This window comes from Arachis ipaensis, chromosome B7, assembly GCF_059453495.1.
Source record: "Arachis ipaensis isolate K30076 ecotype BB chromosome B7, ASM5945349v1, whole genome shotgun sequence".
NCBI lineage: Eukaryota > Viridiplantae > Streptophyta > Magnoliopsida > Fabales > Fabaceae > Arachis > Arachis ipaensis.
The window spans coordinates 107,271,826-107,343,914 of NC_142442.1; the positions used below are offsets into that span (position 1 = coordinate 107,271,826).

Genomic DNA, 72,089 nt, shown 5'->3' on the forward strand with positions numbered 1-72,089 from the left:
CACGTTTTTGAAACGTGACAAGAAAAAGCGTGGCCAAATCTTTAATCAATCGTCATCCTCATAAAAGCGTTGCCGTTGATCCTTCTAGCCATGCTTTTGAAGCGTAAGAAGAAAAAAGCGTGGTGACAGGCCTTTTTTCTAGTAGTTTTTTCGACAATAAAACTTATAACTCGACGAAACTACCACACTTACCGTCGTAAAAACTGATGGAAACTTCAACGGTAATGGCCTACACAAAATAAATGATAATTCCGACTATTTTCAGTGAATTTCTTATAGTGAAATTATTCTACTTCATTGTTATTTTATTTATATTCTTTATAAGTAATTTTTCGTGAAAAAAACATGAAGCATAATAAAATAAACAAAAATCAAACAATTTGAATGAGTGATGAGCATGTTGTTACACAAAAGAATGAGAGAAAAAATAGTAATAGAAACTTCAAGGAGTGACAATGTCTGCATATGCGAAGTGATTGCATGGTTATATATATACTTGTTAATCGTAGTTTTTATGTGCTCATTAGGGTTTAAATATTTGACAATAATAAAATGAGGTAGAATCGAGTTCATTATCTTCAATAATCATCAACTTCTTTATTTGTTAGGTCAACATTGAAGTTTTTACGCTCTGATTTGAGAAGGTTTCGATTGTAAATGGTTTTGGATTTTTAAAAAATATTTAAATCGGAAGATGGAACGGTTTTGCAGTTTAGAATGATGGTAAAAGAAAATATTTTGGTTTGGGGAAAACAAAAACTATAACGCATGCTAATTGAATTGTGGGTTAGTGGAGTGCGTGTGCATCAGTTTTTTTCCGAGAGTGTTTTTAGTTGTTGACTTGTTGTAGTTAGGCTAATTTGATTGAATTTCACTGTCAAGAAGATTTATACGTATAACATTAATGAAATAAATAATGTCGTCACTGTTAAGATTAAACCTCTTCTATTGCAATAATTCACGATTAAACTTATTTGAATAAATAAATTTAGGAAAAATATAGATAAATAATGAAAATATTAAACAATGTAAATAATAGATATATCAGATGTTCATTTTATTAGCGTACGATGATTATTTTAATATTAAAATTTAGATGATTAATTTAAAAATGTAGTGTATTTTTATTTAATTGATGGTTGTTCATATTGTTCAACAACACAAATTAATATGAGAATTGTTTTTCTTTTAGAAACCCACTTAACTAGTCAATTCCTTTGCTTACAAATATATATCACTACTTTGCGTTGAAGTGACCACGAGACTGTGACAGGAGACCGATGGTTACTTTGGTGCGGCAACTAACTAAGAAAGCCAAATCAAATATCAATTAGAATATAATCAATCTACTTTGCTTGTCTTTGTCATCGTCCACTGTGCTACGAAGAAAGTTCTTTATCCGCATACCCGATATGGCAAGTTAGCTATACCTATGTTATTGCTCTTATATATCCCTGATGTGAGTATATACCATCCCCACCACTTCTCCGTTTACAAGCAACAACCTCATTAATTTGGAGACACGAAAAACAAAGGAGAAAGAAGCTAGAAAAGAAGATTGAGATGGGAAGGGGTAAGATAGAGATCAAGAGGATCGAGAACTCAAGCAACAGGCAAGTCACCTACTCAAAGAGAAAGAATGGGATCCTGAAGAAGGCAAAGGAAATCACTGTTCTATGTGATGCTCAGGTTTCCCTAATCATCTTTGCTGCTTCTGGGAAGATGCATGACTATATCAGCCCTTCCACCACGTAAGGGTTTCTATTTTCTTCTTCTTTGTATCACTCTTTGGCAAAGGGATCAAAACTGCAACAAAATAACATCTTTTATTTTGATCTTGAAACTCACCTCTTTCTCTCCCCGTTTATGGTTTCGCATCTCTTTTTTTCGGTTAAGGTTAATTGACATCCTGGAGAGATACCACAAGACCTCTGGTAAGAGACTCTGGGATGCCAAGCATGAGGTTGGTTCTCATCCGTTGTTTCCTTTCTTTGTTGATTTAATGTGTTGTTATCTCTCGCTTTTTTTTTTTACTTTTGAAGACATATCTGTTTTGATGTTGCTTTGTCCAAAAGAAAATGATATGATATTTTGCTAAAAATGTGCTAGAAAGCATGAACTACGAATTTTGTGTGTAGATCTATATTTAAGATCTATATTTGTCTAATTATAATAGTTTTTTTTTTATTATAAAAGATAAATAGGAACAACAAGAAATGTAACTTCTATGAATAGATCTGATAATAAAATATTGTTTCACATGCTTTCTTTTCCTTACAAAAGAATGAAAGAGTTGAATATATAGAAATTTAAGATTTTAACTCTAAAATCAGCATAGTCAAATCCACTAATAAATACTAAATAGTAATAGGCTAATAGCTTTCTTTTTTGAGGATTTCTAATTATTTTCTATAGCAGTTGAACTCTATTATTTTTTCCTTATTTTGATAGTAAAAAAATTATTGTTGAATTTCTAAAATTAATGTTTTTTGTTGAACTCACAGAACCTAAACAGTGAAATAGAAAGAATTAAGAAAGAGAATGACGGCATGCAAATTGAACTCAGGTATACAACTCTAATAGAGCTTAATATTCAAGAATTTTTACACTTTCGTCTCTCATTTGATCTCTTTACCTCACTAATGAATGCATTTCAGGCACTTGAAAGGGGAGGATATCAACTCACTTAACTACAAGGAGCTGATGGGCTTAGAGGAGGCCTTAGAAAATGGTCTCCAAAGTATCCGAGAGAAACAGGCATAAATCTTCATATTCCAAATTTTTAAGATTTTTTTTTTTGTTTATTTTTAGTTGAGGCATCTTATAACAATAACTATAATAATTTGAGTTTTTTTAACAATTATTTTTTGAACAAATTTAACTGTTTTTATTCATTTTTTCTCAAAAAAGATAGTGAGATTATAACATAAAAAAAAAAGTTATATAATATATATAATTAAATAAATAATACAAAGTTTAGTTTCTAAAATTTTGAGTGCTCATAAAAATTTGTTAACTTTTAAAAATGACTAAATTGATTTCTAAATTCATAAATTGTGAATATCAATCTATCTCTAATTTAAAATGCTTAAATAAAATATTAAAATGTCAACATGAATCATGATATTGGCAAATAAAAAATGGTATGGTTAATATTTTAATATAATTAAATTAGTGTCTTAAATTAATTAATTATATTTATTTTGTTTAATTATTTTTTTGTTAATATAGAGACTAAAATAATAAATATTAAATAAGATAAAATTTGACTTTTTTTTATTTCTGTAATATTACTTTTAACTAATTTAAAATACCTATTTAATTGTAATAAAGTCTTAGACATGCCATACTGATGGAGATGCTATACGATTTGAGATGCTATAATATAACACTTTATATTAGTATTATGTGAATGATAGTTGAATTAAAAAAATAAAAATTCACTATTTATAAATTTAAGGATCAATTTGGTTGTTTTTGAAAGTTAATGACTATTTTGACAATCACTAAAAATTTTAGTTACAAAACTAAGTATTACTTCTATAATTAAATTGGATAATTTATCTATAATAGCCACTATATATAATTAAAATTATATACATGATCCTAAGTTATTATGTTGTAGCATGATGCATGGTTATTTTGGAACAGGATTCGAAAGGAAATCTAGACACCAAAATATTTTAATTTCCTTTATTATTAATAATAACGATGTAACTTTAATTTCGTAAATACAAAAGATAAATTTTTGTAAAATCATATAAAAATATAAAATTGGATTTGTAAAATATTTTAATTAAACTAGAGTTAAATAAGAGTATAAAATGTTAAATACAAAAATATAGTATATGACTTTTAATTAACAAAATATATTTATGCTTTCAATAAATTTATAATTTGTAGTCTCTTTCACATCTATATATATAGTGTCTAGTGTGCATGGCAAAATAAAGGCCCAAAACCAACAAGCAATATCGTTGATAAAAAAACTTTTGTATTTCTTATTTCTTTGCAGATGGAAGTGTACAGGATGTTCAGGAGAAATGTATGTGCATCAACGAACTCTCTTTTATTTGTTTTATTTGTTTACAAGTTGCAAAAGGAACTATTAACTTCAATTTTTCTGCACATATTGCTGACCATCATCAGGACAAGATCTTGGAGGAGGAAAACAGGGAACTTAATTTTATCCTGGTACCACCTTGATACTTTACGTACTCACTGATTAATTAACATATTCAATATTCTGCCCCATATCAAAGGATTCCAATCTCACATTTTTTAAGAATAAACTATCAAAATAATAGTTAAAATTTTATATTACTGACAAAAATAATTTTAAAAAATACAAACAATAAATAAGTTTTTAAAAGATTTAAAAATGTAACAAAAAAATTACATATTAAATATATATTCTAAATATAAATTTTAGAGATTATATTTTGATACAATAAGGTAGCTAAAAGATGATATCGATAAAACAACTTTTAATGATTTGAAAATGCGATAAAATAACTAATAAATATTATATTTTTTACAAGTGACAAAAAAAATGTTCGTTTTTAACAAACGACTTATCCATTTGATCCGAATTTTTGTGGTAATATTTGAATAAATATTTAAAAGATATGCACACAAAAAATTCGGAGCAAAATTTGATCTCTAATTTTTTTTTTTTTGAAAAAAATTAGTAATTCACAATAAAAAATATTTTAAAAAATTCACTTGACATAAAATTACCAACTTCTAAGAATAAAAAGAACTTGTTTTTTTAATAAGTTATACAGAAATTGAATCAAAATATAAATTTTAAAGCTTTTTTAGAATATATATTTAATATTTAGTTATTTTTGTCACATTTTTAAATTTTTCAAAAATTTATTTGTTGTTAACATCTTTTAGGGTTATTTTTGTCAGCAATGTAAACTTTTAGAAATTATTTTAATAGTTTACTCTTAAAAAAATAAATTATTTTCATTCCTAAAATTTGAAAATTTTATCTTTAAGTGATTTTTTTTAGAAAAATTTCTATTGTGAATTACTAAAATTTTTTGAGGAATAAAAAAAGGTCTAGAAATTAAATTTTACTCCAAAATTTTTTATGCACCTTTTAAATATTTATTCAAATGTTGTTACAAAAATTCAAATCTAAAATTGATAAGTTCTTGCTAAATACAAAAGCTCTTTTGTCACTTATAAAAAATATAATATTTATTGATTATTTTTATCACATTTTTAAATCATTCAAGAGTTTATTTAACGTTCATATTTTTAAAGGTTATTTTTCTCAGCGATATAAACTTTTCGAATACTATTTTAATTATTTATCCTATTTTATAATATGTTAAAGTATTTTTTTGTCATTGAAAATTTTTTAAAAAATTTCAAAAATCATAAATCCTAAATTCTAATTATAAAATTATGAATGCAACACATGTTGATAAATACCTGATACAAGTATAAAATAAGAAAATACTACGTAATCAATAAAATTTATTATTTTTTATTAACAAAACTAAATTTTTAACCCTAAATACTAAATTTTAAATTTTAATAGTATAAAACTAAAATATTGACTAAAATTAATAAAAAAAATTAGCTCCTAACATTTCTATAAAATATATTTGTTATCTTTTAATTTGCTTAATTCCTATTACAATAATATCACTTGAAATAAATGTTTTGGCAATACAGTATATGATATATAATAAAGTAATTATTTAATAAAATTTTAATATAACAATCTAAATAATTTATAAAATAGTATAAAATAAATTTTAATTATTTTATATTTTTATGTTGTAGTTAAAAATATTATTTTAATATAATTTTTTAATATTATGAAAATTTTATTGCATGATAATGGTTGATCTTAATAAATAAAAAAGATTTATATTTTTTGTATTTATATTTATTATTTGAAAATAAAAAAATTATGTTTTTTATTTAAAACATTATATATTAAAAGATATTTATTTATTTATGTATTAGTGATGTCTAATATGTTCTATATTTATTATAGTGTATCAATATTTTTTTTATAGTAACTTTTGATTTATATTTATATTTAAGGCACGATTAGATCGCTTTCTTTAGAAAGATATTTGTTTCCACACTTAGTTGCTGTAGGGTTGATGACAATACTCTCCCAGGATACAATGAAACCTAAGAATTTCTTAATTAGCAATAGTAAGAAATTCTCAACTCTCTTGAATAAAGAAAATCTCTTAATGATTGAGTAATTTGTACACTTAATACATCATTTCTGAAATAGTGAACAAGGACTTATTTATACATATTGCACATAGTAATTATGATTGGTTACGTATACAAATGGTTGTGTCTTTTCTATTGCCAATAGATACAATGTTTTGAATATACACAACTCTTAAAGAGTTGTGTCCCTTTAGCCAATAGACACAATATTTTGAACATACACAATCTTTAAAAGGTTGTGTCCCTTCAACCAAATGGTACTAAACGGTTAGTAACCATTTATTAATATTAATAATATTAATAATAATATCAATAATATTAATAATATTAATTAATCAAATTTGTAAATACCCTTCAATCCCCCACTATTTACAAAATTTAAATATCATACAAGTATATGCATAAAGAATGTGTCACTAAGATTAAACATTCTTTTAGTGTAAATTTTAAAGTTCTAACGAAATAATAGGTGTCTAATCGATTAAACCTATACTCCATATGCTAGTACCAAAATCACACACATTACTTATACCCTCCAAGTTCAAGAGTTTACAATTTTAAGCACTTATATAGCCTTGTGCTCATCCTGGTTTCATGAATATTTACGAGAATAAAACCTCTAAAATTCTCGATTAGAGCGGCACCACTCTTATATTCATATAGGTGGAATCTTTTGATAGATAATATTATCATTCCATTAAGAGTTTAAACTCACCCTCCTAATTTATTATAAATAGCACTAAATCCTATACCTTAGTGCTCCAATTGCTAAATAACTTGTTATTACCCATTAAACCTTGAAACTAGTGGTCTACTAGAATAAGGTTGGGTTCCCATCATTTAGCAATAATAGGTTTTAATCCCATTTTAGCAGTAGTTTCTTTGATTTTATCCCTTGACAAACCTTTAGTCAAAGGGTCTGCTAAATTTCCTTGAGATCTTATATAAGTAATGGTAATTACACCATCATCTATTAGTTGCCTCACAAACTCATGTCTCAAACTTATATGTCTAGACTTTCCATTATAAACCTTGTTATATGCTCGAGACATGGTTGATTTACTATCACAGAAGATTGAAATGGCTGTCGTTTGCTGTGGCCACAGCTTTATATCATATAACAAATTTCTTAACCATTCCGCTTCTTTACCTGCGGCTGATAAAGCTACAAACTCAGCCTCCATAGTAGAATGTGTAATACATGTTTGTTTCTTTGAGGCCCAACTTATTGCTCCACCACCTATGGTGAAAATCCATCCTGAAGTGGATTTGTTATCACTAAGATTTGTAATCCAACTTGCGTCGGAATAACCTTCTAAAACTGCGGGATAATCACTATAATGTAATCCCAAGTTTATGATTTTCTTAAGATAACCAAGAACTCTTGTTATAGCTTTCCAATGTTGATTGCTAGGCTTTCCTGTAAACCTTGATAATTTGCACACAGCAAATGCTATATCAGGTCTAGTACAATGCATTGTATACATTAAACTTCCTATAGCACTAGCATATTCTAATTGTGCTATAGGTCTTCCCATGTTTCCTTCTAATTTAAGATTAGGATCATACGGCGTATTGGATTCTTTAATTGTGAGATGATCAAACTTTTCCAATACCTTTTTAATATAATGAGATTGACTTAAAATAAAGCCAACTTCATTCTTATGCACTTTTATGCCTAATATTGTATCAACTTCATTCAAATTCTTCATCTTGAATTTAGAAGTTAGATACTCCTTCGTTATACGAATTCCTTCTAAATTTGTTCCGATGATCAACATATCATCAACATATAAACAAATAATTACTCCATAATCTTTAGTAAATTTTGAGTAAATACATTTATCCGCACTATTATGTGAGAAGCCATTTGATAACACCACTGAATCAAACTTCTCATGCCATTGTTTAGGCGCTTGTTTTAGTCCATACAAAGACTTAATTAATTTGCAAACTTTCTTTTCATTTCCGGGTAGCACATAGCCTTCCGGTTGCTCCATATAAATTTCTTCATTAAGATCTCCATTTAAAAAAGCCGTTTTAACATCCATTTGATGTATATGAAGCTTATGTATAGATGCTAATGCTATAAGAGCCCTAATAGAAGTCATTCTTGCCACAGGTGCGTAGGTATCAAAATAGTCTAGACCTTCTTGTTGTCTAAACCCCTTGGCCACTAACCTTGCTTTAAAGGTTTGTAATGAACCATCAGTGTTATACTTTCTTCTAAATACCCACTTACATCCTATAGGCTTTGATCCTGGAGGCAAATCAACCAAGACCCAAGTATTGTTAGATAATATTGAGTCCATTTCATCGTTTATTGCTTCTTTCCAAAAAGCAGAATCCCTTGAAGCCATAGCCTCTTTGAACGTTTGAGGATCACCCTCTATGTTCATCACAATAGGAATCTTGTTTGTTACAGAATTCCTAGTTCCTTCTACCAAAAAGTTGATAGCCTGAGAAGAAATAAAATCTGGACCCAAGTCCTTTTCTTTTCTTACTCTCAAGCTCTTCCTTGGTTCAATCAACTCTTTGTCGTTTAGACGTTTATTATTTTGATTATTTATTTCTTGTGAAATATTAGTATCATTTTGGAGATACTCTGAATTAGAAGTTGAATTATTGATAAATTTATTTTCAATAAATTCTACTTCTCTTGATTCAACAACTACATTAGACACTAAGTCTAATATTCTATATGCTTTAGAATTTTGAGCATATCCTATAAAAGCGCCTTTTATGGCTCTTGGCCCCAATTTGGTTCTCTTTTGATCAGGAACTCGATAAAAGGCTAAACACCCCCACACTTTAAGATAATTTAAATTAGGTTTCCTTCCTTTCCAAATTTCATAAGGAGAAACCTTTCTATGTCTTGATGGTATCCTATTATGGATATGACATGATGTCAATAATGTTTCACCCCACAAATTGTAAGGCAATTTTGCATTTAGTAACATTGAATTAACCATATCCACTAAGGTACGGTTTTTCCTTTCCGCCAAACCATTTTGTTGTGGAGTATATGGAGCGGAAGATTCATGCACAATACCATGTAATTCACAAAAGTGATCAAATTCATTAGAAAAATATTCTCCACCTCGATCACTACGAAAAACTTTTATTTTCTTATTATGCATATTTTCTACTTCCATTTTATATTTCTTAAACATTTCAAAAGCTTCATCTTTATTTCTAAGCAAATACACATAAGTAAATCTAGAACAATCATCAATGAAGGTTATAAAGTATCTTTTTCCTCCTCTAGTAATATTGCCATTTAGTTCACAAATATCACTATGAATCAATTCTAATAAATGTGTATTTCTTTCAACCTTAGGAAAAGGTTTCTTAGTAATTTTGGATTGTATGCAAATATCACATTTCTTATTAAAATCCTTGTTACTAAGATCAATATAGTTATTCTTTTGCATATATTCAATTGATTTGTAATTTAAGTGTGCTAATCTACTATGCCATAAATTACAAGAATCAACAACATACAAGGAAACATTCACTTTATTAATACTAAGTTTAAACATGCCTTCAGTACAATATCCTTTTCCTATGAATACATCATTCTTAAGCAAGATCACTTTATCGGATTCCATTACAACTTTGAATCCTTTCTTACACAAGAGACTAACAGAAACTAAATTTTTTCTCAAATCTGGAACATGAAGTACATTTATTAAACTTAATTTCTTTCCAGATGTAAAATTTAATTCCACACTTCCTTGACCATAAACTTTGGCTGAGTTATCATTGCCCATCAAGACTTCTCTATTGTTCACTTCTTCATATGTTTTGAATTGGTTGCGATCATTGCAAACGTGAACAGTAGCCCCAGAATCTAACCACCACTCAAGTGATTTTCCTTGTGTTGCTATGTTGACTTCTGTAACCATGCTAATATGCATGTTTTGTACTTTTTCTACAACCATAGTAATTAGATCCTTCTCTTCCACTAAGTTGGTCTTTGATGCTTCCTTTTTCAGAAGTCTACATTCTTTGATATAATGTCCTTTCTTGTGACAATGATAACACTCTCTTTGTCTCTTCTTATCTTGCTTTGAATCTTTAGAGAACTTTCTTTTCTTCTTATTGATGTTATTTTCATCAATATGATTCACTTTAGAACTTTGAGAAAGATACACAGCATCACGTTTTCGAGTTTCCTCCTCTATACGTATATGCCTTAGTAATTTCTCAATTGTGAAGTCCTCACCAAGATGTAAAAGTTTCTTCCTATAACCATTCCAAGATGAAGGAAATTTTGAAATAATTGCTCCAACTTGTAATGATTCAGGGATCACCACTTGTAGATCACGAAGTCTACTTACAAGGATTTGTAATTCATGAATTTGATCCATGATAGGCATAGTATCATTCATAATAAATTCAAAATATTTCATCATGATAAACTTATCTGTTCCTTGTCGTTCGGTATTGTACTTTTCTTCCAAAGACTTCCAAATCTCTAATGGTGATTGAATTGACATGTAGAGATCATAGAGTCGGTCGGATAAAGTGTTGAGGATATGACCTCGACATGCGAAAGTATTTTCATCACGTTTCTTCTTCAATTGAATGATCTTTTCTTTCTCTTCCGGTGTGATGTTTTCAGCGGCATCGGCAATTGGTGTAGTCTTTGGGTCAATCACATATGCAAGATTGAGAACCGAAAGAAGAAACATCATCTTGTCTTTTCAACGGTTGAAGTTCGTTCCATCAGAGCGATCTAATTTGACAAACTCTTGATTCATGACCTTGAACGTAGTGTTTTGATCTTGTGCCATCTTCAAGAAATATCTCTCTAAAATTGTTGGGTATATGAGTATGAGAAGATGACAAAATTTTATATTTATGTAGTGGTTTCAAGGCACGATTAGATCGCTTTCTTTAGAGAGATATTTGTCCCCACACTTAGTTGCTATATGGTTGATGACAATACTCTCCCAGGATACAATGAAACCTAAGAATTTCTTAATTAGCAATAGTAAGAAATTCTCAACTCTCTTGAACAAAGAAAATCTCTTAATGGTTGAGTAATTTGTACACTTAGTACATCATTTCTGAAATAGTGAACAAGGACTTATTTATACATATTGCACATAGCAATTATGATTGGTTACGTATACAAATAGTTGTGTCTTTTCTATTGCCAATAGAAACAATGTTTTAAATATGCACAACTCTTAAAGAGTTGTGTCCCTTTAGCTAATAGACACAATGTTTTGAACATACGCAATCCTTAAAAGATTGTGTTCCTTCAACCAAATGGTACTAAACGGTTAATAACCGTTTATTAATTTTAATAATAATATTAATAATATTAATAATATTAATTAATCAAATTTGTAAATACCCTTCATAAAGATAAATAGTAGTATTCCAATTCTCATAATCATTGATATTTATATTAAAAAATTCATATGATTTAGATTGAGTTGGCAAACATTGCATTGGTATATATTTTGGAAAGTCCACAAAATTTTACATCTGGTCTTTTCTTTCTCCGGTTTGAAATGGTTCAAAATCTCGTATTTGTGCAGTTAGTATTTTTGCATTGCAAAGATTTCAGCCTTTTTATTTGTCAAGCCATATATTATAGAGTAAACTGAGCCGTGCTATGTCACAATGTTTGAAACAAACGAAACAAGCAAATATGCAACTAGTATATGATAAATAAAATAGTCCCGCTAAAGAGTTAATGGAGTATTTATACAATATGTATAATGGACTGTTTATTTAGCCCAATATAAATTAAAAATGAAAATTACCGACAAAATAATAAATTTAAAAACTCTTATTCAGCATCAAATTTTAAATTTCAAATTCTCCAATTTCAAATTTTAAATTTTTAAAAAATTCAGTTAGTTATTTCAAAAAATAAATCTTCCAATACTCTCTTCTTTTTCAACTGGCGGCCACCCCACCTTCATCAATAATCATCTCATTTCACCGACGCTACTTGGCTTGTCACACGCCACTCGCCCTTAACAAAAATAACCATCCACTTAAGGATAAAAATAATCATCTGCATACCTAATGAATTGAACATCTAACATATTTTAATTAGATATAACTAAACTCAATCCAATCAAAATAATCATCTACATAAAAATAAAATAACCATCCGCATACCTACTAAAATGACCATCCTAAATTGACCATTAAAATAGAAGAAGAAGATGAATAAACAGAAGAAACTATTATTGTGGTGAAACATAATTTTAAAGGACTAGTCATGACACAAGCGGCACTGTTGTGAAGTATAGGGCTCAAATCATGAAAGAAGCTAACCATGCTTGGATCCGAAGAAGAAGAAGTGCATGGTGGTATCATCGGTGAGAAGAGGCTTGAAGGAATAGGAGAAAGCGAAGCCGTTTCGGAAGAGAGGCACGAAAACAGCGGCAGCAACGTTAGGTTAAGTGTCGGAGGGCGAGGCGCATCGGGTTGACCAGCGGAGGCGAGGACGGTGTCGGTGGGAGGATGCGGCGGCTTCAGTATAGCCGGCAAGAAATTCAATAACGCGAGGTGAGAACCGGAGAAGATAACGGTGAGTTTTGGACGTATATTGGAGATTACGGTAACATTAGAAATAACCGTACATAGTGTAATGGATTTAAATACTAATCTTAATTTTCAAATTTTGAAATTTAAAATTAAATAATTAATTAATGATATAATTTTTAATTTTAATTTTACCTTTTTTTAATTTATTGTACACAATTAATATTAATTCCCAATACTTTCTCAAATAAAATTTATTATTTTTTATTAATATTTAGTCGATATTTTATATCATAATTTATTAATTTTAAATTATAAATATTAATTATAAACTTTAATAATATAAAAATAAAATATTAATTAATATTAATAAAAAATATTAATTTTTTAATATTTCTTTTAATGAATATTCAATTTTAGTAACTGTCATTTCCATACTGATTTTTAGTTATATTAAAAAATATACTATAAATCTCATATATATATATAATTATTTTTTCTAATAATTTCCCCTAAATTTAAATAACTATCAATTATATATATTGTTTATTAACAAGTATTGTTTATTATATGCTATTAGAAATGTAACACTATCATAATAATAATAATAATAAAAATAATAATAGTTATTAAAGAATAAAAATTATCACTGACTATCCTACTTATTCGGATCCAAAATATCAAGTGCAAAACAAAATTTGAATGATGACATATCCTATTTAACATTATTGGTTTCTCATACACAATGAAAATTTTCTCAAAAAAATAGAAGACGAGTTTTGTTTTGAGATGATTGCGAATCTATGATTTCAATTTTTTTATTTCTGCTATATAATTTTATGCCATTAGTGTATAAAAATTAAAATTACTTATATTTAAAATAAATTTAAAAAAAAGTTGACTAACATTAATTTAAATAAAGGATAAAAATAAAAAAAATATTAATTATCTAACATACACATTTAATGAAAAATTAGAAGAAAAAATAGAATAAAAATATATAATATATTGAATATTATATTCAAACATTTTATTTTCAAATTAAAAAATTATATATGTATGTATGTAGATAAAGATGTTTGAGGTATTTGAATTTGTCTCTTTTCTCTACACATTATGTTTGCATCTTTTTTTTAAAAATATATAAAAAAATTGATTATATTAGATTTACACTAAATCAGCTATTAAATTTAGTTATCAATATAGAATACACATTAAAACATAAAATATACAATAAAAATAAATTAAATTATACATGTATTTATACATAAATATATAATGATTAATTTTAGTGTCTAAATAGTATATATATATGGTTTGAATTAATTACATATATAAAATACTTGTTTTCAAACATTTAAATCAATAAAAAATTTACTTAATGTAATGCTTATGGAAAATAATTTTGAGAAACCTAATTATTTTATTTGTAGTCCAAAAAGAAATTACTTTTGTTTCTAAAAACTAAAAAGTCGTTTAGGTTTGATGTTTGAATATTAATAGTAATCATTGGTAATACATAACAGGGAGCTAAGTATATGATACATGATAATAAAAAGAAGGGTTAAGTACTTTTTTCGTCCCTAAGGTCTTGGCTCAAAATTAAAATCATTTCCGACCTTTTTTTTTTATTAAGATCATCCTCAACGTTATAAAATATTATAAAATCATCCTTTTGTCCATTAATAACATTGTTCAGACAATTTTACTCTTAAACAAAAATTAAAAAAACCATACCCTTAATATACACCAGATCTGGTTCCTCCATATTCGTCTCCCTTTTCACGCCACACTCCTTCACTTCCATGCGGTGCAGAGAAGATCAAGTCCATCCACTATCGGAGCCGCCATGGCCTAGGAGATCGGCGGCGAAGATGGCGTAGCCCCAGGTGGCAAAGTTGATGCAGATCTTCTGAAAGAGCCAACCGGTGTCGAAGCCGTATCCATGGGTCATATGGGAGGAAGCTCTGGGAGGTGCAGCACTCCTCCTCGGGCATGTGGCCAGAAGTTAGGGGTACCTCCGCTTTCTCTGCTGCCATTATTGTTTGCCTCAATTATCGAGTCACTACAATTAAGAAGAATGCTGAGGCAATAGGTGGCGGTGGGTCCCTTCTCCTTTGCTTCCTCCTCATCCTCACATGGATCTCCTTTACCATCCACCATTCCGCTTCTTTCTCCTCCGTTCGCATCCAATGCTTTTCGTCGCCACTAATGGAATTAGCCTGCGATGCCAATAGAGATGGGAAGAAAGGAAAGCAAAATTGGAAGGAGAAAAGAAAGGAGGGATCAACAGGGAGATGGTCTGCCATGAGAGATGTCCTCGCCACAAACAGCCAAACTGTGTACCTGCGGTTAACTTGGTCAAATAACTAGTTTGTTATTTTTTGAATTTCAGCCAAACCTCTGTTCCCTCTTCTCTTCCTTTTTTTCGAAGAACATAAACATCATTTTTTTAATTTATGTGGTTGCTGATTTTAGATCTAAAGTTGCGATTGATGATTGTTGAATTTTTTTAAATCTAAAATTTCTGATGATTTATTTTGTGGATGTTGCTGTTTATTTTTGTGGTTGTTGTTGCTGCTGAATTTGCTATTGTGAATTTGCTAAATTTGTTGTTTGCTGAAGTTCGTTGTTGCTGTTGTTGAAGGAGAGAAGAAGAATTGTGATTTTTGGGTGGGGGAGGGAGAGGAAGGGGGGAATTCGAAGAGAATAGGAGGAAGGGAATGGGTAAGGAAGAGACATCGGGGGTGGGGTGGAGGGAGGGGCGTTTTTGTTTTTGTTTATTATTTTTATTAATTATTAAAGGTAATTTAGTCAAAAAATTAAAATTGAGGTAGAAAAGGACGATTTTATAACGTTTTGTAACGTTGAGGATGATTTTAATAAGAAAAAAAGGTCGGGGACGATTTTGATTTTGACCCAAGACCTTGGGGACGAAAAAAGTAGTTAACCCTAAAAAGAACAATTAACAAATGAATTATAATGTACCACACATACACACACGTATATATACTAAAAATAAAGAGTCCCAAAACAGAAAATGAGACATATGTTCAACAATAAAAGAAGAAATGTCAAAGAAGCTCATCTAACAAATTTTATAATTGTGTTCATGCAATTATGAAATCATATAAAGGGAGCAAGAAGCTCCCTCAGGTACGTTACACACTAATAACCCTCATTTATACTTCTTAGATCCATTCTGATTTGAGCGTCAGAGTGTCTTTACAGGTACCACTCACCATCGTTCTAAAAGTCCGATCACGTCATCATTAAGACCGGCGAGTCCCTGATCCTTCCCTCAACCCGTACCAATGAAGTCTCGTACATTGACACCATTTGTGGGGACTGGCCAAGCCTTGGGAGAATGACGGACAAACTCGATGACCAGTTCTCAAACCACCACCACGAACCAAACCTGCTGAATTCCCCAACCACTCACGAACCGCAGAACCATGGTTACCCCTCCCCCCTCCCCAAGGGGGGATAACCAGCATCGTTCACACGCAGCCAACCAATAATCAGTAACCACGAGTGGATGAACGCCGATCTGGCAAACCCAGGACAATCGACGGCTTGGGAGAGCAAGCGTACCAGATTATCCAAGAGCTACACTAGCGAGTATAGAGTTTGGAAGGCTAGGTCACCTCTAAAGCACGGTACCAACCGGAACGTACCAGCGAAGCAATCTCCCAGACCATTTTGCGGAGAGACACAAGGCATGAGAGATCGCCAAATCAATAACATGGTAGCCACCGAAAATACAGCAGGTCCTAAGAAGCCAAACGTCATCATGACAATGACGAAAGGAGATATCGGAGAGATCCAAGCGAAGAAAGAGCGAACACGTGATCATGGGAGCTACCCCATTCACTAAGAGAATCCTAAAGGCCAAGCTGCTGAAAGGCTTTGACAAACCGACTAACATGAAGTATGATGGTACCAAGGATCCATAGGAACACCTAACAGCCTTCGAGATCAGGATGAACCTAGAAGGGACGGCCGACAAAGTTCGGTGCAGGACTTTCTCGGTAACCCTAACTGGTCCAGCAATTAAGTGGTTCAATGCCATCCCAAATGGCTCCGTGTCCTGTTTCGACAACATCTCCAATAAATTCATGGCACAATTTACCACCAAGATCGCAAAAGCAAAGCACCCAATCAGCCTACTTAGAGTCACACAACGATTAGACGAACCCACAAGGAAGTACTTTGACAAGTTTAATGACGTGTGCCTGACAGTCGATAGGCTAACAGACTCCATGGCCAGAGTATGCCTGACCAATGGGCTCATGAATGAAGATTTCTGGAAATACCTCACGACCAAACCGGTCTGGACTATGGATGAAATCCAGAATATCACGAGGGAGTACATAAACGACGAAGAGGCAAGTCATGTCATGGCAGGCAATAAGCTGCACCACGGTAACCCGGCACCTCGATATAACCCACCACCCAAAGAAACCCCAAAGGAGAATTTCAAAACCGCCGTGCCCAACTAGCCTTCCAAAGTGGGAAAATTCACGAACTACACCCCCTACTGGCCCCGATCACAGAGAGCTACCATCAGATAGTAGAGAGGGGCATCCTCCCAAATGCCAGACAATTAAAAGAAAAAATAGGCAGCAACAAAAGCCTGTATTGCGACTACCATAGAGGATACGGACACAAGACTCAAGACTTTTTCAACCTCAAAGACGCCCTAGAACAAGTCATCCAACACAGCAAACTCTCCGAGTTTGCCATAATTATTTGAGACCCCAAGAAGGTTGAAAGAGAGAGGTCACCAGAGTGGGAAGGATGAAATCCCAGAATGGTGAGACTGGCGCACCGCGAAAGCCCAGAAATTGACCCAAATAATAGTAAATGTTGTCAAAGAGAAAGATGCATCTGAAAAATCCAAATCCGCATTGAAAAAGGATATCCGGGTGCTATCCGTAAAGAACAAAGATGAACTCCCTTCCTTCCAACAACGATAGCGTTCTCCCCGACGATTGCCAAAATGGCACTTCGGCCGAAGATGCCCTCTTCGTCATCTCGGCCATAGTTGGAACCAGGTTAGTAAAACGCATACTGGTAAACACTGGAGCCGATTCCAATATCCTCTTTAGAGGAGCCTTTGACAAACTAGGACTCCGAAACAAAAACCTACAAAGTCATTATAACAGAATAATTGGACTCAAAGACATCTTTCTCAAGCCGGATGATTTTATAGTACTACCATCCACCATCAAAACTGGAAGCCAAAAGAAGATCATACTCTCTAAGTTCGCGTTTCTTAAGGACTCCATGGCTTACAACATCATCCTGGGAAGAAAGACAATCAATGACCTATCCGCCGCCATATTCACTAAGTTTCTAATCATGAAGTTCCAATTGGATGACAGAACCATAGGAACCATACTTGGTGATAGGGAAGTTGCAATGGAATGTGACAACACCAGCCTAGCTCTTTAGAAATGACCATGGATGCATGACAAGATGACCAACCCAGGCCAAAACTAGAGGGAGACATGGAAAAGCTACATATAGGGCGAACCAAGGATGAGTGCACCTTCATCAACAAGAACCTACCCTTTAACCTAAAAGGCAAACTCGCGGAGCTCCTTAAGGAAACAGGACCTCTTCGCCATCACTCCCGCCAACATGCCAGGGATAGACCCAAACCTGATATCTCATTGGCTAGCTGTAGACCCAAAGGCTAAGCCGATAGCTCAAAAAAGAAGGAAGATGTCTGCTGACCGAGCAACAAAAGTAAAAAAGCAAGTCAAGAGCTTACTCGAGGCTAGCTTCATTTGGGAACTCCCTTACGCGACTTGGCTGCGCTGTTGCTAAAAAAGGCAAACGGCGAATGGCGAATGTGCGTCGAACTACATGAACTTGAATAAAGCTTGCCTAAAGGACGCCTTTCCCCTGCCAAACATCGACGGACTGGCAGATGCCGCTCGGGACACCAATACTTCAACTTTATGAATGCATACTCGGGGTACAACCAAATACTCATGCACAGGCCAGATAAGGAGAAAACAGCATTCGTAACCCCCCGAAGGCACTTGCTACTAGACAGTCTTGCCCTTCAGATTGAAGAACACTGGGGCCACCTACCAAAGGCTTGTCACAAAAATCTTCAAAGGCTTCTCAGGAACCAAACTAGAGGTTAACATTGACGATATGCTGGCCAAAATAGAAACGGGCAAAGAGCTCATCGCTGATCAAAACTATATTGGGCACCTTAAGGAAATACCAGATGCGCCTCAACCCGGCCAAATGTGCATTCGGAATAGAGGCCGAAAAATTCTTGGGTTTCATGATCACTCAACGAAGAGTGGAAGAAAACCCGAAAAAAATGTTGGGCCATCCCCGAGATAAATGGTCTCACAAATATCAAGGACGTCCAAAGATTGACCAGACGACTTGTCGCCCTCTCATGCTTCCTCAGAGCCTCAGCTCAGAAGGCTATCCCCTTCTTCAAACTAATGAAAAAGGATATAATTTTTAAGTGAGAACAATACTACAAAGAGGTCTTCCAACACTTCAAAAAGGTGCTAGCAGAACCCCCTGTGCTTTCAAAGCCCAAAGCATGAGAAACGTTGTACCTTTACCTATCCACAATGGAGGAAGCACTAGCAGTGACGTTAATCCAGGAAGACGAATAGAAAACACAAGGGTCAATATACTTCATAAGTAAAGTGCTCAAGAATGCCGAGACGTGTTATTCCAGGCTCTAGAAACTCGCCTACGCATTACTCACGGCATCCCGACAGCTGTGACAATACTTTTAGAGCCACCCCATCACGATCCGAATTGATTAGGCTGTCAAGCAAGTCCTCTAAAAACCAGACTTGGTGGGGTGAATGCTTTCCTGGTCCGTGGAACCCTCCTAGTATGAAATCTGGTTCGAGCCCAGAAACGCGATCCAAGCTCAGGCCATGGTAGATTTCACTGCGGAGATGAACCTTTGAAGCGAAGCTCCCGAACTATGGAAAATCCATGTTGATGGCTCGTCATATAATAGCTTTGGCAGAGCGGGGATAATATTAGAGAACGAGAACGGGATCACCATCGAGCAATCAATTCGATACGACTTCTCGATTTCCAACAATCAAGCATAATATGAAACCTTTTTTGCCAGACTAATGTGTTAGCTAATGAAGTCAGCGCAAGAACACTGGAGTTCTACAATGATTCCAGATAGTTAATTCTCAAATAAACAGGGATTACCAAATACGGGACCCTCTGTTGCAACAATACCTATCCAAGTTTAAGGAGCTGGTCACCAAATTCGATAAAGTATCCATCTAGGACATCCCTAGAGAGAGGAACACAAGAGCCGACCTATTCTCAAAGCTAGAGAGCACCAAGTCGGTCTCAGGGAACTGCTCACTAATCTAAAAAGTCATTAAAGCACCATCCGTTGTGGCCACATCCTTGACAAACCTGACCTTGTCTAGTCAACAGTCATGGACCTTCCCGATCCTCAAGTACCTTACCAACAAGGACCTGCTCGAGGACCCAAAGGAAGCGAAACGTGTGAAGCGGGAAGCCACGAAATAGACCATGGTAGCAGAACAGTTGTATAAATGAGAAATGTCCCAACCGCTCCTCAAGTGCATAGAACCCAACGAAACAGACTATATACTTCGTGAAATTCATGAAAGATGTTGCAGCCATCATGTCAGAGGCAAAACCCTAGCTCAGAAGGTCATCCGAGCTAGATACTTCTGCCTTACGATCATCAGGGATGCCCTCCAGCTAGTCAAAAGCTGCAGGCAGTGTCAAGTGCATGTCGACCTCCACCAAGTAGCTCCTCATCAACTTAGTACGATATCGACATACCCACAATCATAACCATTCAATGCCAAAAGGTTTTTTGGAGACAAGTCATAACCCAATTCGGAATTCTAAATATCGTGATCTCAGATAACAGGACCCAATTCCCTGACAAGCATTTCAGGAAATTCCTAGAGGAACTCGGCATCTCACAGAAGTTCAGCTCGGTAGAATACCCACAGACCAACGGCTAAGTAGAAGCGGCCAACAAGATCATCCTAAAAGAGCTAAAGAAAAGACTAGACAAAGCCAAAGGATTACTGGCTGACGAGCTCAGTTCAGTGCTCTGGTCATACCGAACACCATCCCAAAGCTTGACCGGGAACCCCCTTTAGGATAACATACAAGCTAGAAGCCGTTCTTTCTGTGGAGATCATGGAAGCCATCCCTCGGAAGACTGTCAGAGGGCATGATGAAATGGCAGAACGAGACCTCGTAGATGAGGTTAGGAGCATAGCCCGCCTGCGAGAACTTGTCCTGAAATAAAGACTAAGCTTGAGGTACAACTGAGATGTCTTGAACCGAGAATTCAAGCAAGGGGACCTAGTTTTACGACGAAATAACATCGGCCCTCCCACACTAAGAGAAGGGAAACTAACTCTCAACCGGGAAGGACTCTACCAAGTTAAATCTGTAATCGGAAAGGGAGCCTACATATTGGAGCAGGTCAACAGCACCGAGATACCAAGGTCATGGAACACTACGAACATTCAGTGTTATTACCCATAAACAAGTTCTTTTGAGTCGACAACTTAGGTTTTTCTTTCAGTTTCAATTTTTCATTTTGTATTTTTGTATTGATTATCAAGTTCACATTTATTTGCTTTTCTTGGCACTCTTTCCTACCCAGACACAACGGGAGATTTTAACGAGGCCCAATTCTTTAATACAAAGCGCATTTAAAATAAAATCTCCCTTTTGAATTTTAACGTTTTTACCATAACAGATGGTACGAACAAGACAGCTACCACCAGAGTCTAATCAACCCAGAGGCCAATAAAATTGATATCCAAAGAAATAAAATAAAGCATACAATCCAGCCTACCAAGAGTCTACAAAATAGTTCATTACAAAACGGCCAAGAAAGGGCACCAAAGCAGTTTCAAGTCACCGACTAGACGGCTTACAAACATAAAAGAAAATTGTTTCACCAAAAATCAACCAATTATATATGCCAAATAAATGGCTTACAAACTTCAAAAATTTTAGCATGACAAAAAATAAACACAGAATTTCTCCCAATCCTTCACTGTCCGAAAGGCCCCCATGACTGACACATCAACATCGGGAGCCAACACCCAGACCTAGGCCTTAGTAGCATCCTCGGTAGCCGAAGTGGCATTCTTAGCATCACAGAGAAAGCTCTCCATATCCTTCTTTAGCTGAGTGACCTCGGTCTTGAAAGACTCCACTTTAGCAAGTGTAGAAGTATCCTCTGACTAAACCTTAGCAGCCCGCTTCCGCTCCTGTGCCAGCTAAGAAAGGAGCGAGGTCTCCCACTAGGAGAGACGGAGAATCTCAGAACTGGCATCCTCAGCACTTTTCACAGCCTTCACCTGAGCGTTCTCAGCAACCTCCAGCTGCTCCTTCAACTTACCGACCTCTGCCTGAGACTGTCGGAGCTTGCTGTCAAGAAAGAGGACCTGGGACAACATCGGCTCCACCTTCTGAACAATGGCCACCGAGCGAAGAAGGGCACGATATAGAGACGTTGCCTAAGCGGTGACATTGCAATCGTGAATGAATCCTCAGTGCCCAACAGCAGGTGTTGATCAATAAAGGTTGGGGCATTAAAACCCAGGTATATCACGGAAGCAACGACCACTCCTCCTCTAAATTCTCCCCGCTACTCCCCTCAACCGGCTTTTTCTGCTTCCTATCAGCGTTCGAAATAGTAATTTCCACGACCTCAATATCAGCACCGGCCACCTCCACCGCAGCTATCTCATGAGAGACTGTCTACGAGTCCGGCTGAGTCACAGATCAAGGAGTCAATGACGAAGTCCCATCACCCCCACTTCCAAAGTCATAGAGGAAAGCAACCTTCAACATGGCAAGAGTCATCTGCCCACCAGTCATCTCAACTAAAAAACACAACCAAAATGAAAATTTGATAAGTTATAAGCTTGTAAAGACTGGAAGTAAAAGCAAAACACAGTAAAAAAACCACCGACATAAGTACAATAATGTCCCGGAGGTTTAACGGCCTATCCCCAAATCGCCAGCAGAACATCGTCAATATCTTTATTTTCAGGAGACAGCCCTTCATAGGTAATCTTCATCAAATAAGATGAACCTGCGCGGAATTTTCAGTAAGTAGCAAATCAGTGCTCACCCTCCAAACTCAACTAGAAAGGGTGGTGTCCTCGAGTAGGACGGACCTTAAAATACTCCTCCTTAAACTCGTGGAAGGAATCTTTAAACAAACCAAACACCCGGCGATTTGGTTGAGTTCAGAAGGACACATCACCCTTTTTATGCTTTCCCTCTTTAATCGGGATATTGCACAAGAAAACTTCCACCCGAACAGGAAGCTCCAAATATTCATAAATAAACTCAAAAGTCCAAACTGCTGTCCAACTATTTGGGTGCAGCTGTGACGACTCCACCGAACATCGGTTCAAAAGGACCTGGACAAAGATGGAGAAAGGGAGCCACACCCCAACTTCGGGAACATGGGCTCATAAACCCACATCCAGTCAGCAACCAGTAGAGTCAGGGTTGATGTAGCAAACCCTTTCATCCTCCCAGGCGAGCGCCAACTCATACTGCCCCTCTGCATCACCGCCCCCACACACCGCACCCTCATCCCGAAGCTTTTGAAGGTCCTCCTCTATGAGCCGGGAAGGCGTACCCAACACATCGAAGGTCACCCAATAGAAATCATTGGGAACGCCTCTGGCCGGGTAAACGGAAACCCTAGCACCCTCCGCTCTCCGCCGAACCATACTATAACCAAAGGGGGCACTACCATCTTCCTGCTCCCTAAAAAAGGAAGAACACAAAATTCTATACTAAAATCTACCAAGCACCTAAAAACAACCCAAAAAATAGTGGTACCCCCTATTGTTCCTACCACTACTACACATAAATCACCCAACACATGAAGATAGCAAAAGTTATACAATGTACGAAATACCAAGATAAATACAAGCACCAACTTGTTTAGAAAACGAAGGGAAATGACAAAGAAGCACAAGCGCAGGAGAAATTCAACCCTAGTAGCCACCCTAAAGCGCAACAGAGAGCACTTTTTGAACAAAAGAAAGTGAGAGACGATAGAGAAAATGAAGGAGATAGAGGGGAGCAGTTATAAGTGAAAGGAAATATAGATTGAAGAAAATAGTGAGAAGCAGTTACAAGCAAAAAAAAAAAATAGAAACCCTCTGACAACGTCAAATGGAAACACGGAGGGACGAAGGGCAAAAAGGAAACAATCAAAACCTCTCTCCTCCCATTAAGTGTCATTACGACACATTGGAAATCACAACCGACAGACCCTACCATCGAGAAATGCAACAAACAAGTGATGGGACGTCTAAACGTTCTGAACACCCACGAATTTTCGACCTTGGCCAAAAGCACGGGGTAGCATTCCACCTTTCCACACGAGGTCCATGACCTCCGAAACCATGAAAAAATTAACTCAGTCAGCAATGAGATTAAGCATGCGTACTCTCCCAGTCTCGGGGCAACTGTTCCTGACCCGGTCATCGTGTCCCCCAAAATGGCAGAGTAACGACCCGGTTTCTCAGGTCGAGGCTCTCTCTGCGGCCCAAACTGGCCAAGAGATCGCAAATCTCTAACTAATAACATTCAAATTCGAATATCTCCCTTATCTTAGACAACAAGATAAGATGACAACACATAAAATAACAACACAAACTATATAAAGGGAGTAAGAGGCTTCAACAGGTAAGTTACATACTCATAACCCTCATTTATACCTCTTAGATTCATTCTGACTTGAGCGTCGAAGTGTCTTTGCAGGTTTCACCCCGCCACTCCAAAAATTCGATCACGTCATGACCAAGACGGGCAAATTCTTGATTCTTTCCTCAACCCGTACCAGCGAAGTTTCGTACACAATTTAACTAGTAGCAAAAAGTTTTATGTCGATTTCATAAACTTTATGCAAATTCTGTTATTTTACTTAATAAGTATATACTTTTTTAGGAAATAATTTTATTCTAGCACTTAAATAAAATAAAACTATTTTTAAGAAAAAGAAAAATTATGTTTACAATGATTTTTAATTAAATTTAAAAATTATTATTAAGAATTTTTTTATTTGACTCAAACTTTTATATGTTAAAGGAATTTACTTGATTTTTATTTAATTTTTATCTTTCTTATTAGATTAAAAAAAATAAGAGTAAAGTATCGTTTTTGTCCCCAACGTTTGGAGTAAGTCCCAAAGTTGTCCCTAACATTTCAATCGTCCTATTTAAGTCCCTAACGTTTCAAAACTGACTCAATGTTGTCCTGCCGTTAGGGATCCGGTAATAGAATTGACGGCGGGACAAAATTGAGACGATTTTGAAACGTTAGGGACTTAAATAGGACGAAAACGTTGGGGATAAAAATGATACATAGAAATAAATTCTAATTTTATCCTTCAATAAAATCATTTTTTTACTATACATAGTATTCAATTATTTTTTAATCGCATCTAAGTAAATTACACTTAATCATATTACTTTCATTTTAAATAAATTATTTTTTTTATAATTTTACTCTTAAAGATTTGTAGTTATCAAAAAATATTTGTAGAATGACTAGTATATAAACTTGTAGAAAAGAAAAAAATAATATATATACAATAAAATATAAATTATACCTTTTGTCTCTAATGTATCAAAATTTTTTAAAATTATAAAAAAATAAATTTATTTAAAATGAAAGTAATGTGATTAAGTGTAATTTATTTAGATGTAATTAAAAAATAATTGAATACTATGTTAAGTGAAAAATTAATATTATTGAAAGATAAAATTAAATTAAAATTTATTTTTATGTATCATTTTTGTCCCTAACGTTTTCGTCCTATTTAAGTCCCTAACGTTTTAAAATCATCTCAATTTTGTCCCGCCGTCAATTCTGTTAACGGATCCCTAATGGCAGGACAACATTGAGTCAATTTTGAACCGTTAGGGACTTAAATAGGACGATTGAAACGTTAGGAACCACTTTAGGACTTACTCCAAACGTTGGGGACAAAAACGATACTTTACTCAAAAAATAAAGATATAATTTACAGTAATATAAATTTATTATTTTTTATCATTTATTTTAAATTACTGTATGTGTTTTTATTTTTTAGCATATACTCAAAAAAATCTGAATAAAAAATAATCTTTGTTTATGAGACTTTACGAACATTCAAACAATATAACAAATCTCTACACATTTGCTCACCATCACCACCCACAGGACTATTAAAAATAAATAAAAACTATTAATCAGCTCCGCTAACACACTTGCAAGCTGCAGCTTCTCTTCAAGCTGCCTAAAAAATGCATAGCCTCTTTTAAGCTTTACTCATTTTTGTCTTTTTCTTCGTAATTGAAGCGCTATAATTGTCCTCTTTTATATAGCACAAAACAAAAATTCACGTATAACTTAATAGCACATGAAACATTGAAGTTTTGAAAAAAGTAAATGGCACATCTCAAATTTTTTCTATATGTATTTACAAATAATAATATTAGAGAACTATTAGGTGATTAGTATTATAGCAGTATCCAACTTTTAAAAACATTATAATTGAGTACAAATCACCTGTCTAAACACTGAACAAAATTCTTCATATTAAAAATAATTACATAATATCATTTTCACACTGACACATGTATATATATAAAATCGAAAAATATAAGCAGATAATAAAAATATTAAATAATGTGAACAATCAATATATAAGATGTTTAATATACTATGTATGCGGAGAGTTATTCTAATATTAAGATTTAGATGGATAATTTGAAAATGTAGTGTGTTTTTACTTTATTGAGTTAATTTTAAAGTCTATTGTTCACATTATTCATAAAAGCCATTGTCTGCTTAACAAAGTTGATATAAATATTAAGAGTGGTTTCGAGTAAAACCCATCCCTATACCATGCAGTAATAGAGATACTACTCCAAATATATTTGCAGTGTAAACTCAAACTTTGGGTAGCTAATAAATTTTGGACAGGCATTACCTTTCTGTAAATCTCTTTTACTATGTAATTCAACTATTACATTTCTGTCAATGAATTTGGCTCATTTACCTCTCGTACAGTGAAAAAGATAAAATCTCGCGCGCAATATCCTAATTCAAAAGAGTTACTATGCATTGTCAAATATGCACAGTAAATTTCCTTAAAAAATTCGGTGTTCAAATAACCAAATTACTATGGATACCATATTTTATTTTCACCTTCCTTTGGTTTCAAATTTTTTTAGCCTGGCTAGACTCCGTAGGATGTGCATGCATGGTCCATCTATCCACTTTTGGTGTAGAAAAGCATAGTATTTAGTTTTGTAGGTGGTGGTTATATTGTTTTTTGAAAGAGAAAGGAGGTGGTGTCCAAGTCACTGATTCCCTCATTATTCCCTCTCAGATTTTTTTTTCTTTTATATTATTATTTGGTTGTTTCAAGGTAGGTTGTGTATGCTTGCTGGTATTGGTAACAGTGGTTGTTGCTTAAGCGGAGTGGTGGTGGCAAAAATGGTATTGGAGATGATGTGGCAGCAATAATGATGATGGTAGTGCTGGGATTGGAAGAGGTGGTGGAATAATATTATTGAAAAATGTTTCATTTAAAAATTTTTGTTAATGATTTAATTGAAGGATGGTTTTGAAGCTATTGTAAATGCTAGGACGATTTTGGGAAAAAAATCTTGAAGATTATCTTGATTTTTATTTTAAGACTTCTTATATATCATTCTTATTAGAAGAGTAAAGAAATTAAACTTAGTATTTTTTATATTTGTTATCAGTATACACATTAATATATTTTTTTCTGGTACCTTTGCTACATTGCTTTCATCAGCAACAACGCGTGGCAGTGATGGAAGGTGCAAGGGAGATGGACGATGGATTTGATCAGGGCGTAAGAGATTTCAATTCTCAGATGCCTTTTGCCTTTCGCGTCCAGCCTATTCAGCCAAATCTTCAAGAGAGGATGTAAATTGTGGCTTCAATACTACCGTTTAAAGAACTGTCTTGCCCACAACTTTTGAATAAAAAAAAGTCTAGTCCTCATAATGTTGTAGTTTTTGTAATGTTGGAGATTGTTTGCTCTGTATTTTATTTTTAATGTTTTGTATTTGAATTTTATGAGAAAGAAAGTAAAAAGATAAAAAACAAAAATAGAAATTAATTTTTTATTTTAACTTTTTATTTATAAAATTCAAAAAAAGAAAAAAGAAAAGATTGAAAAAAAAAAACGAAAAGAAAGGATTTTAATAGGTAGGATTGTGTTTTAATAATATTTTACTTATGAGAATCATTCAGATAAAAACGTTTAAAATATCTTTTTTTAAAGATAGTTTTTATATTTAGTAATTAAAATTTAATACATATAATTAATTAAATTATGTTATTTATGTCAAAATTAAATTAGACAAATTAATTTAGCCAAAAAATTAATAAATCAAATTTTAAATCAATCTAAATTAATATTATTTTATAAAAAATAATTATAATATTTTTATTATAAAAAGCAATTAAAATATTTTTATAATATATATATATATATATATATATATATATATATATATATATATATATATAAAATTCTTTTCTTTTGTGTTATTATAAGATTAAGATTTATATATATATTAAATTTTAATTGTTAAAAAATATTTAAAAAAAATATTTTAGATATTTTTATTTGAGTGGAGTTTTTACTTATATAACTAACTCTATGTATTCATATAGGAATGATGTATTGATAATTAATAAAGTGATCTGAATGAACATAGAGATGTATTGGTAATTAATAAAGTGATCTGAGTGAACATAGAGATTTTGGGCTAATTTTTTTTGATATTGGAGGAGTGTGTGAGTTGTGTTTGGTTATGGTGTATATAGGTGTTAGACACAGGTGTGGGACAGGGAGAAATCGGACCGCCCGAGTTCTTTGTTAAAAAATTTATTGACCACAAATCGGACCATCCGATTAGTTTTTATTTTTTTATATATTTAAAATCAAATCGGACCCTCCGTTTTCAGATTTTTGTTTTTTAAATTTTCCCTTAAAAGAAAACGGACCCTCCGTTTTTAGATTTTTTTTTTAATTTTTTCCTTAAAAGAAAACGGACCCCCCGTTTTCAGATTTTTTTTTTTTAAATCAAAACGGACCCTCTGAGTTCTTTGCTGCAGTTCTCGCACAGTCCTATTTTACTTTGGCAAAGTTCCTCGGTCCGATTTGCATGTAAACTGACACCATATGAATGTAAAGCTCTCCTCCTCTCCATAACGCCGTCCAGCACCAATATTAGTTCCATAATAAAATTAATTTCCGGAGATTTGGTGAGCCTAAGTATATATACATATGTTCTTCCACCATGGTAAATTAATTTATGATATTTTTGATACGATAATAAATTTATACCTATTAATATAATAAAAATATAAATAAAAATATATGTATATTATTATTTTTATTAAAATATTTTTATAATTTTTTAAAGAGGCAAACATTCTTTTATTTTATTTTATTTTATTTTACTAAAAATAGGGAGATTCAAATTTACAATCTTTTAGTTGAGTATGAGATTCTTTTATTGTATTTATTATAAACAATTTTAAAAACAACTGAAACAACATATGGGAAAAAAATTTATATTTCATTTTTTCTCCTTCTCCAACCTAAGAAAGGACTCAACTACAATGAGATTGGTGGCCGTGAAAGCATAACATTGCACACTGCCATGTACAACGCTACTGTTCGTATCAGCATTGTTCTGCCGCCAAAGTTAATTAAATGTTGGACAATAAGAATGATAAAAGAAGAGAGCTGTTGAGGAAGTGGTGGCGGCAACAGTGTTTCCTTCGTCGCTTTCATCCATGAGCCAGAAGGGACAAGTGAGTTTCGCTTTTGTGCCGATGATAAAGAGCTGAATGTTGCAACTCAATAAAGTGAGAATCAAGAGATATGAGATTCTCTATGCTTCGAGAAAACACGCAACGTTGAATATGTTTCCTGTTCCAGATTAATGCAATGCTGATCTCGAAGACAATGAAGAACAACCACAACAAAAATTCGAAGCAGAAGAAGATGAAACGAGAATAGTAATTTCAAAAAATATATCCGTGTTGTTTAGCTAATAAATACTATTTTAATTCTAGCATAACAACAAGAAAGATTCAGAGATATCCTCTGTAGTATTTTTTCATTCATTTATTTTAAGGCCAATATTATGATGTATCGGAAGATTCTTTTTACAAATGTAGAAGACACGTGTAAGGAGATAAGGTTGTTATGGTGGCACAATCGTCTCGCTGTAGACTGTAAAATGTGATGTGTGACTTCATTGGAAGGAGACAAACCTTATGTTTATTGCAGGAGTGGAGCATGTGGGTAGTGGTATTAGTAGGGTTATTTTGTTGTGTAAGCAAAAACAATTAAATTAGAATTATTATGTTAATATAATGGGCCTATAACTAGTAGTCGTATTTTTTTGCTTTGTGGGCGGAGTATTATATATGTTAGTACTAATGTGAGTTAAACGTCCCAAGTGGAGGAGGTTGGAAATTTATGTTATAGGGCGAACATATAGGAATACAGGGAGTGGAAGTATCGAGTTGGGCCTTATAAGTGGTGAAGAAGTTGATTGCAGATTCTTTTTTGGATGGGCCAGAAATATACAGAGATAATTTTAAATAGGACTGTTTATGGGTTGGATCGGTTCAAGTTAAAAAAAAAAAAATAAAAACTGAACCGATTAAATTTTAATGAGTGTAGATTCATTCGAATTTGAGATATTTTGCAAGGTTCTGAAAATCAGACTAGACCGGTTGATTCGACCAGATTAACCAAAAATCGGTCTACTAACCCATCCGGTTGATGGCTAAAACTGGCTTCCAAAAAATTGGCTAAACTGGTAGTTAACTGGTGAACTAGTCCAATTTTTTGAAGTACCGTGTTACTCTCCCCGCATCAAAACGACGTCATTTTTATTCCCTACAAAAAAAAAAAAAAAACAAGACACCCTAATGGGCAAAAGGCCCCTTTCCCTTCTTTCTCAGTCTCACCAAAATCCAACCCTAATTTGTGAAACCCTATCAATGCAAACAAGCAAGTCACGCCCCCACCACTATCGCCTCTATCTTTTCCGTCATCATCATCATCCTCATCATCGCCTCCATCGTCTTCTATCAGAGCCTCTTTGTAAGACCCAAAACTTTTGAAAAGGTTTATTATAAACTAATTTTAAATTTAATTATCTATTTGTAGCTTTAATTTCAGAAATTACTTTATTAAAGATAATTAAAGCAAATCTTGATCAATTGAATTTGAAATAAATTAAGATTCGTATCCCATTTTATAATTATTGAATTATATTCCATATTTAAATTATAAAGTTGGTAGCTATAAAATAATAAGAATTTTATATGATTTAATCTAAATAATTGATTTTTTATAATTTGATACTTTAATTTTTATGAATAAAAAAAATTAATTATATTATCTCTAATTCTTGTATTTGAGTATTTATTCGAAAATAAATTATAATTTGATAATTAGATAGTATTTTTATAAATATTATTATTGAATTAAAATAGATTTTCAATTACACTATTACCCATAATTTTATTCAAAATTACTAAACTATTCCTAACCCTAATTTCTAACCACACACTCACCTCACCCACACCTGCCGCCACTCTCCTCACTCAGCACAACACACACACAATGCACTACACTCTTCTTCACACACACAGAAACAACTTCAGAAAAGAAAGAAAAAGAAAGAAAGAGGGAAATAGGGAAGGGAGATCCGAGAGAGGGGAGCACCGGTGGAGGAGGTCATGCCATCATCGCGGACCGCCGCTGTCGCTGCGTCCTGCTGCTTGCGCCGCCACCGCCATCTAGGAAGCTACCGCTTCTGTTCCTTGTCGCCGTTCATCCTCACCATGTCGCCGTCGCCGTTGACATCGCGAAGAGAGATGGCTCGCGAGTGAGGGGAGGTCGCGGGCTTGGAGCCGCCGCGTCTTTGCCGCCTCTGCTCGCCATTTCTGTCGCCGCAGTCCAATGTGAAGCCAGCCGTGGTGGTCGCATCCTCCATCCGTGTCTGCCACCGCCTTGTCGTCGAGAGGGAAGCCGTCAGGTCGCATAGAGTGAGTGAGAGAGAGAAAACACGGAAGCAGAGAAGAGAAAAGAGAGACCTGCGCCAGCTACCGCCGCTTCTGCCGCTCAAAACCCTGCTACCGCCACCGAAGAATGCACTGTCGGTAAGGGTTTTAAAGTTTGGTTTTTGTTCTTTTGGATTCCGGAAACCTTTATCATCATTGCATGTTTATTTCAGTCGTCCCATGCCGCTGCTTGTTGTTCCGAACTGCTGCACCATCGTTGCCGCCGTTCTGGTCATCGGGCGTGGCGTGGGTGTTGCCGGGACCACCATTGGAGCTATCGTTACTCGGTTTAGTTGCTCTTCCTTTATTACGGTAAGCGTTTTCATTTCGAAAAGCCTTTCAGTCAGTATTCTGTTATTTTACGCTGAGGTGTTGTGGCATTGTCTGTCATAGGGTTGTATATCGATGCTTGCATGTCATGCTCGGAGTTTGCGGCTGCTTTGTTTCACTAGTTCTTTAAGTATTTCTGTGTCGAATGTCCTTGCGTTAGTGTTTTGTTCCGTGTAATAAAGTATTTGCGATGTTAATGGTTTTAGGAGTTAGAATCTGAGTTTGTTTGTGGCGTTTGAAGCTGTTTCTGCTTTTGAGAGAGCAAGCAGAGCTGAGATTTTGGTTGCCGTCAATTCGGGTTGAGGGGAAAGGAACTCTGTAAGGCGTTTGGGCTATATGTTTCGACTTATCGAGGTAGGGGTTTTTTCTAAAACTTAATTTTATCTTACAGGGTTGTTATAAATAGATATCGATGGGAAAAAATATATTTCTGTGATTACTGGTGCACAGAAATCATGATTCGCACTTTTTACATCTCCGCACAACCAACCAGCAAGTGCACTGGGTCATCCAAGTAATAAACCTTACGTGAGTAAGGGTTGATCCCACAGAGATTGTCGGCTTGAAGCAAGCTATGGTCATCTTGTAAATCTCAGTCAGGCGGATTCAAATGGTTATGAGGTTTTGATAATTAAAAGATAAATAAAACATAAAATAAAATAAAGTTACTTATGTAATTCATTGGTGAGAATTTCAGATAAGCATCTGAAGATGCTTTGTTGCTTCTGAACCTTTGCTTTCCTACTGCCTTCTTCCAACCATGCGTACCCCCTTCCATGGCAAGCTGTAAGATCCTCTCAGTGAAGATGGTCCTCTATGGTTTCTGCACGACTAATCAACTGTCGGATTTCTCGTCTCGAATGAAAAATATCAGGTACAGCTACTGCATGGCTAATCATCTGTCGGTTCCCGCTAGCGTCGGAATAGAATCCATTGATCCTTTTGAACACTGTCACTTGCGCCCAACATTCGCAGGTTTGAAGCTCTTCACAGTCATCCCTTTTGGATCCTACTCGGAATACCACAGACAAGGTTTAGACTTTTCGGATCCTAGGAATGCTGCCAATGATTCTAGCCTATACCACGAAGATACTAATCTCACAGACTCAGTCCGTGTATTAGATATCCAAGAGAATATACTCCGGCTGTCGTCCAATGACTACGTTGAACATCATGTAGACCGCTTTTTGGTTGTCAGGCATGCAGATCTTGGCTAAACGAGTAACGAAGATTGGGTGATTGTCACGGGTCACCCCTTCATTATGACTTAACTAAATTAAGTACGAGAGTATATCTTGGAGAAGAAGCAGGTGTGAATTGAATAGAAAACAGTAGTAATTGCATTAATTCATGAAGAACAGCAGAGCTCCACACCTTAATCTATGGGGTGTAGAAACTCCACCGTTGAAAATACATAAGAGAAGGAGGTCTAGGCATGGCCGAATGACCAACCCCCAAAACACGAACAATAGTCAAAAGATGTTCCAAAGATATAAAATAAATCTCTAAAAGTAGTTTTTATACTAAACTAGTAACCTAGGTTTACAGAAAATGAGTAACTAAGTGCAGATAGTACAGAAATCCACTTCTGGGGCTCACATGGTGTGTGCTTGGACTGAGCATTGAAGCTTTCACGTGCATAGGCTGTTTCTGGAGTTAAACGCCAGCTTTGGTGCCAGTTTGGGCGTTTAACTCCAATTCTAGTGCCAGTTTGGGCGTTTTACGCCAAGATGTTTTAGGCTGGCATTGGACGCCGGTTTGGGCCATCAAATCTCAAGAAAAGTATGGACTATTATATATTGCTAGAAAGCCCAGGATGTCTAATTTCCAACGCAATTGAGAGTGCGCCAATTGGGTTTCTGTAGCTCAAGAAAATCCTCCTCGAGTGCAGGAGGGTCAGAATCCAACAGCATCTGCAGTCATTTTTCAGCCTCTGAATTAGATTTTTGCTCAGGTCCCTCAATTTCAGCCAGAACATACCCGAAATCACAGAAAAATACACAAACTCATAGTAAAGTCCAGAAATATGATTTTTGTATAAAAACTAATAAAAATATAATATAAAGTAACTAAATCATGCTAAAAACTATGTAAAAACAATGCCAAAAAGGGTATAAATTATCCACTCATCACAATACCAAACTTAAATTGTTGCTTGTCTCCAAGCAACTAAAAACAAAATAGGATAAAAAGAAGAGAAAATACAATAAATCTCAAAAATATCAATGAAGATTAGCTTCAATGAGATGAGCGAGACTTGTAGCCTTTTTGCTTCTAAATAGTTTTGACATCTCACTTTATCCTTTGAAGTTCAGAATGATTGGCATCCATAGGAACTCAGAATTCAGATAGTGTTATTGATTCTCCTAGTTCAATATGTTGATTCTTGAACACAACTACTTTATGAGTCTTGGCCGTGACCCTAAGCATTTTGTTTTCCAGTATTACCACCGGATACATAAATGCCACAGACACATAACTAGGTGAACATTTTTAGATTGTGACTTAGCTTTGCTAGAGTCCCCAGTTAGAGGTGTTCAGAGCTCTTAAGCACACTCTTTTTGCTTTGGACCACGACTTTAACTGCTCAGTCTCAAGCTTTTCACTTGACACCTTCACGCCACAAGCACATGGTTAGGGACAGCTTGGTTTAGTCGCTTAGGCCAGGATTTTATTCCTTTGGGCCCTCCTATCCATTAATGCTCAAAGCCTTGGATCCTTTTTACCCTTGCCTTTTGGTTTAAAGGGTTATTGGCTTTTTCTGCTTGCTTTTTCTTTTTCTTTCTTTTTCTCTTTTTTTCGCCCCCTTTTTTTTTCTGCAAGCTTTTGTGTTCACTGCTTTTTCTTGCTTCAAGAATCAAGTTTATGATTTTTCAGATTATCAATAACATTTCTCTTTTTTTCATTATTCTTTTAAGAGCCAACAATTTTAACGTTCATAAACAACAAATTAAAAAATATGCATTGTTCAAGCATTCATTTAGAAAACAAAAAGTATTGCCACCACATCAAAATAATTAAACTAATTTCAAGATAAAATTCAAAATTCATGTACCTCTTGTTCTTTTATAATTAAAAACATTTTTCATTTAAGAAAGGTGAAGGATTCATAGGACATTCATAGCTTTAAGACATAGACACTAGACACTAATTGTAACAGCCCAGACCACCCGCTAGCACGATATTGTCCGCTTTGGCACACAAGGCCTCACGGTTTTGCCTTTGACGATAGGGATGATAGCCGAAGCCCCCCACACTCACTCGTCCAAACGCGTCATGCTAGGGAGAGGTATCCACACCCTTATAAGGCATGCTTCGTTCCCCTCTCCAACCGATGTGGGCCTTACAATCCACCCCCCTAAGGGAGTCCAGCACCCTCGCTGGCACATCGATCCGGGCTCTGGCTCTAATACCATCTGTAACAGCCCAGACCACCCTCTAGCACGATATTGTCCGCTTTGGCATACAAGGCCTCACGATTTTGCCTTTGACGATAGGGATGATAGCCGAAGCCCCCCACACTCACTCGTCAAAACGCGTCATGCTAGGGAGAGGTATCCACACTAATACTGATTGCACAAAAAAATTTGAACCAGGGAAGCAATTTTTCCCTCAATGGCAATCGCCAAGTCATGAAATGTACTTCGATCAAGAAGCAATCAACATAAAATATACTAAGAAATCGTGTGTTAAAAATACGAAACACTAACACTGATTGCGCAGGAAACTTTTGAACTAGGAAAACATTTTTGTTTCATCAATGTGGAGCAGAATTCTATAAGAGTAGAGAACGATAAGCAACAAGCGAAAGACAATTATGAGAATCAAACCCAGAATTAAGACATATAATCAAGTTTCACAAATGTATTTCACAGTTTGGGAACTCTTTCATGGATTACTACCAATTTATAGCATTTGACCACAAATTGATCCTACAATCATTCGTTCTTCATCAAATTGGGGTGCAAAAATGTTTGCTATTTTTCTTTAGCCTATACAGTACCTGCGTAAACGGAATGAAACCCCAATCCCAAATTCACGAGTTCGATCTCCTGCGCCGCAACAATCCCAAATTCACGAGTTCTGCTGTGCCGCAGCAATAACGGAATGAACCCAGCAAATTCTGAGTTCTCCTGCGCCGCAAGATTAGCATGCATGTTCATCAATTCACGAATTCAAAGGATTTTGTACCAAACCCCCAAATTGTAACCCAAAAATCAGAACCCTACCCTCTCAGATTTTAGAAACCAAATGAAGGTGATACATACCTTTCTTCACGACGGTGAGCGAATAAAGAGAAGCTTTTAGTCGAGCACACAGTCGATCTTCCTGATGTCAGCGCGCAGCGACGAGAACCGGTGATGAAAACGAGTGGCGGCGTGGTGAGAGGTGAGTGATGAAGATGAGTGAGTGGTGGAGATGCTGACGCCGTGAGCGGTGACGCCGTGAGCGGTGACGCCGTGAGGGTTGACGCCGTCAGTGGTCTTCTCTGATTTGGGGGTGATGAAGGAAGTGTGATTAGCTAGCTAGGGATCGCGAGTTTAGTGGCCATGTTATTTTGTTTTTATTTGCCTAAGTGTCTATGGCCATGTTATTTTTGTTTTTATTTGCCTAAGTGTGTTATTTTGTTTTTATTTGCCTAAGTGTCTAGTGTCTACTGTACGCGTGCTTGTATATATATTTGGTGAAATATTGTGAGAAAAATTTACTAAGTGTTGACATATTTGACTTGAAATACATTAGGCAACACTTTTAAAATGCACCTGAAATATGATAAATAGGCTACATTTTAAAAGTGTTTTCTTTGGTGTAAAAAGTGAACCCATAACTCTTAAGTTAAGGCTACGCTTTATAAGTGATCTTTATAATATCTAAGGCATCGCTTTTCAAGTGATGCCACAAATGTGATTCCTATTCTCCCGCAAAAAGGAAACATGGAGAAAAGCGTAGCCTATTCCTAGAATAGGCTACCCTTTTCAAATGTAGCTTAAAAAAAGTGTGGCTGAATGGGTATTTTTCTTGTAGTGATCCTTCCCAGTGTCTAGGACTATGAAATCAGCAGGGATGTAAAAGCCTTCAACCTTCACTAAGACATCCTCTACAAGTCCATAAGCCTGTTTCCTTGAATTGTCTGCCATCTCTAGTGAGATTCTTGCAGCTTGTACCTCAAAGATCTCTAATTTGTCCATTACAAAGAGTGGCATGAGGTTTATACTTGAACCAAGGTCACACATAGCCTTCTTAAAGGTCATAGTGCCTATGATGCAAGGTATTAAGAACTTTTCAGGATTTGGTTTCTTCTGAGGTAATTTCTGTTGAACCAAGGTATTCAGTTCATTGATGAGCAATGGAGGTTCATCCTTCCAAGTCTCATTACTAAATAACTTGACATTCAGCTTCATGATTGCTCCTAGATACTGAGCAACTTGCTCTTCAATAATATCTTCATCCTCTTCAGAGGAAGAATACTCATCAGAGCTCATGAATGGTAACAGTAAGTTCAGCTGAATCTCTATGGTCTCTATATGAGTCTCAGATTCCTTTGGTTCCTCAATAGGGAACTCCTTAGTGGCTAGTGAACGTCCATTGAGGTCTTCCTCACCGGCATTCTCTGCCTTTTCCTCCTCTGTGCATTCGGCCATGTTGGGTATATTGATGGCCTTACACTCTCTCTTTGGATTCTCTTCTGTATTGCTTGGGAGAGTACTAGGAGAAGGTTCGGCCACTCTTTTACTCAGTTGACCCACTTGTGCCTCCAAGTTTCTGATGGAGGACCTTGTTTCGGTCATGAAACTGAGAGTGGTCTTAGATAGATCAGAGACTATGGTTTCTAAGTCAGAGAGGCTCTGCTTAGAATTCTCTGTCTGTTGCTCAGAAGATGATGGAAAAGGCTTGCTATTGCCAAACCTATTTCTTCCACCAATATTATTATTGAAGCCTTGATTAGGCTTCTGTTGATCGTTCTATGAGAAATTTGGATGATTTCTCCATGAAGGATTATAGGTGTTTCCATAGGATTCTCCGACGTAATCACCTCTTCCATTGCAGGATTCTCAAGGTCATAAGCTTCTCCTTTAGATGAGGCTTCTTTAATACTGCCGGATGCAGCTTGCATTCCAGTCAGATTCTGAGAAATCATATTGACTTGCTGACTCAATATTTTATTCTGAGCCAATATGGCATTCAGAGTATCAATATCAAGAACTCCATTCTTCTAAGTCACCCCATTATTCATAGGATTTCTTTCAGAAGTATATATGAATTGGTTATTTGTAACCATTTCAATGAGTTCCTGGGCTTCTGCAGGTGTCTTCTTCAGATGAAGAGATCCACCAGCAGAGTGGTCCAATGACATCTTGGATAATTCAGACAGACCATCATAGAATATACATAAGATGCTCCATTCTGAAAGCATGTCAGAAGGACGCCTTCTGATCAATTGCTTGTATCTTTTCCAAGCTTCATAGAGGGATTCACCTTCCTTCTGTTTGAAGGTTTGGACTTCCACTCTAAGCTTTCTCAACTTTTGAGGTGGAAAGAATTTGGCCAAGAAAGCATTGACCAACTTTTTCCAAGAGTTCAGGCTTTCTTTAGGTTGTGAGTTCAACTATGTCCTAGCTCTGTCTCTTACAGCAAAAGGGAAAATCATAAGTATGTAGACCTCAGGATTAACCCCATTGGTCTTAACAATGTCACAGATTTGCAAGAATTTAGCTAAAAACTGATGAGGATCTTCCAATGGAAGTCCATGAAACTTGCAATTCTGCTGCATTAGAGAAACTAATTGAGGCTTTAGCTCAAAGTTGTTTACTCCAATTGCAGGAATTGAGATGCTTCTTCCATAGAAGTCAGAAGTGGGTGCAGTAAAGTCACCAAGCATCTTCCTTGCATCTCCACCATTGTTGTTATTTTCGGCTGCCATGTCTTCTTCTTTTTTAAAAATTTCTGTTAGGTCCTCTCCAGAGTTTTGTGCTTTAGCTTCTCTTAGTTTCCTCTTCAGAGTCCTTTCAGGTTCAGGATCAGCTTCAACAAGAATGTTCTTATCCTTGTTCCTGCTCATATGAAAAAGAAGAGAACAGAAAAGAAGAGGAATCCTCTATGTCACAGTATAGAGATTCTTTTATGTGAGTAGAAGAATAGAATGAAGAAGGGAGAAGAAGAAGAATTCGAACACAGAGGGAGGGATAAGGGTTCGAATTATAAGAAGAAGAGAAGTGTTAGTAAATAAATAAAATAAATAGAAAGAGATGAGAGAGAGAGAGAGTATTCGAAAATTAATTTAAAAGAAAAGAAAAATATTTTTGTTTTTATTTTAATTATTAGTTAGAATTCGAAATTATTAAAAGGAAAATAAAACAAAATTAAAATTTAAAACAATTAGTTAATTAAAAAAAATTTTGAAAATAAGAGAGAGAGAAAAGTAGTTAGGTAGTTTTGAAAAGGGTAAGATAGTAAACTCTTAAAATCAAACAAAAAGTCAAGTAGCTAATTGAAAAAGATTTGAAAATCAATTTTGAAAAGATAAGAAGTTAGAAAAAGATTTTGAAATTAAATTTTAAAAAAGATATGATTGAAATTTATTTTGAAAAAGACTTGAAAAGGAAATTAAAAAGATTTGATTTTTGAAATTAAATTTGATTACTTGACTAACAAGAAACTAAAAGATATGATTCTTAGAATTTAAAGATTGAACCTTTCTTAATAGGCAAGTAACAACTTAAAAATTTTTGAATCTAAACATTAAATGTTAGCAATAATTTCAAAAATTATGAAATAAAAATAAAAAAAGATTTTGAAAATTTGTTTAAGAAGTTCGAAAATATTAAGAAGAAAAATGAGAAAGATTTGAAAAGATAAAGTTTTTGAAATTGAAATTTTGACTTGACTAACAAGAAACAATTAAATTTTAAAATTTTTGAATAAGTCAATCCAAAATTTTGAAATTTATGATTGAAATAAGGAAAAGATATATTTTTTATTTTTGAATTTTAATGATGAGAGAGAAAAACACAAAAGTGACACAAAACATAAAATTTTAAGATCAAAACAAAAAAAATGCATGGAAGAACACTTTGAATGTCAAGATGAACACCAAGAATACTTTGAAGATCATGATGAACACCAAGAACATATTTTTGAAAATTTTTAGGAAAAGAAACACATGCAAGACACCAATCTTAGAAATTTTTAATGTTTAGACACTATGAATTTGAAGATGCACAAGAAAAACAAGAAAAGACACAAAATAAGAAAATCACAAGATTAAACAAAGAGAATCATCAAGAAAAACTTGAAGATCAAAGAAGAACACAATGCATATATTTTCGAAAATTAAAGAAAAATTAAAACATGCAATTGACACCAAACTTAAAATTTGACACAAGACTCAAACAAAAAACACAAATTTTTTTTTGGTTTTTATGATTTATTAATTTTTTTTTATTTTTCAAAAATTATTTTAGAAAAGGAAAATAAAGAAATACAAAATTTTTAATAATAATTCCAGGATTCCTTTAATGTTAGTCTAAAGCTTCGGTCCAAAAGATTAGACATGGCCAATGGCCAGCCAAGCTTCAGCATAGAATTATGAATGAGAATCCAAAGGCTCATGCAATGTGATGCTAAAGCTCTGGTCTAAAAGAATTAGACATGGCCAAGTGGCCAGCCAAGCTTTAACATAACACATACAAGCATGTCCTTTTTACAATGGAAGGTGGAAACCTCGGTCCAAAAGAATAGACATGGCTTAATAGCCAGCCAGGTTTCACCATATCTCATGAAGCTCTAGAATTCATTCTTAAAAATTCTGAAGAACATATTTATTTATTTATTTTTTTTGAATTTTTCAAAAATTAAAAATAAAAAGATTAAACATAAAATAAAATTACCTAATCTAAGCAACAAGATGAACTGTCAGTTGTCCAAACTCGAACAATCCCCGGCAACGGCACCAAAAACTTGGTGCACGGAAATCGTGATTCACACTTTTCACATCTCCGCACAACTAACCAGCAAGTGCACTGGGTCGTCCAAGTAATAAACCTTACGTGGGTAAGGGTCGATCCCACGGAGATTGTCGGCTTGAAGCAAGCTATGGTCATCTTGTAAATCTCAGTCAGGCTGATTTAAATGGTTATGAGGTTTTGATAATTAAAAGATAAATAAAACATAAAATAAAATAAAGTTACTTATGTAATTCATTGGTGAGAATTTCAGATAAGCGTTTGAAGATGCTTTGTTGCTTCTGAACCTCTGCTTTCCTACTGCCTCCATCCAACCATGCATACTCCCTTACATGGCAAGCTGTAAGATTCTCTCAGTGAAAATGGTTCTCTACGGTTTCTACACGGCTAATCAACTGTCAGATTTTTTGTCTCGGATGAAAAATACCAGGTACAGCTACCGCATGGCTAATCATCTGTCGGTTCTCGCTAGCGTCGGAATAGAATCCATTGTTCCTTTTGCACACTGTCACTTGCGCCCAACATTCGCAGGTTTGAAGCTCTTCACAGTCATCCCTTCCCAGATCCTACTCAAAATATCACAGACAAGGTTTAGACTTTCCGGATCCCAGGAATGCTGGCAATGATTCTAGCCTATACCACGAAGATACTAATCTCACAGACTCGGTCCGTGTATTAGATATCCAAGAGAATATACTCCGGCTATCATCCAATGACTACGTTGAACATCATGTAGACCGCTTTGTGATTGTCAGGCACGCGGATATTGGCTAAGTGAGTAACGAAGATTGGGTGATTGTCACGGCTCACCCCTTTATTCTGACTTAACTGAATTAAGTACGAGAGTATATATTGGAGAAGAAGCAGGCGTGAATTGAATAGAAAATAGTAGTAATTGCATTAATTCATGAAGAACAGCAGAGCTCCACACCTTAATCTATGGGGTGTAGAAACTCCACCGTTGAAAATACATAAGAGAAGGAGATCTAGGCATGGCCGAATGGCCAGCCCCCCAAAACGTGAACAATAGTCAAAAGATGTTCCAAAGATATAAAATAAATCTCTAAAAGTAGTTTTTATACTAAACTAGTAACCTAGGTTTACAGAAAATGAGTAACTAAGTGCAGATAGTGCAGAAATCCACTTCTGGGGCCCATTTGGTATGTGCTTGGGCTGAGCATTGAAGCTTTCACGTGCATAGGCTGTTCTTGGAGTTAAACACCAGCTTTGATGCCAGTATGGGTGTTTAACTCCAATTCTGGTGCCAGTTTGGGCGTTTTATGCCAAGATGTTTTAGGCTGGCTTTGAATGCCAGTTTGGGCTAACAAATCTCGGACAAAGTGTGGACTTTTATATATTGATGGAAAGCCCAGGATGTCTACTTTCCAACGCAATTAAGAGCGCACCAATTGGACTTCTGTAACTCCAGAAAATCCACTTCGAGTGCAGGAGGATCAGAATCCAACTGCATCTGTAGTCCTTTTTCAGCCTCTGAATCAGATTTTTGCTCAGGTCCCTCAATTTTAACCAGAAAATACCTGAAATCCAAAAAAAACACACAAAACTCATAGTAAAGTCCAGAAATATGATTTTTGCATAAAAACTAATAAAAATGTAATACAAAGTAACTAAATCATGCTAAAAACTATGTAAAAACAATGCCAAAAAGGGTATAAATTATCCGCTCATCAATTACGTTTGTCCTATGGATGTGGCTGTTGCTGTATTGAATTATTAATTGCTTCAGTGATGTGTGGTTATTGATAAAAGAGTGGTTTATAAAGTTATTTGATTTAATGTTATTAAATGTGGGTCCTTTTTTCTGGTCTTGGAGTTAGTTTGCTAATGTAACTGAGTCGGTTTTTGAAATCACTTGAGATATGAAAATGAATGGATTTTTGGAAGCGGTTTAGTTTTAAATTAGTTTGATTTTATAAATTACTTAATATTGGACCTGGTTTGATTTTGAAGAAAAGATTTATTATTGGAAGTGATTCAATTTGAAAATAATTTGATATTGGAACTGGATGAATTTTGGAAAATGATTGAGACTTGGAAATGGTTGAGAAAGGTTTGAAACATGTTTTTGATAGGACCCGAAATGGGTGGTAGAGTCCGAGTTTTAGAGGAGATGCTGCCAAAATTTTATAAAATTGGAAGTTTCATTTGAAGTAATTATTTAAAAAGATTAGGTTTTAAACATTATATGTTTTTAGATTGATTTATTTAAAAAGAAAGACTTATGTTTTGGATTGGGATCGTTGATTAATCGAATGGAAAGAAGGATGATGAAGATTGACTTTGAAATGTGATTTTTGAATGAATTTGGAAATGAGATATAGATTGACGAATGATGATGAAATTGAGAATGGCTTAGATATTGATGAATGATGAATGAATTATTCATATGGCTTATGAATTTGAATTATCTGAGATATGAGTTTTCCTGGGTAGACGCAGTGGCTTGCCACCACTTGCTCCAGGTTGAAACTCGATATTCTGTTGACCCTACGACGTAAGGGTGAGCCGACACTTATAAATTCCCAGAATGGTACCCCCATTGAGTGATTTGATATATATATATATATATATATATATATATATATATATATATATATATATATATATGAGAAAAAGCAATGCATAAATTCATGACGATGCGCGTCAGGGGACAGTCTAAGGTTTTCAGACTTGTCGGGTTGGCTGGATAACCGACAGATGAGCTCATTAGCCATAGGATAAGAATGCATCAAATGCATTTGTATGCTTTGCTTGGGTTTGACGTGTTTTAGTGTGCCTAATTGTTAAACTTTTCTTAACTCCTACCTGAACTATTTGCTGTAACTGCTACCTAAACCTGTGTTTTCCTTGTCTGTTTTGCCTGTGTTTGTCCTGGTGTGCTACTTATAAGAATGGGATTTGGTGCTGAATTGATGATTGTGTTGATTGATTGCGTGGTTGGTCAATGATTAATATTTTCTTATAAGAAAAAAAAGGTTTTTGATTTATGAAAGAATAAATATTGTTTCTTTGAAAAAGTTTTAAATGATTAGCTATTGGTTTAAAAAGATTCATAAGGCAATGATAATCACTGAGCTTGAAAACAGTTTCCTCATTAAGTATCTTCTTATGACAACTCTGAAACTCTGTGGTGAGACCGTGTGGTTAGGTTCTCACCCCCCTATAGCTTTATCTTTCCAGGAATTGGATGAATGAGCATTATGAAGAGTTATACTGCATTTTGGTTTATATGATATTGTATTAACTAGATAATTATTCTTCCCTTGTCTTTGTTATTACAATTTTTATAAGAGGGATAGAAATTGTATGTTTATATGTGTATTACATTACAAGCTATTGTGTAAGAAGTCTTGTATATGAATCTATGCTTGTTTATTTTTTTTAAGGCAAAGTATTTATTTCCGGTTTTCAAAATAAATCAGCGATACGGTGTCTAGTCATAGGCTCCTATTTTAATATTAAGTATATAAAGTAGTCGTAATACTTCTTGCTATCAGAGTGGCGCAGCCGGAAGCGTGACATTCTGGTAGTGAGTGTGTTACATTATGGTATCAGAGTAGTTTATCCTGATTAGAGCATTGGGAATGGACTGACTATGTTTCATTGCATGCTTTGAGTGTTTTGTCATGTTATAGGTCTTGTCTAGATGACAAGAAATAGAACTTTATGCACATGACTGTCTATTGATTAACGATGTTAGCTTACTGTTGCATATCTGCTGATGTTAAGTCTGGCAAACTTAATGTTGATGGTTATGTGTACGGGAAAGTTAATGGGTTAACATAGATAAAGTAGAAGTAATAGGTAACACATATTACATGGTTTGGAGAAGCATTAGAAACTAATCTTTGAAGTTAGTTCCATTCCGACGTATGATTCTTATTCATGCTTAGTATGATGTCTTTTTCTATCAATTGCCTTGGAAATTCTTATTCATTATTTTATTTATGAAATGTGATTGATTTAATTGTCATCCTTATCTCACCGTTCATACATTGCCTTCACTCGGTTCTGTATTCGGTTTTTGCTTGAAACTTTTGAAATATTTACCCTTATAACTGTTAATAGCTATCTTTATAAATTCTATACTCCTTGACTTGATCTTGGATTTGTTCTGGTGCCACAAATGATTCACAGATCTCTGGAAATATTAATGATTGATTTTAGCTATCCTCACTTGTGAGCTTTGTACTTCTTTCTAACTAGATGGTGTCAACAGATGTGCTGTGAATCGTGCCATGTTATCTGACGTATCATTTATTTCGCTTTTCTTCATTTTGGAATCGCTTGCTTAACTACATCTTGAAAAGTAATTTGAATTTTCTTACGCATAATCTAGTTGATCGGTTCTTAGTTTTCTCTTTTGATTCTTACAATGTGGTCATTGATTTTGAATTCCTTTACATGAGCTAGGAAAACCCTTGAAGTGACTCAAACCTCCACAGTTGCGATGTACAATAATTTATTTAATCCTCGCAGAAATTTTGTTTCAGACTTTTCTAAAGAAGTTTGATTTGATTTGTTTTCTATTTTAATATATTTCTGTAAGTTTGCTTGAATCTTTTGAAATATCTCTCTTAAGAAGTACATGCACAACCCTTTAATTTTAAGTGGTTTTGAACTCTGAGAGTTATTGTTGTAGTGAACTAATTACGCGGTTTGATCCTTCTACTCTATATTTTGTATTTTATTTGTATCTTGCTCTGTTGTGATACGTTGTGTCTCATAGCATTCTTTTTGAATTCTTACTTAGGATCTTTTAAAGGAATTTCACTTTTATTCTTCTCTATCTGATTATGCCCACAACTATTCTTTAAAAGTCTCAACAAGATTGCCCTTACTTTTGCACGCACTTTCTTATGTGGATTTTGAAAGCTTTTATGTAGTTTGAATACAACTTAAATTCTTCCAACCATACTACAGTCTTCTATGCAAATTCTTACTTGATTATATACTTGAGTATCTTCCAAGATTTTGCATTTTCCCTAGTTAAAATTAACAAGCTTTTTATACCTTATTTTGACTTAAACTTATCTTGGCATAATGCAACACTTATGTTTCTAAAATTTCCTTTGAAAAACGTTTGTCTCGTATCTTCCTTTAAGAAGATGGAATGATTTTCTTAGTTCTGTCCATTGTTAATGGATGTCCTAATTAAGTGTGCTCCATGTCATCCTCTTAACAACTTGTAAACATTATTTTGAATCATGTTATCTTTTCTTTTGCAAACTTTGTATGTCCTTTATTCGGCCTAAATTTGTTTCGGCTAGATATGTTAACTTTTCTTATGATTCCTATTGAAGTTCTTTGATTCAGATCTCCTAGGAAAGATGTAAATTGACTCTCCTTCTGGAACATTTCATTGTTAATGCACATTCCTGTTAAATTGCGACTCTATTCATCCTTTTGACTTCATGCGAACATTGTCCTTGTCATTTGATTTGCTCTTCCTAGGTGTTGTATCCCTCTAAGTAAACTCGAATTTTTTGGTGTCATGTGCGACTCCTAGACATGGGTAACAATATGTTAGTTTGCTAGTACACAGCTTGTTGATGCAGGAGGTGAATTTGGTGGGTTTGAAAATGTCGCAGGTTATGGCGTTTGATTTTGCACTGATGTGTTTGAGCATGTGTTAGGTTGCTAGGTTTTCGAACTAAGATCGATTGTTTAGATTGTCGCTTAACAATGAATGAGTTTAAAACCTTGATTAAGTTTGTTGGAAGTCAAAGATAATAGTTGAACGTAGATAAAGATGAGAATTCAAAAGGAATGGAAGTTGAGAAGTTTTTCATATAAGATAAAGTGTGTTTACGAAAATTTTTACCTCGAATTTCTCTTTTCTAAATAGAGTTTGACTTCTATCTTTGGTATAGCTTTTATACACGTTTGTTTGAATATGAACTTCGAGAATATTTGAACAAGCATTTGACTTTCTCCCAAGTTTTATGGTTACCTTTGGTTAAGTTGTGTACCTAACTATCTTTCTAAAATATTTGAGAAAATATTTTCGCTCTTAGTCCAATCGGTGTTTACTTTGTTTTAAAAAAATTCTACATAATCTGTTTCAACATGAAATTGTATTAAAGTAATGCCATATTTATACTCTTGTTATTCTTTTACAAGGTGTTTGTTGCGCACCTTTTCTTTAAGAACATGAAATAGTTTTTGAAAAGTTTTACACTCTTCATGAGCAATGCATTCGAAAGTATTTTAATCATACTCTTGAGTCTTGTAAGCTTGGTTTTTGGTTTTAGGCATTCTCCTTTTGTAAACCTTATACTTCTTTGACTCAACTTAATTTTGTTTAAGCTACCACACTACCTTTTCTTTTATCATTCCTATTGGACTTCTTTTATTTGGGTGTTATTCTTAAGGTTACCAAACTGATTTCTTTCTTAACACTCCTCATTGCTTGTATATCTTTGTTTACTTGTAGTTTCATCAGTTCTTTTAAAACTCTTGTGGAGGCTATTTTGTTGCTTGTCCTTCTTTTCAAAGTCTTGTATCTTCCTGAATAAACTCGAGGGTTGCTTTAGAATCACGTATGACCCTTAAGCGTAGCAAACGAAATGTTAGTTTCTTTAGAATACTGTTCTTGAAGGTGGAAAGGTGAAGTTTTTAAATGCACAGTATCACAGAAAGCTGTGGAGTTTTAGTTTTCACGCGAAAGAGTTTTGCGTGTGTTGGATTCGAGACCGGTAGTGAGCGTACGAAGGGAGTGGAGATGTCGAGAACTCTCGGATGAGTTGTTTTTTTTTTTTTGGTGACTTGGACGAGTTGTTTCATATAGTATGGCTAGTAATGACGGAAATGCATCTGGATGGAGTGGAATTTGAAGTTCTGAAGTGGGTATGTTATATGGGTGCGAACGTTACACCCTAGCCTGCTTTGTATCTTCTACTTGCAGCCACACTTATACCCTTATATCTTTATGACATATGAAATTCTTGGTATTTGAAAATTTTATACATATATACTGAGATCTGTTTGCTATTTCCTTAAATGTGTTCAAAAGTAAGGTGATATGAAATCTCTTTAATTTTGTATCAATTTTCGAGAACAAAAATTTTTATAAGGTAGGTAGAATGTAAGACCCAGAACTTTTGAAAAGGTTTATTATATACTAATTTTAAATTTAATTATCTATTTGTAGCTTTAATTTCAGAAATTACTTTATTAAAGATAATTAAAGCAAATCTTGATCAATTGAATTTAAAATAAATTAAGATTCTTATCCCATTTTACAATTATTGAATAATATTCTATATTTAAATTATAAAGTTGGTAGATATAAAATAATAAGAATTTTATATGATTTAATCTAAATAATTGATATTTTTATAATTTGATACTTTAATTTTTATTAATAAAAAATTAATTATATTATCTCTAATTCTTGTATTTGAGTATTTATTCGAAAATAAATTGTAATTTGATAATTAGATAGTATTTTTATAAATATTATTATTGGATTAAAATAGATTTTTAATTACTCTATTACCCCTAATTTTATTCAAAATTACTAAACTATCCCTAACCCTAATTTCTAACCACACACTCACCTCACCCACACCTGCCGCCACTTTCCACACTCAGCACAACACACACACAACGCACCACACTCTTCTTCACACACAGAGCAACAACTTTAGAAAAGAAAGAAAAAGAACGAAAGAGAGAAACAGGGAAGGGTGATCCGAGAGATGGGAGAACCGGTGGAGGAGGTCATGCCATCATCGCGGACCGACGCCGCTGTTGCGTCCTGCTGCTTGCGCCGCCACAGCCGTCCAGGAAGCTACCACTTCTGTTCCCCGTCGCCGTTCATCCTCACCACGTCATCGTCGCCGTTAACATCGCGAAAAGAGATGGCTCGTGAGTGAGGGGAGGTCGCGGGCTTGGTGCCGCCGCATCTTCGCCGTTGCTACTCGCCATTCCCATCACCGCCGTCCAACGTGAAGCCAGCCGCGATCGTCGCATCTACTAGCCGTGTCTACCACCGCCGTGTCGTCGAGAGGGAAGCCGTTGGGTCGCACAGAGTGAGAAAGAGAGAAAGCACAGGAGCAGAGAAGAGAAAGGAGAGACCTGCGCTAGCCACCGCCACTTTTGCCGTTCGAAACCCTGCTGCCGCCGCCGGAGAACGCACTGTCGGTAAGGGTTTTAAAGTTTGGTTTCTGTTCTTTTGAATTCCGGGAACCTTTATCGTCACTGCATGTTTATTTCAGTCATCCGCCGTCACTGCTTGTTGTTCTGAACTGCTGCATCGTCGTTGCCGCCGTTCTGGTCATCGGGCGTGGCGTGGGTGTTGCCGGGACCACCATCAGAGCTATCGCTACTCGATTTAGTTGCTTTTCCTTTGTTGCAGTAAGCGTTTTTGTTTCGAAAAGCCTTTCAGTCAGTATTCTATTATTTTACGCTGAGGTGTTGTGGCATTGTCTGTCATAGGGTTGTATATCGATGCTTGCATGTCGTGCTCAGAGTTCGTGGCTGCTTTGTTTCACTAGTTTAATAAGTATTTCTGTGTCAAAAGTCCCTGCGTTAGTGTTTTGTTCCGTGTAATAAAGTATTTGCGATGTTAATGGTTTTAGGAGTTAGAATCCGAGTTTGTTTGTGGTGTTTAAAGCTATTTCTGCTTTTGAGAGAGCAAGCAGAGCCGAGATTTTGGTTGCCGTCAATTTGGGTTGAGGCGAAAGGAACTCTGTGAGGCATTTGGGCTATGTGTTTCGATTTATCGAGGTAGGAGTTTTTCCTAAAACTTAATTTTATCCTACAGGGTTGTTATAAATAGATATCGATGGAAAAAAATATATTTCTGTGATTACGTTTGTCCTATGGATGTGCCTGTTGCTGTATTGAATTATTAATTGCTTCAGTGATGTGGGGTTATTGATAAAAGAGTAGTTTATAATGTTATTTAATTTGATGTTATTAAATGTGGGTCCTTTTTTCTAGTCTTGGAGTTAGTTTGCTAATGTAACTGAGTCAATTTTTGAAATGACTTGAGATATGAAAATGAATGGATTTTTGGAAGCGGTTTGGTTTTAAATTAGTTTGATTTTATAAATTACTTAATATTGGAGCTGGTTTGATTTTGAAGAAAAGATTTATTATTGGAAGTGATTCAATTTGAAAATAATTTGATATTGGAACTGGATGAATTTTGGAAAATGATTGAGACTTGAAAATGGTTGAGAAAGGTTTGAAAAATGTTTTCGATGTGACCCGAAAAGGATGGCAGAGTCTGAGTTTTAGAGGAGATGCTGCCAATTTTATAAAATTGGAAGTTTCATTTGAAGTAATTACTTAAAAAGATTAGGTTTTAAACATTATATGTTTTAAGATTGATTTATTTAAAAAGAAAGACTTATGTTTTGGATTGGGATCGTTTATTAATGGAATGGAAAGAAGGATGATGAAGATTGACTTTGAAATGTGATTGAATGAATTTGGAAATGAAATATGGATTGACGAATGATGATGAAATTGAGAATGGCTTAGATATTGATGAATGATGAATGAATTATTCATATGGCTTATGAATTTGAATTATCTGAGACACGAGTTTCCTTGGGTAGACGCAGTGGCTTGCCACCACTTGCTCCAGGTTGAAACTCGATACTCTGTTGACCCTACGACGTAAGGGTGACCGGGCACTTATAAATTCTCGGGAATAGTACCCCAATTGAGCAATTTGATATATATATATATATATATATATATATATATATATATATATATATATATATATATGAGAAAAAGCTATGCATAGACTCTTGGGGATGCACGTCGGGGGATAGTCTAAGGTTTTCGGACTTGTCAGGTTGGCTGGATAACCGGAAGATGAGCTCATTAGCCATAGGACAGGCATGCATCATATGCATTTGTATGTTTTGCTTGGGTTTTAATGTGTTTTAGTGTGCCTAATTTTTAAACTGTTCTTAACTGCTACCTGAACTATTTGTTGTAACTCTACCTAAACCTGTTAATTTCCTTGTCTGTTTTGCTTGTGTTTGTCCTGGTGTGCTACTTATGAGAATGAGTTTTGGTGCTAAATTGATGATTGTGTTGATTGATTGCGTGGTTGGTCTATGATTAATATTTTCTTATAAGAAAAAAAAGGGTTTTGGATTTTTGAAAGAATAAATATTGTTTCTTTGAAAAGGTTCTAAATGATTAGCTACTGGTTTAAAAAGATTCATAAGGCAATGATAATCACTGAGCTTGAAAACAGTTTCCTCATTAAGTATCTTCTCATGACAACTCTGAAACTTCGTGGTGATATCGTGTGGTTAGGTTCTCACCCCGTACAGCTTTATCTTTTCAGGAATCTGATGAAGGAGCATTATGAAGAGTTATACTGCGTTTTGGTTTATATGATATTGTATTAATTAGATAATTATTCTTCCCTCGTCTTTGTTATTACAATTTTTATAAGAGGGATAGGAATTTTATGTTTATATGTGTATTACATTATAAGCTATTGTGTAAGAAGTCTTGTATATGAATCTATGCTTGTTTATTTTTTTTAAGGTAAAGTATTTATTTCCGGTTTTAAAAAAAATCAGTGATACGGTGTCGAGTCATAGGCTCCTATTTTAATATTAAATATATAAAGTAGTCGTAATACTTCTTGCTATCAGAGTGGCGCAGCCGGAAGCATGACATTTTGGTAGTGAGGGTGTTACACTCTTCTTCCTCTCATTCTAATTCTTTACTGTCAGCTCCTTCCTCTGAACCTCCTCAACAAAATTTCCTATACTCAGAATCCACCAACAAAATCCTCCCTTAATTTCCCCTTCTCTTTGCTTTGTTCCCTCCCTCGCCACTGTAACTATAGCATCGACGTTTCTGTTTCAAGGATTTTGTCAAAACGATTTCGTCAACAGGCCAGTAACACTAACGACCACGCTTTTCTCGATCGAAAGAATTCCAGAATCATTGGATTTGGATGGAAAAAACTATCTTGATGAGATCTTTGGTGGCAAGTCGTACCACGTTCAATCCACTTACACTTGAAGCTATACCTGTATACCACCAGCCATTCTGGAGGAGTAGTTTTATATGATTATGGAACCTGGAATAACCCAATAATATTTATGATTTTGAGTATTTTGCGTCAATTTATGTTTGGTTATTTTGTTAATTTTACTAATTCTGAGTTACTAAAACCAGATTCTGAGTTGCTGGTTTTTTATGTTTGTAATGTTTCAAGTAGTCACAATTAATTCATTTCTAATCAATTTTTCTCAAGTACTATTTTTCCTCTTCGTTTCCTAAAACCTTAGAAATTTGTTTCTGCAGAATTGGTTTGCAGGGTTTAGATTCTGAGTATTTGTTCTGAAAATTGTTGTTGATTTTCTTTTTTATTTTGAATTTTATTAGTTTAGAAATAATTGAATATAAATATTTGAAATTGTATATTGAATTTTTAATGATTTTATTGTATATTTAATTAAACCAGTTTAACTTCGAGTTAACCTCGATTGAACCATTAAACCACTGGCCAGTTTGATTCTCGCAACCTTGGTATTTTGTGAATAGATCCGAACCAATCCAAACTAATTAAATTTGGGTTGTTTGGATAATTGAATACCCATTTAAAAATAAAATTTATGAAAGATTGAAATAAAATAGAAAAAGCTAAAAAATCTTCTAAATAATAATAATAATAATAATAATAATAATAATAATAATAATAATAATAATAATAATAATAATAATAATACATTATCAATTCAAACTTAAATAATTATCATAATTTACAATATATTTGTGTTGAGAAATAAAATTGTATATATATTATTAAATTTTACTTTTTTAATTAAAATTAAATGAATCGGATTTGTTCGGGTTTTGCAACCCCAGAACTAATACCCAAACCAATTAAGACTGGGTTTACACTACAAGAAAAACAACCTCTTGCCTCGCTTATAAAGCGTGCCAAAAAGTCAAAAAAAGAGTAGTGACAGCTCACCACACTTTTTGAACTATTAGCACGCTTTTGAAAGGGTCACATCTATGAGGATGCCAGGCTCTATCGCCATCCTTTTGGTGATCTATTGGCACACCTTATCTTTTTCTACGCTTTTATCTATTGCCATGCTTAAAAACGTGGCCATATATATAACCCTATAGACACACTTTTAAAGCGTGTCCTTTGGTGGACATACAACCATGCTTCAAAACTGTGCCAATAGTTAAAGATGTGGCTAGCTTTTGAAGTGTGCTAATTGTTCGATTATGGCCACATTTATTGAGTATGGCTATCGTGCACTACTGTACAAATATGGCCACATTTTTTAAGCATTGATATAAGTTAAAATATTAAGGTTGGTTTATGTCTCCTTATTAGCATCTAAACATTCAAATAAACTATATATTCATGTGCCTTTATATTTGTTTGTCCATTATTTTGAGACACTAAAAAAGAAAGAAATTGCAGTAAAATAGGAAGAGAATAATTTTGATGCACACTAATATATTATAGACATTATTACACAAATCAATTCAGTTCCTTAATCCAATGTGAGCTTTTGTCTTTTCTTGAGTTAGTGGATCAGAAATGCTACATTCATAATCAATAACTCCGACACTTGTTTATCTTTCTTTGTAAGATCCCCAAGTAACAATATATAAGGGGCCACAAATGATGATAGTTCCTCCCAATATACTGTTGTCATTCAAAAAAATAATAAGAAATAAAATATAATTCCAAAATGCCACTTTCTGATGCCAAAAAACAAAAATGAAACAATAACTTGAAGTGATAGCAGTAACACATACCTTCCCAAGTAAAGAGGACTACTAAGAAAAATTAGGGATAGAAAGGTATAACATGCAGGTTGAAGGGAGCTAAATAGGGCAATCATAATTGGCCCCCAAAATCTTGTTGCACCATGTTATTAATCCATAGGCAAGGGCATATAATTCCCTATGAAAGAAAAAAGATGAGAAAATATTTGTCACAACTTCTTGTTGAAACATATTAAAAATTTATTACTTACTCTTCTTTGTCAATAATCCCATTTTAACTTTTTCTACTGCATTCATGATTAATATGTTTGAACTCAATTTTTATTTAGATACATTGAAATAAGTTTGTTGAGTTAAGAAATTAACGAACATAATTGATGATGACAAACATTAGATTATTGGACTAATTACCAAATTAGCTTTTATTATTTTGGTTGAGTGATGAGGCCAAAAATCAATATATATAGTTGCAGCCCATTATGGAACAAATTGAACCTACTGGTGGGCTGCCAATCCAAAGGAAGCCCAAAAGGAAACAAAGCAAAGAAATCAAATTGGCAATCCCTCCAATTTGCTTTCAGTAAAGTGATGAGCGGATAATTTATACCCTTTTTGGCATTATTTTTACATAGTTTTTAGTATGTTTTAGTTACTTTTTATTATATTTTTATTAGTTTTTATTCAAAAATCATATTTCTGGATTTTAATATGAGTTTGTGTATTTTTCTGTGATTTCAGGTATTTTTTGGCTGAAATTGAGGGACCTGAGCAAAAATCTGATTCAAAGGCTGAAAAAGGACTGCAGATACTGTTAGATTCTGACCCTCCTACACTCGAAGTGGATTTTCTTGAGCTACAGAAGCCCAATTGGCACGCTCTTAATTGCGTTAAAAAATAGACATATTGGGCTTTCCAGAAATATATAATAGTTCATACTTTGTCTGAGATTTGATGGCCGAAACTGGCGTCCAAAGCCAGCCTAAAACATCTTGGCGTAAAACGCCCAAACTGGCACCAGAATTGGAGTTAAACGCCCAAACTGGCACCAAACCTGGCGTTTAACTCCAGGAACAGCTTATGCACGTGAAAGCTTCAATGCTCAGCCCAAGCACACACCAAGTAGGCCCCGGAAGTGGATTTCTGTACTATCTACACTTAGTTACTCATTTTCTATAAACCTAAGTCACTAGTTTAGTATAAAAACTACTTTTAGAGATTTATTTTATATCTTTGATCACTTTTGATCTTTGATCAGACTTTTATCATCTGTTGCTCACATTTGGAGGCTGGCCTCATGGCCATGCCTAGACCTTTTTTCACTTATGTATTTTCTACGGTGGAGTTTCTACACCCCATAGATCAAGGTTGTAGCTCTACTGTTCTTCATGAATTAATACAAGTACTATTATTTTTCTCTCAATTCACGCCTACTTCTTCTCCAAGATATACTCTTGTTCTTAATTTAGTTAAGTCAGAATGAAGGGGTGACCCGTGACAATCACCCAAATATTCGTTACTCGCTTAGCCAAGATCCGCGTGCCTGACAACCACAAAGCGGTCTGCATGATGTTCAACGTAGTCATTGGACGACAGCTGGAATATATTCTCTTGGATATCTAATACATGGACCGAGTCCGTGAGATTAGTATCTTCGTGGTATAGGCTAGAATCATTGGCAGCATTCCTGGGATCCGAAAAGTCTAAACCTTGTCTGTGGTATTCCGAGTAGGATCTGGGAAGGGATGACTGTGAAGAGCTTCAAACTTGCGAATGTTGGGCGCAGTGACAGTGTGCAAAAGGATCAATGGATTCTATTCTGTCGCTAGCGGGAACTGACAGATGATTAGCCATGCGGTAGCTGTACCTGGTATGTTTCATCCGAGACGAGAAATTCGACAGTTGATTAGCCGTGCAGAAACCGTAGAGGACCATTTTCACTGAGAGGATCTTACAGCTTACCATGGAAGGGAGCACGCATGGTTGGAAGAAGGCAGTAGAAAAGCAGAGATTCAGAAGCAACAAAGCATCTCCAGACGCTTATCTGAAATTCCAACCAATGAATTACATAAGTAACTTTATTTTATTTTATGTTTTATTTATATTTTAAGTATCAAAACCTCATAACCATTTGAAACCGTCTGACTGAGATTTACAAGATGACCATAGCTTGCTTCAAGCCGACAATCTCCGTGGGATCAACCCTTACTCACGTAAGGTTTATTACTTGGATGACCCAGTGCACTTGCTGGTTAGTTGTTCTGAGATGTGAAAAGTGTGAATCACGATTTCCATGCACCATAAAGCAACGTTCACTTTTTCCTCTTTGGTCAGAACTCAAAGAAAGAAAAGGATTAAGCAAGAGAGGTAGATGTCTAATCACCCAAATCAAACCAAATCAAGCTAAGGCAGAAGTTAAAGGTAACTTATTTCCTCTTGCATGCATCGTGCTTTCTTCTGCTCTTCCCTAACTCTCTGTCAGTCCAAATTGGGATACATGGAAAAGAGGACCTCTAATCAACACTGCTGTCAATCTATCGTCAAATGTGTGTCTTGGGGACCAAGTAGTGTTTCAATGACTCAGATCTGGTTTACCATTGAAAGACTGTTTGTCTATGCTTCCCTGAGGCTTTTGGTAAAGCAAGAAAGAGTCAGACTCAAACTTCCAATTTGGGGGATTAACTGGAAAAAGTGATATGGTAAGTTTGTAGCACACAGCTCAAGCAGTTGACATAGGAGAGAGCAACTCAGCAACATGCAAGGAGATACAAAAGAAGATTTTTCATCCTTCAGAAGCCAAGGAGAGATAACCAATTTTTGAGGTTTATGTTATGAGAAGAGTTCTCTGAAGAAGTTCACCAACTTGGACAGTGCTTCCTAGTCAAAGGAGCATTCTGCCAGAATGAGGAACTAAATCAGAGACATGCAAATTTGTTTCATCACATAGCAAAGAGGTTGTTAAAGTATTAATCTCCTTCATGTTTTATAGATTGTAATTTTCTTTTTAATGTTTATCTTTCTGTAATTTTTTGAGGTAAAAGGCAGAATGAGAGAGCTCAAGTAAAAGCCTAAGAGTGAAAAGAGGCAGAGTGATACACTTGAGTGAAAAGCCTAGAGTGATTTCAGATTTCTTTAGGTTGATTCTGTATCTTGTATCTTGTACCTATGAGGTACCCCTTTCTTAGTTGGGTGAGCACTAAGAGTGAAGAGTTAGGTATTAGCATAACCAAGTCAAGTTAAGTTAGAACTTGAGAGTGAAAGGATTGTGTCAATCCTATGGAATTGGTGTATGTAATACTTTAACTATAGTGGAAATTCCACCACTGTTGTGGGGGAGACTGGATGTAGGTTGCATTGCACAAGGCAACCGAACTAGGATACATGATGGTGTCAACTTCTCTTTTCCCTACTCTGTTCTGTTTTCTGATATTTATGAGACAAAATGAAATTGTCTCATAAATTTTCCACTACTGAGTTCAAACAGATTCAGATTGAAAGTTTATTTTAAAGAGTTATTTTATTAAAGTAAAAGAAGGTCATAGATTCAACCCCCCTTCTCTAAGCCTTTTACAACCTTCAATTGGTATCAGAGTCTTGGTCTCAATAATCAAGCTTCACCGCTTAGAGCAAAGGTCCAATGGTGAACAACTTGGGCACAACCACAGTTGCATACACTCTAACTGAAGGCCAGTCAAACAATAGGCCTCCCTTCTTCAATGGGAAGAACTATGCCTACTTAAAAGAGATGATGAGGATCTTCATCTAAACCATTGACTACAACATATGGAAGATTGTAAGCGGTCCCAAAATTTCAATAAAAACAAGTGCTGATGGAGTGGTGACTCCAAAAGAAGAAGTTGAATGGAATGATAACGACAAAAAGAAATTGGAGCTGAATGCTAAAGCCATTAACCTTCTTCACTGTGCTATCAGCTTTGAAGAGTACCAAAAGGTGTCTAGATGCAAGACAGCCAAAGAAATCTAGGAGAAACTCTAGGTTACACACAAAGGCACTAAACAAGTCAAAGAAATGAGGATTGATATGCTGCGAAAAGAGTACGAGATGTTTAATATGAAGGATGGAGAAAGCATTGATGAAGTGTTTGAGAGATTCTCAATCATAATCAACAACTTTGATGCTATGGGTACAACCTACTCAGAACAAACTCTAGTGAGAAAACTCCTTAGAAGCCTCATAAAGGAATGGGAAACTACTGCCACTGTCCTAGCTGAGAGCAATAACCTAAGCCCTATAACATATGATGAGCTGAGAGGAAAACTCCTTGCCTATGAAGCCACACACACAAACTCAGACTAAAAAAAAAAAGGGAATAGCCCTTAAGTAAAAAATAGAATAAAAAGAAAGCGAGTCTAGTGATGGTATTTCAGATGATGAACTTATGTTTTTTGTTAGGAGACATAGAAGGATGATGAAGAATAAAGGCAAGTACAAGGGTTCAAGCTCAAAAGAACACAAGTTGGACTTGAGCAAGGTGACTTGTCATCATTGCAAGGAGGCTGGACATTTTAAACTCAACTGTCCAAAGTTCAAGAAGGAGGACAAATGGAAGAAAGAAAAGAAGAGAGTGTTCATGGCATCTTGGGAGGAGCTTGACAATGACTCGAATGAGGAAAAAGATTCTAAAGGTGAAGATAAATCTACTTCATGGCTGGTAATGATCATCTTGATGAGGTAAATTATTATGACTTGTCCATAGATGATTTACATGCTATAATTGATGATCTTACACTAAATTCCTCAAAACTGTTGGATAAGTACACTAAATGCAAATCTGAAAAAGATATGTTGAAAGCTGAAAATGATTTTTTGTGAGAAAAGGTGAAGGAAACTGAATGTGCTTTGGATATTATTGAAGAAAACATATTTTTAAAATCTAAACTTGAAAAATTAAAGGTTAAGCACATTGTGGATCCTTCTCAAGAGCTTATTGCTGAAAACGAAAGATTAAATGAAATGATTAAAAGGCTGAATGGTGATTTAGCAAAATTTGCTCAAAGTTCTAGCAACTTGGACAAATTACTTGCAAGTCAAAGACCATTATTTGAAAAATATGGTTTAGGTTATGTAACCAAGGAAAGTGCAGTTTTTAATGATTGCTCTATGAAATTTGTGGCTTTTTCATCAAAAACTGAATCCAATTCCAACAAACCTGGTCTTGGATATGCTCCCACATATGAGGAGGAATTTGATGAATTTTACACCAGTGAAACTGAGCCATCATAAAATACCGAACCTACTCCAAATAGGTCAAGTCTAGGATATATTTCGAATAATGAGGTTGCTTTCAAAAATCCACCATTTTACAACAAAACCTCACATTCAAAAAGTCCAAAAGATTTTAAAAATTCTGGTTGGAAAGCTTTTGCAAAGAGAAAAAATAATAACAAAAATCAGTTTGTCAAAAGAAATGCACCTCCTCAAAAAACCAGAAAATTTCAGTCCTTTAATCATTTCCAGCATAATAACTCACATCAATTTCAGAAATATGCATCAGAAAATCATTGCTTTAACTATAAGAAATTTGGTCACTTATATGCACAATGCTTCATTGAAAAAAGAATTGTAGGAAACCAAATTTACAATGTTGTTTGTGATTTCAATGCACTTGGGCAACCAAGATGGATTAACTTCAAAGGATCCAAATTAATTTGGATGTCTAAGGTTACTTGAAGTTTTTTTATTGCAGATTTGCCTAGCATCCAAGAACAAAAGAGATATGTGGTACTTGGATAGTGGATGCTCAAGGCACATGACTGGAAGGTCAACTTTCTTCATCAAACTAAATAAGTATGATGGAGGTTTTGTGACCTTTAGAGATGATGGAAAAAGTAAAATAGTTGTTGTTGAAAAAGTAGGTAATAATCATTCTACCTTCATTGATGATGTCTTTTTGGTAAATGGGTTGAGGCATAATCTTTTGAGTATAAGTCAATTATGTGACTTAGGTTATTTAGTGACTTAGGTTATTTAGTGACTTTCAAAAGGTTAGAATGCTGTGTTGTAAATGAAAAGACAAATAAAGTGTTGTTTGTTGCCAACAGTTGTAATAATGTGTATGGACTTACCCTTGATGAACTAAAGGATCAAAATGTAGCCTGTTTTCATTCTAAAGAATCTGAAAAGTGGCTATAGCACAAGAGATTGGGTCATGCAAGTATGTTTCAAATAAACAAACTTGTTAAGAAAGGATTAGTAAGAGGTCTTCCTTCGATAAGGTTTGACAAAGACACCACTTGTGATGCTTGTCAAATGAGAAAACAAACAAAGAGTTCATTTAAATCAAAGGAAGACATATCTACTAAAAGACCACTTGAATTGCTACATATTGATTTATTTGGTCGAACAAGAACTCCAAGCTTAGGTGGTAAACATTATGGCTTAGTAATTGGGGATGACTACTCTAGGTTTGGTTGGGTTTTATTTCTTGCACACAAAAATGAAGCCTTTTCGGCCTTTGAAATCTTTTGCAAGAAAGTTCAAAATGAAAAGGATTTAAAGATCTCTTCTATAAGAAGTGACCATGGAACTGAATTTGAAAACCAATTATTTGAATCCTTTTGTGAGGAATTTGAAATATCTCACAACTTCTCTTGACCAAGGACACCACAACAAAATGGTGATGTAGAAAGAAGAAATAGAAGCATTCAAGAAATGACAAGAGCTATGCTTTGTGAGAGCAATGTTCTAAAATTCCTTTGGGCTGAAGCGGTTAATACAGCTTGCCACATTTTGAATAGAACCATCATAAGGAAAATTTTGAAGAAAACCCCTTATGAACTTTGGAAAGGCACCCTCCAAACTTGAACTACTTGCATATCTTTGGATGCAAATGTTTTGTTCTAAATAATAAAGACAATTTGGGAAACTTTGATCCAAAGGCATATGAGTGTTTATTCGTAGGATATTCCACAACTAGTAAAGCATATAGAGTTTATCATCAAGATGCTAGAATAATTGAGGAGTCCATACATGTTACATTTTGTGATACTAACTTGGTTTAAAGTATTTTGTAAGACTGTGATGCAGGGAATCAAGCTCAAAAGGATGATGAAACTGCACAAAATCATGAAAATGAAAATTCTGGATAAGCTGAACCAGAAACTGCAGCTGTTGAAAATCCAACAAGAGACAATTCTATTTTGTCTCATGAATCTGAAGGAAATCCTGAAACCAGTAGTTCCCTGAATCCCTTGGTGACTGAATCTGCCTCCAAGTCCACCAGACCTCGTGAATGGAGATTCTTGAAGAATTATCCTGAGAAATTTGTTATTGTGGACGTCTCTCATGGTGTTAAAACTCGGTCTTCAACTAGAAAGGCAAGTAAAGAGTCAAACATTGCTCTTCTCTCTCAAATGGAGCCTCAAAATGTCAAGGAAGCCCTTGATGACCCTTCTTATGTAAAGGCAATGGGGGATGAGCTTCATGAGTTTAAGAAGAACCAAGTTTGGACATTGGTTCCAAGGCCGAATGGAAGAAAAGTGACCGGCACCAAGTGAATATTTCAGAACAAGTTAGGAGAGGATGGTAGCATTACAAGAAACAAAGCAAGGCTAGTAGCACAAGGATATGACCAAGAAGAAGGAATAGACTTTGATGAATCCTTTGCCCCTGTTGCCCGAATAGAAGCCATAAGACTTCTTTTAGCTTATGCTGCTTTTTGTGGTTTTAAATTATATCAAATGGATATGAAATGTGCATTCTTAAATGGTGTGATAGATAGAAAAGTGTATATGGAGCAGCCATCTAGTTTTGAGAATAAAGAATTTCCTAACCATGTTTTCAAATTATCAAAATCTTTCTATGGTTTAAGACAAGCTCCTAAAGCTTGGTATGAGAGACTTAGCTCTTTTCTTTTGAAAAATAGTTTTCAAAGAGGCATCACAAAACTACTCTATTTATCAAAAATTCTAATAATTCTTTTATTCTAGTCCAAATATATGTTGATGACATTATTTTTGGATCAGCCAATGAATCCCTTTGTTCTGAATTTGGAAAACTCATGACAAGTGAATTTGACATGAGTATGATGGTGAACTTAATTTTTTCCTTGGGCTTCAAATTAAGCAAACTAAAAATGGTATTTTTATTCATCAAGAGTAGTATACCAAGGAACTAGTTAAGAATTTTGGTATGAAAAATGCCAAATCCATGGGAACTCCCATGCACCCTAATTCAAAATTAGATAAGGGAGAAACTGAGAAAGATGTAGATGAGACTAGGTATAGATGAATGATTAGCTCTCTTATGTACTTAACTTCCTCTAGACCTGATATTGTGCAAAGTGTTGGAATATGTTCAAGATTCCAATTAAAACCAAAAGAGTCTCATCTTTCTGCAGTTAAGAGGATCATTAGATATGTTCATGGCACATCCAATTTTGGTCTATGGTATCCTAAGATTGATGATTTTTCTACAGTTGGTTATTGTGATGCAGATTTTGCTGGTGATAGAGTTGATAGAAGGAGCACATCAGGCTTACGTTGCTTCCTTGGAAATTTCTTAAACGTTTGGTCAAGTAAGAAGCAGTTGACAGTGGCTTTATCCACTGCAGAGGCTAAGTATATAGCTGATTCTTCTTGTTGTTCTCAGCTTATGTGGTTAAAAATACAGCTTGCTGATTATAAATTAAATGCTAAAAATATTCCCTTGTTATGTGATAATATAAGTGCCATTAATATTTCAAAGAATCCAGTTTTGCACTCTAGAACTAAACATATTGAAGTGAGATTTCACTCAATAAGAGAACATATTCAAAAAGGGGATATTAGCATTCAATTTGTTAAATCAGAAGAGCAATTAGCTGATAATTTCACTAAACCACTAGCTGAGGACATATTCTGCATGCTTAGGACTAGTCTAGGGATTTTAAGTTATGATTCATTATTTGAAAATTGCTGATTTGTTTGTTGGAGTTTTTGTCTCATAAACAGGTATGAGACAATTCTGGGCATATGAATAACCTTCTTTGATCAGCGCTCTCTAGGCCCCACTGCACATGTTGAATCATCTAGACCAACTAAAAATCAGAATCTGGATGGTTCAATATGTTTCCTTAAACCAAACCACCTCTAGGCCCAATATGAATGTTACATGATCCATTTATTTGTTTTATGTTAGTTTATTTTTTTATTCCTTTTTTGTCCTTCAGTTAAAAGGTTTCAAATTTAAAATTACTTTCTATTTTATTTTTTAATAAAATCAAATCTTTCTTTTCGTGATGTCAAGTCCTTTCAAAGTTAAATCAGAGGTGATGCAGTTGCATGTTTTAAAAAAAAATTTTTGGCACGGTTACCAACACTCCTACTTCTTCCCTCATAACTCCTCCTCAAACTCTTCGGTTTCCTCCACTACCTTTATTGCTTCTCTTTGTTCAATACCAGAAACCACCCAAATGAGGAAGAAAATTGTTTCAAAAAAGCCTCCACGTGAAAGGATCTTCAAGCTTCTTGCAAAACAAAAACCTTCTACCCATTCTCAAGACCGAAATTTCACTCCCTCTCATTCTTCTCCTACCTCACTTCCTCGATCGGATCCAATGGCTCACACTAAGAATCCCTCAAGGTTTCCACCTTCAGCCAAGCAGATGTCACCACCAAAGGAACCTCCTTTTAAACCTGGTTCGTCGAAGCCAAGCTCTTCAAAAGGGAAATACCCAGCTGCTACCGAACCTATCTTTGAGCCCACTCAACCTAAGACAAGGTCTGTTCCCTTGCATTCTCAGAGAGGTAAACCTCGACTCCCTCTTAAATCTGTTAGAAAACTAGACATTAATCCCTCTGCACATAAATCTCACTTCATGACATCTCACTCCAACTATAACTCTTACAGATTTAAGTTTTCCATGAATAATGAGTTTTATAAAGGAGTTATCAAGTACCATACCCTGAGTCTCTCTTTTTTTGCTGATTTACCAACTTTGAAAAAGAAAGGTTTTCCTTTTGTTAAAAATTTGGAATTTCTAGACTGGAATCACCTTTTTAACATTAAAAAACCAGTGTATCCTCTTTTGGTCAAAGAGTTTTATGCTAACATGACATATCATGAGGGCATTGTTCATTCTTATATCAAGGGCCGAGATATTGTGCTAAACAATGAAACCATCAGTGATTCATTGAAATACACTGATGTTGGGGCTTGTGCTTATACTTCTGTTAAGTGAGATGAAGGAGTCGGTATCTCTTTCAATGATGCTTTGGCTCATATTTGTGAACATGATTCTCTGATTGATGGCATCACCCCTACTCATAAAGTTCTGGGTTATGAACGTGCTCAGTTGCACCATATTGTAAATCACATCATACTTCCTCAGAGTGGTTCATATCAAAGGGTATCTTATACTGACACTCTTGTTTTGTATGCCCTGCTCACTAAAACAGAAATTTCTTTTGCTTATTTGATAGTAAGATACATGTTTGACTCTATTAGAAGTGAGAAAGACAAAGCCCTTCCTTATAGCATATTTCTAACTTGTATTTTTGAGCATTTTGGTGTTGACTTGTCCAATGAGGATTATGAAAATAGACATTCATATCTAAAGGGAGGTGGTATAGTGAAACAGCAAAAAGGACCTACTCGTTCTGAGAGAGTGGTTCTAGATGATGAAGATGACGAGTTCATTCTTGAGGAATCTCCTTCTCCTTCCACTGAGGGCACTTCCATCTCCACTGGACAAAAATCTGCTCTGTTTAATGTTGTTCGAGATATGGTCTAAGAATTTGTCTCTCAATCCAATCATATGATCGCCATGAGTAAGGAACAAAGGAAACTGACAAGCAAGCATGAGAACTTCCTCTGAAAATCAAGAGACAGAGTGGCTGTCTTTATGAAGTTTATTGATAATCTTCAACAAGATGAAGATCATGCCACTGATGCTGAAGAGGAAGCTGATTCTGAGGAAAATGGTTCAGATGCCTAGATTTGTCTCATGTTGCTGCTGCTGTCTGCTCGCTTTTGTCTCATGAAAACTGTTTCTCTTGTGTTTTTTTGAACTGCTTTCTGTTATTCTGGATGATTATAATACTTTAACTACTGCTGCATTTATTTTAAATTAATTTGGTATTTTAGACTGTGCATTAACACTTTCTTGCAGGTTTTAAGGTGTGGATTTTACTTGATATTGACTATTTTCCACCCTTGATGACAAAAGGGGGAGTAATAGCATGATTTGTGATTTTTTTATTGTTGTTGATTTTTTTGTGAATCTTGATTGATGCCACTATGATAATCTTAAATTAGTTGCTGTCATGCGAATTTTGAATGTAAATTTCAGTTTATGAATCCGTCTTACATGATAAGCTGCTATGTCTTGCTTAGTTTTGGGCATCAAAACTTGAACTGTTTTTTTTTTTTGTGTTTTGCCGTGTCTTGGTCAATCTTGAAGCTCTATTCTTGTTCGAATTTTTTGAGCAGCTTCTGAAATAAACACTTGATTAAAAGTGCTGTTATGACATGCTCAGTACTGGGCTGGATTTGTGTTGATGATTGTGTAATATCCCTTAGTCAAATTGAAGTATGTATAGCTCTTTTTGTATTCTCTATAAGAATAATAAACAGGAAGAAAGATAAGAGCATAAATCAAGGGGGAGCTACTCTTGAAAATAAAAGGGGGAGCAACAGAAAAGCAAGTGACAACATTCAAAGGGAAGTTTCTTAACTTTATTCAAACTTAATTCCTTTTGATCATTATTTCAATTATGTTTGTCATCAAGGATGAGATTGTTGAGTTAAAAAATTAACAAACATAATTGATGATGACAAACATTAGATTATTGGGCTAATTACCAAATTAGCTTTGATTATTTTGGTTGAGTGATGCAGGCCAAAAATCAATATATATAGCTGCAGCCCATTATGGAACAAATTGAACCTGCTGGTGGGCTGAAAATCCAAAGGAAGCCCAAAAAGAAACAAAACAAAGAAATCAAATGGACTAATTGAATCTAAGACAACCTAAGCCCGATTTGATATCTCTCAAGCCAATCCCTCCAATTTGCTTTCAGTAAAGCAACGTTCACTTTTTCCTCTTCGGTCAGAACTCAGAGAAAGAGAGAGAAAGCTTAGTTCCTAAGCTGTTTACCAAAGAAGCAAGAAAGAGAAGGATTAAGCAAGAGAGGCAGAGGTCTAATCACCCAAATCAAATCAAACCAAGCTAAGGTAGAATTTAAAGGTAACTCATTTCCTCTTGCATGCACCGTGCTTTCTTCTCCTCTTCCCCAACTCTCTGCCAGTCCAAATTGGGATACATGGGAAAGATGACCTCTAATCAACACTGCTGTGAATCTATGGTCAAATATGTGTCTTGGGAACCAAGTAGTGTTTCAATGGCTCAGATCTAGTTTACCATTGAATGACTGTTCCAATTTGGGGATAAACTGGAAAAAGTGATATGGTAAGTTGGTAGCACACAGCTCAAGGAGTTGACCTAGAAGAGAGCAACTCAGCAATATGCAAGGAGATACAAAAGAAGATTTTTCATGCTTCAGAAGCCAAGGAGAGATAACCAGTTTTTGAGGTTTATGTTATGAGAAGAGTTCTCTGAAGAAGTTCACCAACTTGGACAGTGCTTCCTAGTCAAAGGAGCATTCCGCCAGAATGAGGAACTAAATCAGAGGCATGCAAATCTGGTTCATCACATAGCAAAGAGGTTGTTGAAGCATTAATCTCCTTCATGTTTTACAGATTGTAATTTTCTTTTTAATGTTTATCTTTCTGTACTTTCTTGAGGTAAAAGGAAGAATGAGAGAGCTCAAGTAAAAGCCTAAGAGTGAAAAGAGGCAGAGTGATACACTTGAGTGAAAAGCCTATAGTGATTTCAGATTTCTTTAGGTTGATTCTGTGTCTTGTATCTTGTACCTGTGAGGTACCCATTTCTTAGTTGGGTGAGCACTAAGAGTGAAGAGTTAGGTATTAGCATAACTAAGTCAAGTTAGGTTAGAACTTGAGAGTGAAAGGATTGTGTCAATCCTGTGGAATTGGTGTATGTAATACCTTAACTATAGTAGAAATTCAACCACTGTTGTGGTAGAGACTGGATGTAGGTTGCATTGCACAAGGCAACCGAACCAGGATACATAATGGTGTCAACTTCTCTCTTCCCTGCTCTGTTCTATTTTCTGATATTCATGAGACAAAATAAAATTGTCTCATAAATTTTCCGCTGCTGAGTTCAAACAGATTCAGATTGAAAGTTTATTTCAAAGGGTTATTTTATTAAAGTAAAAGAAGGTCATAGATTCAATCCCCTTCTCTAAGCCTTCTAAAACCTTCAAAGTTGAATAGTTCTGAAAATGGTAATAACTAATAAGGGATGTTGAGAATTACCAAAAAATTTTAGAGACTCACGGTGTAAAGAACAGCAAGTATTTCTGACGACCTCAAAATCCAGTCCATTAAACCATGAGACACGAACGTTGATATTATCACCATCAATCTAACTCCAAAAATGTATGAATATGCTGTGAGATATGTTTATGGGATACATTTTCAGTAATTGTGCCCGAAATATGATCCATAGTAACATATTAAAAATGCCAACAACTTTGCATGTAACAAAAAAACCTGTCATCAAATAATGAAATGTATATATATATATATATATATAAAGGGATAGGTACCAGAGTGGCTAGAGAAGCAGCCATGGACAAGCAGTGCCCTATTATGCATATAACCCTAAGATTGAATTGATCTAATCCTATATACTTAAACCCATCAATTAACATTCCAGATGCATTTTGTGATCCATGTTGCAATCCTGCTTCTGAATTTCCTATAACAACTGGACCACGATATACAATCATCAATATGGCACCAGAGACATAGATAACAGTTCCACCAACCTTTGCCATACCCATGGTTCAGAAAATTGGACTGGACTGGCCGATCAAACCGGTTCAATCATGAACCGACAATGCCAGCGGTTCGGTCTACTACCTAAAACCGCTGGAAAACTGTCGAACCGGCCGGTTCGAATAAAATGACGCCGTTTTTTTATTTGTAAAAAAAAAAAAGCTGATCCACTCGTGAACCAACCCCCCCTCTTCCCCCAATCATTCCTTCATTTGTCACTCCCTGGACTAGAGAACTCTGAATCAAAGGGAACCCTAGCCCTTCATCGCCGCCGCCGTTCCCAGGTCCACAGCGCCGCCGCCATCCCCAGGTCCTCAGCACCGTCGTTTCTTCCTCTTTGCCGTATCTGGAACCCAATAACTCGGCAGTCCTCTTCATCTTTGCTGGCTCCTCGGCACAGAACCCAGGTTAGTGGCTTCTCGTCTTCATCTTCACTGAATGTTTGGTCTTCTTCTTTTTTTCCTTAGTTTTGAAATTGTTGTTCTTCAGTCTTCTTCTTCGTTCTTCTTCTTCAATTTTTGTTCCATTTTTCTTTAATTGTTCTTCTTCAGCCTTGGTTTGAAGTTACCCTCTGAATGTTTTGTAAACTCACTAAATTGTAATTTCCTAGTTTGTTGATGGATCTATCTTGTATTTGTTGATTGCTGATGGTGAAAATTTTACAAATTTGCAAATTTGTATGTATGGTTCTGATTGCTCTGTTACTCTAATTAGTTGATGGTTTTGATTACTCTGTTAAATACTTAAATCATGTATATTAAAATAAACTTACTCTGTTATATCATTTGTATCAACTAGAAGTCCAGAACACCTAATACAGTAATACTTACTCTATTACTTTATTTTAGTGTTTTCTAATTGCTCGATGGCTCTGATAGTGTTTTACTGGTTTACCAGTTGCTGATGGCTCCTAATTTGTTTGTTGCAATATTGTTGAATGCTGTAGGCAGAATTTAGATATGGTCTTGTTGACGATTTTTTTATTTTTCATTGTGTTGTGGTTATTTTTAATTTCATATCTATTTTGTTAATTTCAGTTATGGATAATAGTATTAATCAAGAAGCAATTGCTGATAACAATAATTCTATGAATAATAACTTGCCTGTCAATCCTCTTATTTTGAATGATGCTGCTAATCCTAATCCCCCTAGTACTAATGAGAGTCAGTCACAAGGTTCTTCTAACTTACAAAGAAAAATAAATTTAGCTTGAAAATATGTTGCTCTACAAATAGTGAATGGAAAATCACAATTTCAATGTTTATTTTGTCTACAAGTTTTCAATGGAGGCAGAATTCACAAGATGAAGAAACATCTAGCAAAGATTACTGGAGATGTGAAAAAATATCCCAAAGTTCCATATGATGTGGAAAAATAGATGAAAAATTTGTCGAAAGAAATTCGGACCAACAAAAACAAAAGAAAAGTAAGTTTTAGTGAAGAGGGTGGTGATGAAGTAGAGGATGCAATTGATGAAGCAATAGCTCAAGAAGAACAGCAGTGTACTTCGAGTCAGCATGTGGTTGGAGGTGATCCAAACAAAAAAGCCAAAGTTATTCCTCCTATGTTTGCACCAAGAACAACTCCAGGAGCTCAACCAAGTCTTAAAAGTGTTTTGCAAAATAAAGAGGCTATACATGAGGTTGATAAACGGTTTGCTCAGTGGCTTTTGGATTGTAAAATTCTATTTAATGCTGTGATGTCACCATTTTTCCAAGATATGCTGGATGGTGTTGCTGGTATTGGCCCTGGTTATAAGGGTCCTTCTTATGATAAGTTAAGGGTTCACTTGTTGGCTGATCTTAAAAGAGAATGTCAAATGCTAGTTGATAGTTATAGGAGTGCATGGAAAGAAATTGGATGTACCCTTATGGTTGATGATTGGACAGATCAAAGACAAATAACGTTAATCAATTTCCTGGGGTATTATTCTAAAGGTTTGTGCTTTGTGAAATCAATAGATGCTTCCAGTATCGTAAAATATGCTTCACACTTGTGTAATTTGTTTTCTGATATGATTGAATGGATTCGCCCTAATGATATTGTGCATGTTGTGACTGACAATGCGGCCAATTATGTTGCTGCTGGTAGGCTTATCAACAAAAAATGTGATAATATCTATTGGTCACCATGTGCTGCTCATTTCCTTAATCTTATTTTAAAAGATATAAACAGCATGGCGCATATTTCTAACCTTGTAACACGTGCTTCAAAGATCATAGTCTTTGTGTACAATCATATGGTTTTCTTATCTTGGCTAAGAAAAAGACCTGATTGGAGAGAAATTGTACGTCCTGGTGCAACCCATTTTACAACTGTGTTTATCATATTGAAAAGCATCTTTGACCGTAAAAAGATTTGCAAGCATTGGTTGTAGATTCATTTTTCACTGGTCACAAATTCGAAAGGAGTTCTACTGGTAGAGTTGTGAGTGCTATTATTTTGGATTGCAAATTTTGGGATGATTGCTTTACTGAATGTAAACTTGTGGGCCCTCTGATTAAATTACTAAGGATTGTTGATGCTGATGACAAACCATCTTTGGGATATGTTTATGAAGGAATGCTAAGGTCAAAAGATACAATTAAAGAGATGTTTAGGCAAAACAAGACTGCATATCAACCGTACACAGATATTATCAACTCAAGATAGGACAAGCATTTGAAGAAAGATTTTCATGCGGCAGCTTACTTCCTGAATCCTTCATTCTTTTTTAATGAAAATTATAAAGAAGCAGCTGATGTTATACGAGGTTTGCTTGATCTTGTTATCTTGTATTGCAAGTGTAACAATTTGGATTCAATTGAGGCAATGAAAGAAATACATTTATATAGAGATCGGAAGGAAAGCTTTGATAAACCAGAAGCTATTCGAGCTGCATCTAAACTTAAGCTTGGTAAGAGTATTTGAATATTTGTTTAATTAACAGTAACTTGTTTTATGCTCTTATGTTCTTAACTGATAACTTATAATATGTTATGGTTTTATAATTGGTAGATGAATGGTGGAAGTTATTCGGTAGCTATGCTCCATGTTTACAAAAGATATCTGTTCGCATTCTTAGCCAAGCGTCTGCTTCTTCTGGGTGTGAGAGAAATTGGAGTCTTTTTTACCAGATTCATACAAAGAGAAGAAATAGATTGGAGCATGATAGATTGAATGATATTGTGTATGTTACTTATAATTTGCGTCTTAAATCCAGGTAATATATGTTTCATGAAATATCATATTGTTTCATACGTAATTTTTATCATAACAAATTTGTAAATTATTAATTCTTCATATATGGCATTTAACTTTTTAGGAAGGAAAAAGAAAAAAGAAAGCAAAAGACACAATATGATCCAATTGATTATGAAAGCATCAGTCTAGTTGACTTTTGGGTGACTGAAGAGGTTGTAGAGAAAGAGCCTGATCTTCCTAGTAATATGGATGACTTATTGCATGAGTAGAGTATTATAGTTTATTTTCTAATGATTTATTAGAATTTTGTTAGTTTATAATGTAATGATAACATGTGTATTTTATTAGGTGAAATTGATGCTGATTTATATCAAAGTGGCGGTGGTAGCAGTGGTCTTTATGCTACATCTCTTGATTCTTCCGCTCAAGAGGGTGGGAATGAAGGTGAAGATGATCCCACCGAAGCAGATTTGCAATAAGTTCTTGCGGATTTTGATGATTGATAAATCATGATGTTGGAATTTAATATTTAGATATATTTTTTTACTATTTAACTTTTGAGGCTGGATTTTGATAAGATCATATGGATTTGATTGATGATATTTTATGTAGTGTTTTAAATTTTGAAGATATTTTAAGATTTATATTAGACTATAATTATATTTTAGGATGTTTATTTATAATTTATTTATTATTCTATTCTAAAACGGTTTTTCTGGTTGAACCACCGGTTGGACCAGTGAACCAGTGAACCAATGACTAGAGCGGTTTGATGACCGATCCGATTTTTAGAACCTTGGCCATACCTTTATACCTTAGCAAGTTCATTTTTTCTATGCTGCATGAATAAGTTGAAAAATCATATGGAAAAATGCAAAACACACAGAAATATATAGGAATGAGTGAGAGAGAAATTGACCCTATGATTAGAGAAAAGATAAATTTAAAGACTGGAACTGAAACAAAAAACTTAAAAATATTAACAAATGAAAGTGCATTCAACTAAAAACAGAAAATAAAACTTGCAGCAGCAAAGCAGCACCACAGAAAATAAATCCAACAGTAGA

The 72,089-nt window shown here is 34.7% G+C and overlaps 1 protein-coding gene and 1 pseudogene across 2 annotated transcripts; one reads left to right on the forward strand and one right to left on the reverse strand.

Moving 5' to 3' along the window:
* The first annotated feature begins 1,467 nt into the window (after positions 1-1,467).
* On the forward strand, positions 1,468-27,938 carry LOC107608483 (agamous-like MADS-box protein MADS9). Of its 2 annotated transcripts, XM_088494319.1 has the most exons (8): positions 1,468-1,751; positions 1,897-1,963; positions 2,505-2,566; positions 2,658-2,757; positions 4,016-4,045; positions 4,150-4,194; positions 27,243-27,335; positions 27,602-27,938. In XM_088494319.1, the coding sequence occupies exons 1-8, from the start codon at positions 1,564-1,566 to the stop codon at positions 27,737-27,739; spliced, it is 723 nt and encodes a 240-aa protein (XP_088350445.1). In that variant the 5' UTR covers positions 1,468-1,563; the 3' UTR covers positions 27,740-27,938. The 2 variants fall into 2 exon arrangements, with proteins under 2 accessions (XP_088350445.1, XP_016165746.1); XM_016310260.3 differs by lacking the exon at positions 27,243-27,335 and having other exon boundaries at positions 1,469-1,751.
* A 25,881-nt stretch (positions 27,939-53,819) lies between these two features.
* LOC148553645 (WAT1-related protein At3g45870-like) overlaps positions 53,820-72,089 on the reverse strand; it is a 19,143-nt pseudogene continuing 873 nt past the window's right edge.

Excerpts from the sequence above, each read along its gene's own strand:
- LOC107608483 (XM_088494319.1), top strand. The coding sequence starts at position 1,564 with ATGGGAAGGGGTAAGATAGAGATCAAGAGGATCGAGAACTCAAGCAAC. Across the intron at positions 1,752-1,896 it reads TATATCAGCCCTTCCACCAC|GTTAATTGACATCCTGGAGA; the intron begins GTAAGGGTTTCT and ends TTTTCGGTTAAG. Across the intron at positions 27,336-27,601 it reads TAGTGCTGGGATTGGAAGAG|CAACAACGCGTGGCAGTGAT; the intron begins GTGGTGGAATAA and ends TGCTTTCATCAG.